Here is a 72,089-nt window from a genome sequence, read left to right on the forward strand (position 1 = left end):
TGAGTTAGTACAAAAAATGTATTCAGTGACTACACTTGTCTGAGTCCTATAACATTAATGATCAATGTATTTAAAAGAAAGTTTTTCTGTGGGAATTGTTCTGGAATAATCACCTTGACACCAAAGAGGGTGGAAGAGACCAGATGTCACCAGTGGAACAAAGCCAGAATAATTCCTGCAAGGCCTCAGTCTCAGGTCTAGTTCATGATATCAAACCACAAGGTGGGGCAAGCAAGCAATCAAGATTTTTACAAAAGCCTACATGGCAATCAGTGGGTTGTTAAGGGCAATGACATGTTGTTCTGGCTATTTTTCCAAGTCATTCTGTTTCAGGTGTCAAGTGAAGTCATTCTTGGCAGATAGACAATACAAGGAGTGTTTTAAGTAAATCAATCAATAAATATCCAATAACTGGTCTTTTACCTTATTCTACTTCAGTCCAACTTTCACCATTACTCCCTCAAATGAACAATTCATTATAGATTCCTTTTAAAGAACAACAACAACATGTTTCTTGCTACTTCAGTTTACAGAGTTGAATTAACATTCACAGCTCAACACTCAAACACACATACAAGCAAGCACGCACACACATGCACGCACATGCAGGCACCCATGAGCACACTCACATATGAACCACAATGAAACTTAATCTAAAAAATTTACTTTTCTATACTCTTTCATGACTCCTGTATCCTTTTACCTACATGTTCCATCATTCCACATCACCCAATATTAGCATTTTCTAGAGTTCTAAATTGTCAAATATAATTAGAGTTGTGCCTGCCTTCTACACCAGAAGCAGAGAGGATGAACAGGTTGTTATGGTTATGTGCTGCCCTGCAGTGGGAACTTGTAAGTTATAAAGGCATCCTACACTAGTGGATGATCTCTCAGAAGTTTCCTAGTAAAACAAAGGTAAAGGAAATATTCAAAAATGATCAACTGGGGATGGAGGATGTTGAGTTGACTTGATACATGAAACCCATACCTCGTCTTCCTGTGCAGGATCCTTGAGCTCAGACCACAAGACCCAGCAGTATGGCAACCACAGATGTGGCTATTGGAGTGATCTTCTTAGCACAGACAGTCATTGGAATTCTGGGCAATTCCTACCTTCTCCATCATTATCTGTTGTTTCTCTTCAGGGGGTACAGGTTAAAACCCACAGACTATATCCTGCAGCACTTAACTACAGCAAACTTCTTAAGTTTACTGTGTAAAGGAGTGCCCCAGACAATGGCAGCTTTTGGTATGAAAGACTTCCTCCAGGATATTGGGTGCAAACTAGTTTTCTATGTTCACAGGGTGGGGAGGGCAGTATCCATCAGCAGCACATGCTTTCTGAGTGTCTTCCAGGCCATTGCCATAAGTCCCATGGGCTCCACATGGGCAAAGTATAAATTCCAAGCTCCAAGGTACATTGGCTCTTCCATATGTCTAGCCTGGATCCTGTCTCTTCTTGCCAACATTGCTTATCCTGTGCACATGAATGGAAAATTCAGCAATGTAAACATCACACATCTAAAAGAGTTTGAATACTGTTATGCTGTCCGTCACGACAAAGTCAGCGACATCCTCTATGCAATATTAGTCTCGAGTCCTGATGTGTTTTGTGTGGGAATGATGCTGTGTTCCAGCAGCTTCATGGTTTGCATCCTCTACAGACACAAACAGAGAATAAAGCACATCCATAGAAGCAACTTCTCCCTCAGGTCCTCCCCTGAGTCCAGAGCCACAAAAACCATTTTGCTCCTGGTGAGTACCTTTGTGTGCTTTTACACAGTTTCTTGCATCTTGCATATCCATTTCGCTCTTGTTTATCATCCCACACAGCTCATTGTAAATGTTGCTGCAATTGTCTCTGGGTGTTTCCCAACTCTGAGTCCCTTTCTGCTGATGAGCTACGACTCCTGTGTATTCTCACTCTGTTTCCAATGTGCAAGGAATAGAAAATACTAATCATTTGGTTAACATACAGATTATTTGTTTCTGATCAACATTTAGTTGTTATTCTATCATACATTTTCAGTACATTGATGAAATTATCACATCATAAAGTGAGTTGACACATGTAAAACCATGCACATAAATTTTGTGTGATATATCATGTGTGTATTTGAATGCCTTATTCTTTAGTTAAGTTATTTAGCATACTTAATAAAACATAAAGCAACATTAATCTTGATATTATCTTTTCATTTTTGATTATCTGTTAAAATTGATTTAAATATATTAAATTGCTAACTACTTCTGTCGTAAAAAATATAATGAAACACATTTGTTTCCTTTTCTCCTCATGAGCCATGTTCATAAACATAATAGTGTTTGACAACTAAATAAGACATACTTGTGTTCATACGATAATGAGCATATTTTAGGGAATTTCCAAAGATTAATCATTCATGGCAATATAATAATGGTTAAAGCTTTGATACAATTTTCCAAGAAATAATGAGTGGATTTTTTTGGCACTAGTATTATTATCTTCTTTCTCTGGTTATTATGTCTGTGAAAATTACTTATGAAATACCACCTTTCCCCATTTTTATAAGTATTGTGCATTTAGTACACAGTTCATTGGGATTTCACGAATTGTGCCTCTCTTTGTGTGAAACTCTGGTGTCAGGGAGACATCACAGTTGCTTCCTCTGGTCTCAAACCCCAGGTCCCACATAGTGGGATCTAACAGATGTTATGACTCAAATGGGCTTAACAGACATTTTTGCCACAAGATCACACAGTACTTATACAGCCTTTGCATCACAATATAACTTAGAAGAATTAAGGATTATTGTGATGGATGAAACCAGTACAAATCTGTACGTGGTGTTATAATCTCATGGCTATGTCTTGCTGTAGATTCTTCCTATAGCTTATTCCTTTCTATAACAAACTTGAGATTTACTTCCCACAGTTTAGCACCATCTAGTCATATACTGGGAACAAATTTCTCACATGCATTTTGAGTTTTACTGATTACACTCCCTAGCTATGTGCAAAATCTGTTCTCCATTAAAAGGTCCTAGTTTGCTGATTGTATTCCTTAGCTATGTGTGAGGCCTGCTTTCCACTATCAGGTCCTTGTTCCCTTCTCCATTGTAATTAGAGATCTTCTTCCTGCAATTACCTTCACTGGCAGGCATCTGGTCAGTGTTTAGGGCCCAATTAAAAGCATCCCACCTAAGACATTTCCAAATATCCAAGGATGTAAAATTACTACACATCTGAAGTTGTTGATTCATAGCTGTCTAGATTGATAGAAAAAATAAGCATATTCTTAGCTTTATCTCACTGGCAGATAGAGAAGCGATAACCTAAACTAACCCTGCACTAAAAGGTTCTCAAACTTCTTGTTGTATTAAATCAAGATTCTAGCTCAGAGATTTACTGCTCACTCCTGCTTCTCCTGAGAAGATAAAGACATAGGTAATCAGCCCATTTGCTTATCCTCAGGTAAAAGTAAACTTTCCTGAAGGCCTGTGCTGCCACTGAGGCCAGAAACTAGAAGGTGCCAGGTTTTGTTTCTTGTACAAATTAAACTTAGACCCTCTTCTGATCTACAGCCCTGAGTAATTGATGCAAAAAGTTTCTCCTACCAGTTTTAGTTTAGCTCTGCATGTAAATGTTATCTGCCTTGCTGAGGCTGAGAAATTCAAGCCTGACATGCTATTGTAAAAATAATTATTGTTGCAATGTGTATATACCTGTATCCCCAAGAACTGGGGAGATACAGAGAGACAAAGAAACAGAAAAGAGAGTTAGAGAGAAAAAGAAACAGAATTGGAGACACAAAGAAATGGAGAGATAGCCAGAAACAAAGAAACAGCAAGAGAGAAATAAAGAAAAATAACAAAAGAACATGCACAGGAGCAATTTGTGAGTCAATTCCTTTTTCCCTCAGCTTTTAGTTCCCTCACTTATTTGTAGTCCCTTTCTTTGAACTCTGAGTGAAAATTTTAGGAGCTGTACTTCTAAAGATTTCAGTAGTTTTTATATTTTGTAGGCTATACATCTCTTAAATGGTTTTCTTGTACAGAAGCTATTATTTTCAGTGATGGGAGTGCCCCAAAGTGGTGTGGCCACTAACACAAATACACTGGCAAGTCTAGATGCTGCTACACCACAGACAACAAACATGCTTTAGATTATATATGATGAAAGGTGGCTGGATCCTTGGAGTGTTACTTCTAACATCTAGGAAAAGTTTACTAGGTAAATAGCAGTGTTTGCAACAAAGTAGCAACTACTGACTTCTGACTTCACCCTTCAAAGCTCTAGGTTATACAGTCTCCAGAGAAGGTCCACACCTTGTATAAATCCAAGCATGATGTAAGAGCTCTGCATATCAGATATCGGTGTTTATTTTGATTTCTGATCCATGTAGTCTTACATGTGTTTACCAAGATGTAATTGGTCATTATTTCTTCTCCTGTACACCAATTTCTCTGAGTAAACAGCATCATACCATATCAGTAGATGTTTGAGAAGCTCTGTTCAGAGATCTCCAGACAAAAATGGGATTTTAAGGTTTGATGATTAAATCAATTTCAGAGCAAGTCAGTATGAAGCAAAGTTTGACTCAATAAAACTAGCCAGAAAAGAATGTAGTGTGAGAGTAAACTCATATCAAATAGGATGGGTGTGCGCTTCTTAAGGGAGAGGGGGCAATTAGGTTTTTTTGGTTTTGTTTTGACTGTGGTGTGTGTGTGTGTGTGTGTGTGTGTGTGTGTGTGTGCGCGCGCACGCGCGTGTGTTTTAGTGACTTTGACTTTATATTACTAAAGATCGCTAAGAAATCCCCCCAATCCATTCTTTAACTCCAGTTCCATAGGACTTCATAACCTTTTCTGGCCTTCTTGTGTACTGAGTGCATTCAGTGTACTTATATACACAGGGACAAAACATTAATATGCATAAATAAATAATAATTTAGTTAAATCATTTCTTCAATGAAAGACAGAAGGTGGGTTTATTGAGGGATATACAGTGTGGATATAGGAATGAGAGGGGAGTGCTAAAAACTCAGTTATACAACATTTCAGTCCTAAGTAAGAGCAGTTTATGTACTGTTCTTGTTATGATATCACATGGAAACTCATATTATCCCCATGGGCAATTTTTGCTTGATCAGTGTCATCTCAAGTTCTCGTTTACTCAACAAAATAGAAGTTCTGGTTCTGGAGCGGAGCCACCACACTCTCCTATTCTTTTCTCCCCATTACCATCATTCCCTGTCTTTCTGTCCTCCCTCACTAGTCTCTTTTCAGTTTTAAAAAACAATGCTTCTTATTTTTGCATGACTCCCTCCTTGTTGTCCATCCTTCCCATTTTTAGAAGGCAGTCATTTAAAGTCTAATACATTTAGAGGTGTGAGCATATTCACTGGAATTTAGAACGTTGCTGGGCATGCTGAAGGAAAAGCACAAACTCAGACAACATAAGGAAGATTTCACACCATAAACTGATCACCGTGAAGTAGAATAATCACATAAAATGATTTTTAAAAATGAAAGTAATAAAATCCCAGGAAAAGATAAGGGAGGGGTAAATCTGTAATAATTTGTTAGTTGTTTGAGAAAAATCATACAATCAGTTTTGGTTATATTTACCTACTACTACTACTACTCCCTCTAACTCTCCTCAGTTCTACTTCCCGTTTCTCTTATCCCTTTATTTTTAAAAACCAACTGAGAATCTCTGCTTCAGTTTCCATCAGCTACTGGATGAAGGCTCTATGATGAGATTTAAGGTAGTCATCAATCTCATTAAAAGGGAAGGGCATTTAAGGCAGCCTCTCCACTGTTGCTTAGATTCTTAGTTGGGATCATCCTTGTGTAATCCTGGAAATTTCCCTAGGACCAGGTTTTTCATTAAGCCCATAATGGCTCCCTCTATCAAGATAACTCTTTTCTTGCTCTCCTCTGTTCTTCCCCCAACTTGACCTTCCTGATCCCTCATGTTCTCCTCCTGCCTCCTCTTTCTCCTACCTCCCCCCCCACTCCCATGCTCCCAATTTACTCTCCTGGACTCCAGTTGTAGAGAGGGATGTGATGAGCAAAGGGGACCATGCTGGGGAAACCCACAGAAATAATTGACCTGAACACGTGGGAGCTCACAGACTCCAGACTGACAGCTGGGGAACCCACATGACACCGAACCAGGCCCCCTGAATGTGGGTGTCACACAGGGCTTGCAAAGTCTATGGAGGCCTCTGGCAGTGGAACCAGTATTTATCCCTGGTGCACAAATTGGTTTTGGGAGCCCATTTCCTATGGAGGGATACACTCTCAGTCTAGATATACTGGGTAGGGCCTAGGTCCTGCCCCAAATGATGTGACAGACTTTGATGATGCCCCATGGGGAGGTAGTGGGGGATATGAGAAGGAAAGGGAACTGGGATTGGTATGTAAAATAAACTTATTTTTAATTTAAATAAAAATTAATTTAAAAAACCCGAGTCCAACTTGTGATGGCCATACAGACTCATCCACTGCCAGGAGCATTGCTGACATGCATTCTCTGCATGTGGATAAGCTGGTATTTCTGCATTGCCATCCACTGTTCAAAGAATCTCTCTGCAGTTTCCAGGCATGAACATGTTATACAAACATATGTAGGTACTCATACATACATACATGTAAAATAAAAACTTAAATAAGGTGGAACATAACTGTGGGAGCACTTGATGCTTATCTCTGGCCTCCACAAACATGCTTAACACATACACGTGGACATACACATTTTTCTATTTTTTTCAAAATGATATCATTACACCAATAATTTCTCTTTCCCTTTTCTCCCTCCATCACTTTTGTATATCTGCTTGCTAACTCTCAAATTCATGGCCTCTTTCCCTTTCATTATTTATATCATCTATCTACCATTCTATCATCTATTTATTCTTCCAAAAACATTAATACAACTTGCTTAGTCCACATAGTGTTACCTGTTTGCATATGATCTCAGCACTGACTACTTTGTAGTCAATAAAAAATTGGTATGCTTATCTGCTGAAGACCATTCTCTCCTACTTTCAGCATTATCTAAGGCTGAGACCTCATAAGCTCTCTCTCCTTTCCATGTAATCATCCATTGGTACCATTGGTGTTTAGGGCTTGTTTGGACAGCCACGTTGATGAGACTTTATGGGTGGAGCCTCTCTGACATTTCTAGGAGACACAATCTCATAGCAAACTTCCTACTCCATTAGTGTTTACAAAGAGTAAAAATACATTTTGTAAAAAGCCTACAGTGAAGCTGGGTTTGATGGTGCATACCTTTAATCCCAGCACTCAGGAGGCAGAGGCAGTTGGTTCTCTGTGAGTTCCAAGGCCAGTCTGGTCTACAGAGCTAGTTTCAGGACAGGCTCCAAAACAGAACAGGGAAACCCTGTCTCAAAAAAAAAAAAAAAAGAATATGACCATATAACCTAGGGATTTGCAAAGATTCTTGGGAAGATGTGAGACTGTTAAGCCTGTTGACTTTTAGTGGAGTGTGCTGTGAGTCAAATTTTCTAATAAAGACAGAAACAGCTGATTTCATGAAATAGCTAAGGAACTGCTCTGAGGTTCTAATAAAGTATGATGAAAGGGTTAGAGTAGAAAACAAGGCAAGTCACAAGTCACAGATGGAGTACCCAGTCCACTTTCTCTTTCCTGTGTTCTTCCTTATTGTCCTGGATCCAGTTGCAGAGAGGGAGGAGTGATGAGCAAAGGGGTCAAGACCATGCTGAAGATTGACAGAAACAGCTGACCTGAGAAAGTGACAGCTTATGGATCCTAGACTGACAGCTGGGGAACCAGCATAGGATAGAACCAGGTCCCCTGAACGTGAATGGTAGTTGGGGGGCCAGGGAAGTCTATGTGGCCTCTGGCAGTATTTATCCCTAGTGCACGAATGGACTTTTGAGAGTCCATTCCCTATGGAGGGATAGTCTCTCAGCCTAGATACATGGGGGAGGGCCTAATGATAAGACAGACTTTGATTATCTCCCATGGAAGGGAGTGGATGGGGGTGGGGTGGGATGGAGGTTGGTGGGGGCATGGGAAGATAGAAGGGAGAACTGGGATTGACATGTAAAATAAGATTGCTTCTAATTTAAATAAAAATTTATGTAAAAAAAGAACCATCTAGGGCTACAGAGCTGTTCCACTGTTCTATGATGACACAGAATTCTAAATTGACTAGGCATTCTCACATCAAGCTGCTTGAAACAGAGTGCGTCAGACAAGGCAGAACTCCGTCAAGTGGCAACAGAGACAGCCTCTAAATTTAATGGATGGTTTGGGGTTTGTTTCTCTGAAGCATTCAAAGACATAACTCGGGTAAGCAAACCCCAGAAACACTTGCCTGCCGTCCCTCCTATTACACTGGATTTACTATGTTGACAAGAGATAGACAGTGGATCTCAGGAGACACTAAAACATCATGTCTGAAGACAGAAATCAGAGAGAGATAGGATCTGTGTGTGGTAGATCTCCTGGCAAGGACTCCTTGGCTCCATAGACGACTAAGGAAAATTCCCTTCGGGAATAGAGGTTTCTTTGGAGGGTAAAATGCTTCAGAGAAAAAACATCCTGACCCCTAGACCAGGGCCAAGGAAAAGAAGCCTACCCCCGACCAGGGTCAAGGACTTGAAATCCCATAAATCCCTGAGCACAAAATCCCACCAATCACTGAGTTTGCCTCAGTTGGACCACAGAATCCCACCAAGCTCAAGATTTGAAAACTCACCACTCTGAGCTTGCCCCAAGTCCAGGACTTGCGTTCTCACCCCACCCCCAGAAACCCTATACAAGCCCTGCTTTCATTGGTTGCGGCTTCTTTTCTGAAGAGGCAGTCACCATACAGATTCTTTTCTCTTGTGTGAGGTTTGTATGGTGAGGTGTGAAAGTTTCACCAGAGCCAAATCTAACACTTTCCACCCAGTGGAGCTGAGCAGAGGGGAGCTGTAACACTTCTGCTGGAAAAACCTTCCCCTCCAGTCCTGCAAAGTCTGTGGTTCTGTGGCACTCCTTGGCTCCCCACTGCCTGATAACTTTTCATCTCGGCTGTAAAGCTTACATTCTGGACCAAACCTCCATAAGGTAATTAATCTCTGCAGCTCTGATGGAGAGCTGTCATCTGGGAGCCAAGGAACACGGGTCACTGTGAGCACAGCAGCAGCTCTGCTCCTCTAGGGGAGTTTCCCCAGACAAAGTGTTATAGTTCTGCTAAGCTCCAGGGAAAGTTGTTACAGTTGGGCCCTAGCGAAAAGTATACTAGATAACAAACATTACTTGAAACTTAGAACAAAAAATCCAGGAGGGTGAAAAGCAACAGAAAACTGAACATAGTACAGAACTACATAGGGTTTGGGGGGTGGATTTTTTTGTAGCCAGATTCTGGAGCTCAAGGGTTGGTGGGATTTCAAGTCGTGGTCCTGTGGTCAAGTCACAGGAGACCCTTCCTGGTACACAGTGTATCTCTAAGACCCTTGTTCCTTTTTCAGGGGTTTTTGGCCTCCTATCCTGCTTTCATCAGAACTAGGGTGACCTCGAAGAGAAGACTGTACTCAGTTAACACTTCCACAGTCACCATTAACAGCCAGCTATTCAGCGTGGGGGATCCAGGCTGTTTTACTCTTCTGCCCTGCCTGGCCTATAAACCATGACTTCCCTGGCCTAACATGACTGCTCCTACTCCAGACATCAGAAAACAAAGAGGAGGATCATGCCTCCTCTTTGTTACGTTGTACTATTTCTTTCCACGTCATTTTGGCCAGAATTTAGCTCCACTACTAGACACTCCAGTAGAAAATGCTTTGAATCAAAGGAGTTACATAGCCAGTGATAAATAAGCACTTCAATATTAAGGGGAGAGCAGAGGCTTGTTAGGAGTGTTTGCTGCTCTTTCAGAGGACTGGAGATTGGTTCCCAACATCCATGTCAAAAGGCTTACAACCACCCATATTCCTAATGCTCTTCTGGCCTCTGGAGGTATCTGCATGCACATGGCTACACACATAAATATCATTGAAAAAAGAACCTGCAAAAAAAAAAAAAAAAAAAAAAAAAAAAAAAATCAATCTTAAAAAATAAAGGCAGGGCAGATACTGAGAACAAATGGGTTTGTTTTCATGCAAAGTTCCTACAAAGCACTGTGAAGCCATGTTCTCACACTCCTCAGAGCCCTAACCAAATCTCCTCCCATGAAGGTTTGTCCTGCAGACTTACACATGGATTGATTCACCAGCCAACCTGATGGCACAGCAAGTGGCTCACAGAGCTCATGAGGGCTCACAATGGCCCTGTGACTCCATCACAGGTGTAACCCAGTTAACACTACCCAAACCTGAGAATTCTGCCTGTGCTTGGAAACCTAAACTCCATCCCGGGACTCTGCTGAGCAGCATCTGGGGCTTCTGCCTGGTGGCTTTTGCTGAACTCTTGCTGACCCAAGTCCTTCTTCTCAGGAGTGATAGCTGCAGGACAGTCTTCTCAGAGAGAACAAGTCCCCAGGCAGTTAGTGCAGTTTTCTCCATTCTGATGACTAAGAGAGGACCAACTATTTCTATACCTTTATTTCTCTGTGTAGAGTAGGGAAAGGAATAAAATAAAAATGGCACAGTTGACACACACACACAAAAAAAAAACATGGTGGGAGGGGTCTGAGGAAGGGTGGTGGTGTAAGTAGAGGGGTGAGGGGGTCCCTATTACAGCAGCAGGAGCCAGTGACCTAGGATGCTCCGTCCCATCTCTCCCAATGTAGACAGGAACAGCCAGCTCTTCCTTTCAGGCTGCTGCCCTGCCCCAACTTGCACTGCCCCAGCCCCTTGGGAGGTGGACAGAGAAGTCTCCCAGGCTACAGAGACGAGGAACCGTGCTGGGGAAGGGGCCTGGGGTCAGACCATGCACAGGGAGTGACAGTCATTGGCCCCCACCACCTCCCTAAGGGAGGTAACTTGGTGGGGGTTGGAGGGTGGACATCAGAGGCCGGCAATGGTTCTTCTTCCAGCATCAGGCAAGAGACAGAACTGGGGAAAGAAGGAACAGTCAGGCCTACACTGCTAAGCGTTGCCCCCTTCCCAGGAGGCCCCACCCTTCTTCCAGGGGATCTATACTCTCAGGCCCTTACCAGTCAGAGCCTCCTGGGCAAAGTACTTGACATCCACATCCTGGTCTTGGGTCAGCTTCTCCAGAATGGGCTTGACTTCACTCTGCAGTGTGCTGGAGAGGGAGAAGAAAAGAAGATGGTAAGCTAGTCTAGGCTGGGGCTGTGGGTCACAGATAGGAAGATGGCCCCTGTGCAGGTAAGCATCAGAGAGAGACACACACCAAATCACAAGGCAGAGTATGGAACAAGGACACACAAGTACACAAATGAGAAATCCTTGAACCCTAGGCCTGAAATCAGCTAAACACACAGATCTGGAGAGCCCACATGTCTTGGAACTGCTTCACTGACTAAATGCATAGCATGTATGTCTGGTATGAACACAAAGGTACACCCTCTAGATTCTTGCCTGGATGAGCCCAGACCAGAAGACTGAGCCAGTAATGGGGATGGTAGGAAGAGCAAAGGCTTCCTGATTTCAAGGGGCCTTGAAGTGGCATCTACATGGCATCTTCCTTGTATACGATCACTACCCTCATTTCTAATACCTCGAGTTGTTTGCTTTCTTGCTTTGTTTTGGGGAGGCTGGCCTTACTATATAGCTACATGTGACCTCAAATTATGTAGCCCAGGCTGGACTACAACTTATGACCTTCTTGCTTCAACCTCTATAGAGTGTTGGGACTACAGGAAGCTCTATGCCTGGCTGTTAGTCTCCTCCTGACTTGTACCTTTCAGCTTCCAATACTCCCACTTAAAAGCCACAAGCCCTACTTCCCTTCGTCTTCTTCCCATCTGTATCTTGAAGTTTCCTTGTCTTCCGCCTATAAGATCACAGGTGAGTTCTTTACAAATAAAAACATCTCCATCCTGTCAGGGGTTAGCCTTCTGTTACACAGCTTTTCATCTACATAGAGGACTCCTTACCAATCTCTTCTTTCATAACTTAGCTGGTCTATGTCCTGCCCACATCATGGAAGACATTCTATATTTTACACAAGTTTTATTTATCATCCTGGTTCTGGTTTGAAAACTAACTTCATGTTTATTTATGCAGCAACAGGAATTCCATTTATTTTACACTGGCATCAAAATGTTCCAGCGAGACATGAATATTCACCTTGCTGTTTCTTAATTATGTATGTATATGTTTCCCAACGTTCCCAGGGCACTGTTTAATAGCTTCACTAGAAATGTTTATTTGATGTCTGTGGTATAAGTATAAACTTTAGATACAAGCATAACTTTATCTACATAAACATGATACATAAATAGATATTGACTAATTTCATTTTGTAGTAATTCATTGCAGTATAAAGCTGCAACTACCAACCACCCTCTCTTTTCCTTCATTCTATTCTGTGGGAATGAATTCTCATTCTAAAATAGAGAAAAGAGACTTTGTGGAAAGCAAAGAACAGGCTAGAAAGAAGTTTTCAAACCCTGGGCTAATATGTTTAGAACAAGACTCAGACCTCACCTGTTGTCAAGAATGGGTCCTATCTTCTGTAGGGATTTGGCCACATTGAAGCGGACATTGGCGACTGGGTCCCCAGCCATACGAAGAACTGTGGGCAACATGTGCTTGGTGGTGATATCCTGACCACAGACCTCAGACAGCACCTGAGACCAGTGAATGGCAGAAGCAAGATTATGCAAGGCTCAGTGCTAAGTTCCCATGTCTTCCCATCTGACCAGGCCACCTGGGTTATCCTCAGATTCCCAGAGAAACACGGGAGAGGCATCACCCTGGGGGGCAGTGTGGTCTGGGCTCTATGTAGAGTGATTTTGATTCCTAACTCCTGAAATCCCTGCTTAATATAGGAGTCTCTGAACGGCAGTACGGAAGAAAGGAGCAATATATTTCCCTACAGTCATTTCCAACCAATCCTTTAGCTTCCAGTTTGGGTAGGATTTACATGGCAGTAAAGTAGTACGGTCAATGTAATGCTAATGAACATTAGTGAGTATACTGGCACAGAATAAGAATTATTCTGTGCCCTCTTTACCTATTACATTACTCTTTCACAGCCTGGTGAGAACCAGCATAAATCCCCAAAGGCAAGCAAACCAAAGCATTGATTGATTAGGTCCTTTGATGTGTGGCATGGCTGGGATTGAGCTGGATTAACCAGAGCCACACACTTGCTCTCCTGCTCAGCAAGCACAAGGTGCTGCAGTGTAAACACATGTGCTCTGTTGCTCAGCAACAAGCAGTGGGTGCTCAGAATTTCAGACTGCTGTTCTCACACACAAAGCTTCTCAATCTTCCATCTTTCACCACGCAATCCCTGGTCCCCAGAGGCCTCATCTGACATTGCAGACTCAAGCTCAGGCCTCAGAGACTCATCTCCAGCACCAAGTCATGTTTCTATTTCCAAGGGAAACACCTGGGTAGATAAGTGCCCTCCCTCCACCTTCATTTCAAGGACACTCCCATCCCCTGGGGTCGACAGGCAGTTGGGATGCTCACATTGATGCAGAAGAGTGTAGTCATTCGGTGCAGGTAGTTAGGGTCTCCAGACATGGCTAAGACCTTGGGGATGATAGTGGCATGGGCCCACTCCTTCCCGAACTTCTCCACTAGCTTCTTGAGGTTGCTGGTGGCAGCCTCACGGATGGCATAGACTGTAGTAGGGAAAGGGCAAGGGAGGTGATTCGGGGTGAAAGACTGACCAGGAGCCACACCTGTTCCTGCCCATGGCCAGACCACACAGGTGCACAGAAAACAGCACTTGCTACGCTTTACTCAGTCTCTTCTCATACAGCACCTTTTGGCCAACCAAAGAGGCAGGCGACACTTGCCTCATTATTCAGAAATGCTAACTGAAGCGCCGCTAGAGCAAATTACATCTCAAGTTACTTAATGCACACTACTTAAAACTGCCTGACCACGATGAAGAAAGTCTTTATGTTTCATCATGAGTGTAAGGCTGCAAGACGGGAAGGGACTTGCTTATGGTTCATCAAAGTGAAGGATTCAAACCCACACCTTTCTGTTTGGTGGCTCTTCAACTCCACTCCACAGGTACCCCACCCCATCTGATCCTAATCTTAACTTCTCTAGGGATTATTTATTCATTTGGTTTTTCAAGGCAGGGTTTCTCTGTATTGCTTTGGAGCCTATCCTGGAACTAGCTCTGTAGACCAGGCTGGTCTTGAACTCAGAGATCCACCTGCCTCTGCCTCCCCAGTGCTGGGATTAAAGACATGTGTCACCAATGCCCGGTGGGATTTTTTTTTTTTTTTTTTTTTTTTTTTTTTTACAGCAACAGAGTGGGTCCAGGGGAGCCCTGATAGCAAGGAAACACGCCAGCTCATCTGTCTGTCGCCAGGGCTGCTAGTGGTACTTACCATGATCCACCAGCCAGGCCATACACAAAGAGTTGAGCTTCTCATCAAAAAATTCCACACCCTACAGGAAAAAATGATTGGTAAGGGACTGAGGGATAGGGGGAAGGAAGTGAAGGGAGGGAGGGGTCCCAGAGAATTAGGTGATTCTGAACCCCATCAGAGCTGTCAGTCTTCTTCCTCTGACTAACTCCATGCATCTGCTAAGGACCCAGTTCCTGAGTCCAGTCCTCCCTTCATAAGCAGCTCTCACTGCCTACACTGAGGCTCCATGCTCCTAGTTACAGCATCACAACCCTAGCAATGGGGCCATGACCAGACCAGACCCCAAAATCTATCACCTCAGGGCTATCAAAACCTGGCTCCTCACTCACCAGCTGTCCAGCCAGCAGAGGCATGTACTCAATGATGGCCAGCCGTACTCGCCACTTGGCATCCTCTGCCAGCTCCACAATGGCAGGGGAGCAGGGACTGAGAGAGCTGCCGGATGCCAATCACCTCGTTCACACAGTCCAGGTTGGAGATGATGTTCAGCCGCACCTCGGGACACTTGGGAAGAGGACAAGAGGATTAAGAGAACACATTACTTACAGCAGCCCTAGAAGCTTATGATCGGGCAAGGGCTCCTTCAGGGTATCATTCCGTTAACATGAAATAAGAAATATCCATCTAGTCTCAAAGTAGCTGAGGCTCTGCAAAGTGAAATGGAAGCGACTCGATGTGCTGGAGTATCTAGTGTCTGGACCACCAAGGAATGAATATGTAGGACTCATTCTTTAGCATTCTCATCATTTCAACTACTAATGGCAGACCAGGGAGAACATGTGATGAATCTCTGAACTGCCTGACAGCAAGCAGTGTGAGCTCTCATTTACAGTCTATATCCATTCACACCCAAGCTATACAGCAGAGACAGCTATAGAAGCAAACACATGGACACCCCCACAGAGGCCACCAAAAAAGCAATGGAAAAGCCAAAACCCAGATCCAGGAAGAATTTTTTTTTCCCCCTTTTTTTTTTTTTTTTTTTTTTGTGGTGATGGTGGTGATAGAAACAAAAACCAGAGCTGCAAATGTTATACCTTTCAACTGACTTCAAACACTTTCTCTAAAGAAAGACTTCTGGAGTAGGCACAGCCTATGAGGAATGGGTCATCATTATAGAATCAGCTATTGGGTACTCTGTTAAAGTGCTCCATTAAAGAATTAGAATGGATAGCAGCACTCCGGGATGGCACCCCAAGACCCTCTCTTTCATCTCTCCCTAACACTGGCTACACTTTCCTAATAAGATTTCTTTCAGGCACAGCGTTTGCCTACAGATTCGAATCCAATTCCCTGCAGTGTCACCACAGTGACATCTTTTGTATGCTGTGGTCTAGGACATCTGCACAGACAGGTATGGTGACCTGACTGGCTATGGTCAATGGAACACGTAGAAGACACAAGCTAGAGACAAGCCCTTCAATGAGCCAAGAGATAAAATTACAGCTCTGACCTCAGACCAAGAAAGCCAGGCCAGCAAAGCTAATCCCTCACCACAGTACCAGTTGGACTGCTGTGAGAGGAATAATCGTAACTTTTTATGCCACTGTATTAGGCTCTCTATGGTACATGGACCTAAAAACCATGGTGTACCTCTCCCAATGGAACTATGGGATGGGTTACACGTCTGATCCTCTCCACTGGAACACTCTGTGGGTCCAAAAATACCAACACTGTCTTGGTCTTTGTTTATATCCTCAACACTCAAGGAAAGGATGAAGCAATGTAACAAGAGTGAACAGACAAGACACTTAGGCCTGTCATCAAGCAGGGAGTATGGAGTGTAGTGGGTGGTGTGAAGAATCTTAATTATTCTCGGATAACCAGGTGAACTGCAGTCCATCTCTGCAAAGAACTGAAAACCTTCCTTGTGCTCTTACCTCATCCTTTAGCTGAGCCAAGAACAGTGGCAAGAGGTGTTCAATGGTGTTGTCTTTGCCCAGAATGGGGGAGAGGCCCATGATAACTGAAGCCAGCGCTGACTTGACATGTTGGTTGGCATCTGACACGAGCTCCTGGGGAGAAGGAAGGAGGTAGCCCCAGTGTCAGAAAAGCCCCTTTAGTGACAAGTGGCTACACAGACCTTAGCCCTGATGGCCAAGGACACTACGCTCTCCTACTTTTAACATAGGGCAGCTCAGGCATGCACTGCATTTATTCACAAGGCCTCCCTTGTTTGCTGTGTGAGCCCTGTTTCCAGCAGCCACTGCCCCATTCCCCAAGCTCGGTGGATGAGGGAATTCGGTGGCCTCTGAGGGACAAACACACCCCTTAAATCTTTAGAGTCAGCTGTGTAACCCTCAGATTAAAGCTAGTTACTGGGACCAGAAGGATGCAAATCTAGCTTGGATCTGATTGTACTCCAAACCAAATCTCCACCTCTCCCTGGCAGTCTCAAATCCTACAACGAAGCACCCCATTACCTTGATGCAGGGCAAGATCTGGGTCATGATCACATTCTCCCTGCAGTCAGCTGAGAGATTTTCACAGAACTCTGTGGGCAGAGATAGGAAGGTGCTGGTGAGACTTGATGGCCCAGTCCTATTGCTGCCTCTCAGACATCCACCCACCTAGCTGCGTTCCGGTTGCCAGCACCAACCTTTGACCTTGTGGGAGGCTGCGGCCCTCACCTCGGCCTCACAGTCCTTCATCAGGTTCTGGAAGGCGGGCACCAGATCTGTCTTGGTGATCTCAGGCCCTACTGCTTTCTGGAGCTGTACACAAAGAGAAAAGGGGTGGCGCTAAGAGACTGGCAGCTGCTCATGAGGTGAAGGCACCAGAATAAAGCTAAGCAGCACTGGGGACTGAATCCCAGAACCACAACATGATCCCCAGTGAGGACAGTACCTCTACACCTCTATACTCTGGCTTCCTTAGAAACAGAAGGAATGTCCTAGGACATCTACCACAGTATGTTTTCTATTTATTGCTTAGGTTACTTGGGGTTGGACTTTCCATTACCTAAATACAGTAAGTGGCTCCCACTTTCATCAGATATGAAAATACAAGCATATTTGTATTTTGTTTAATTGGCTGCAAGAAGCAGGAGTCATTTTTGTAATTAAAATGAACTGAGAGTGAAGAGGAAGACATGAGCCCTGCAAGTCTCAGGGGTCCGGGGAAAAGGATGTAACCTGCTTGGAGGACCAGTTGGAAGCAGGATGACTTACTACCACCACTACTACTACCTAGGAGAATTAATTAAGAATCTTGCAGGACCTCATATTATCTTGGGTACATACTAACTTTTATTCAAGAATATGTTTACAAAGCCTGGTGGTAGTGGTGCACGCCTTTAATCCCAGCACTATGGAGGCAGAAGCAGGTGGATCCCTGTCAGTTCGAGGCTAGCTTGGTCTACAGAGCAAGTGCCAGGACAGGCTCCAAAGCTATACAGAGAAACCCTGTACTTGAAAATAAAAAAATGCATGCCACATCTGTGGTCTATTGTGGGTAGGTTATTTCCATAGCCCAAGGGTCCCATCCTCCAAGGCCTAGTGTAAGCCTGCTTCCCCCTGAGACAGAAGGAGCAAGAGACTGACTCTTGTCTTTACTGTGGCACTAAGCCCTTTGGGCACACAGACTTCTGCATGGCCACATGTCAAACTTCACTGTACTCACACAAACAGTCCTTAGGCCTGAGCCTTTCGGTAGACCCCAGCAACCATCATCACCAAGATGTACTTTTGCCCATCACCTCTGCCCCTTCTGTCACTGAATCATTCTGTTTCTCACCTCCTACATCCTCTGCACAGGCTGTTTTCTAGCTGGGACACAATTTCTATCTAGATGCCACTTCCTCATCCCTGTCACTGCCTCAAGATACAGGGAATAGCATACTCCATCAGCACTTTCTACTGAGGCTGACCTTCAGCATGCTCTCTGAAGGCAGGGTATGTGTGTAATTCACTGACTCCAGTCCCTCTACCAAAGGCACTGCTAACAACTATGGGCCTGGGAATACAGCCCAGCAGCAGTACACTTGCTTAACATGGGTCAAGCCTTGGCATCTGCTCTCAGCACTGGGGGAGGGGGCATGCTGTCAGGTAAAGAAATCTCAATATTGACCCTGCTGTCTAGCTTATAGCATTGCTCTGACAACTAACTCTCGGACTGTGTCTTCCTTAAGGAAGCTGTGAGGTCAGGGAACATGCTTTCGTGAAGTCAGAACTTGGCTTCAGAATCATTCTCATCTTAGTACTCTCAGCTGTCAATCAGTGCAGTGCATCTAGGCCTGGCTCTTCGAGAAAAATCAGCTGCTCCTTAAGACTGAGGACTGTGGTCACTTTAATAAAGCACTCTAGCTCCCACACTGTGGCTCACTCCCCCCCCTCAGAGAACCTCAGTGTCCCCTGTGACCCTTACCAACTTACCTCTGTGAACTTGTCAGCCACCATGTAGCGGACACGCCAGGACTTATCCTCAGCAGCCTGGCGCAAGGTGGGCATCACTAAGGCTTCCAGGTCTTCCTGGGGCAGAAGCTGGGCGATGTTCACACATGCCTCCACTGCCAGCAGCCGCACCGAGTCCTGGGGAGAACAGGGGGTGGGGTAGGGAAGCAGAGGTGCACTGAGTTCTAAGGGTCCCTTGCCTGAGCAAGCAAGAACATGGTGAGTGCCAGGGACTGACTCACCTGCTCGTCAGAGGCCAGGTTAGAGAACATGGGGATGATCTCACTCTTGACATTGTCCAGCTCCAGCACCTTGGCAAACTCACCCAGCTTGGAGGCTGCGGCCCGCCGCACCATGGGGGTGTCATCTGAGCACAGGTTCCGGAAGTACCTGGGATAAATGGAGGCCTGGGCTTAGGATCCTGGGAAGCCCTAGCAACTGGCTCCAATGTAGACTCTGCTGCTGACAATAGTGACTTTGTATTACAACTCATGGACTCTGTCTTCCTAGTCCTACCAACGGTACCAAAAGCAATGGCATGTCCCCATGCAGCTGACTTGAGGTGTCAGTGAGAATGCACAACATAGTACCAATGACTGCCTAAGGCCATACAACTTTTAAATGCCAATGACAGATCTGTAACAGAAGCCTCAGTTACAGACACAGAGGAACTAATGGAGATATCGCAGTGTGTGCATACTGCTGCAACCTAGTACTACAGAGTGACAGATCAGACTTGGGCTTCGTAGTTTGAGCAAGAAGGCAGTCAACGATTGACAGGAACATCTACCCAGGTGTCTAAACCACAGGCAGGCTGCAGTTAACACCAGACACCACTTGTTGTGTGGAGTTCTGGATTCTGTTCCAAGCATGACATGTATAACCAATGGTAGGAATGAATCTCTGTGAAGACAGGCCAGGCAGGACAAGCATCCCCGAAGAGCGCCGAGGAGGGAGCAGGTCTGAGAGCTCAGCAACATTAGGTTCTGGGAAGACCTAGAGGGGCCGAGGCTGCGAGAAATGTTAAGGAAGGTGCTGGGGACTCAGGCTGCCAAGGACTCACTGTCGAAGTTCTGCCTTCACAGCGCTGGATACTCGGGGGTAGCAGACCGAGAAGAGGCCGCAGGCCGAGGTGCGGGGAGGTGAACCAGTCTCCACCCGCCAGCCGCTTCACCAGAGGCACAAAGTGAGCCTCGAGGTCGGAAGGTGAGTGCTCATGCGAGATGGCCCGTAAGGATTCGACCGCCTTGTCTCGCACCACTGTCTCTTCCACTGTGGCCAGTGACTCAAGGGGTGGCTGTGATGAGAACACAAGGTTAGAAAACAATGTTTTCCCTAATGTCAAAGCTATGGAACCCTACCTCACAGCCTGATCTAATGGGACTCCTACAATCTCCCCAACCAATCTTTTATCACAAATGTCCCAAGAGGATCCCTGAAAGAACTTCACCAGGTCCATGAACCAATTCTCAAGAAGGCCCATTTATGTGTAGCTCTCAGTACAGTAATCATTGCTGATGCTGGCTCCAACACCCATGTACTGGGCTTTAGGCAATGCCATTGTATTGCTCACATATATGACACTTCTTTATATGAGTACTGTGAAACAGTCTTGACACTCCTCGTTAATCAAAGAGCAAGGATGTGAAGCACACAGGCTATGTAATTTGCCTAAGCTACTAACAGTTATCAGCCAAGATCGAAAAGACCACTCGGCTCTCCTTCCCTGCACAACAGGTCCTGTTGGCATCAGATCCTCTCTGTGTTCCCATCTGTAATCCAACAGAGATGCACGGATAGGTGGTATGATGAGGTAGGGCCTGGTGCAAGCAGGAAAACTATCTTGAAAACCCAGCTCTGCCACTTACTAGGTACAAGTCCCTGCCAGGATGGCTCAACATCCTGGCATCCTATGTGGTTCATATTTCAAGTATATCCTCCTGTCCAAACATGACAACCATAGCATCTAACTGTACTTACTATATTCCCTGCCTGAGGGAATCTGAGTCAGTTATCAAGGTAGGCTTCAGCGGCTCCCACTTTACACAGGCAAGACAGAAAGATTAGCACTCTTAAAAATCCTATCTATCAGTGGCAGAACCCTGCCTGAACCCAAACCCACAACCCTACAAGTGGGGTGCCAGCTGGCCCTAGTGTGGGTAAGAATGCAAATGCCACTAATGACCTGAGATAAGTGACACCCAAAGCCCATCCATTCAAGGGTCATTCCTAATACCTTTCCTTCTTGGTCCCCATGGGCAGAACTACAGTTTCAACCCCAAGGTGGGGAAGAGGATTAGGGAACCTCCCAGCTTCCACTCACCAGCAGGCAGTGTACATACTCAGGTCCTCCAACCAAAGTGGTGAAGGTTCCCAGTTGTTCGGCCAAGGCCAAGAGGACCTCATCTTCATCATAGATGGTGTCTGCGGGACAAAGACCAAGTCCATCAAAGACTCAAGCTGAACCTCTGACCCAAGCTTTAAGCAAGCATTCAACCCTCTGCCTCGTAGCTGTCAGCACCCGTATCTCACTACCTGCCTTCTTCACCATCTTCCACCTGTCCAGCAGAGTGAGACCAAGACCCACAACTGCCTTTTCTGTGCTAGGTGGTGGGTGCTAACTGGGTGGCACCACTACCTCTAAGCCCCAGTCTTGGCTTCCTCTCAATGCGGGCAAACACAACTATGTGTATGCAGCACGGGATGTTGAGTGGAACTTCTGACTTAAACACAAGGCACCACTTTCAGGAACTCCTCCATCTTTGGCCAGGAAATTCTTTTCTACCTTAGTTCAGCCACTCTGCTTGCAGAATTTCCAAGAAGCTGCTAGGCGTCAGGTCCTTTGCCCGAACTCGCTCTCTCTAGCTTCTTCCACTTTTACCAAGCACCCTATCAGCAGCTGTGATCACTTGTAACCAAGACTAGTTTGGTGAGCTGCAGTTCCTGCCAGAGCAGCACATGCCTCAGTTGGTCCGTTTAAAGCATGAGCGACAGGGTGACAGGGAAGCTACCTGCGCTGCTCACCAGCATTTTAATATTCTCCACCATGGACTTGCCACGAGGGTGCCAAGCCCAGCAGCCTCAGGAGAAACCTAGGCCAACACTACTGATACCTCCACCTTGCAGCTGCACATTCCAAATCTGCAAAAACACGGCTGGTGAAGATGCTCAGTCTGAGGCCTTTGTCCCTAGTAAACTAATATCAACTAATATCGTTCAGTGATTTCCTGCTCCCCTTCCCTACCCCCAAGAAGCTGAATGATAATGAGGTGAGAGGCATTTAGGTTGTGCTCTCTGAAACATTATCACTGTTCTGGACATGTGCCTGCTGCTTGCTGTTCTGAACACTTTCTGAGCCCAGAGTAGAAGAAATCTGACATTACTTGGATTTCCAATAGTTCAAAAATAAATCTGTCTGAATCACAGTTCCTCTTCAATCTCTGGTCTCCTACACATTCTGGCTCCCACAGGTTCTTCCCATCTGGATTATTAAAATGCCACATGCAATTTTCAAATAATACACCCCAGCAATATTTTCCTACTAAGCTCAGTGAATTGTCGTGGTCCCATGTGATTTCTGACATTGCAGAGGAAGGAAAACAGCAAGGCAGGCCTGAACTGTCACCGTCTGACTACAGGGCCTTTGTTTCTGGATATTACCTTGCCAGCTGGCTTTCTACCTCTGTGCCTCCCCTCACACACTCTCTACCTATCCACACGATGATCCTAAGTCTCACTCCCTTTGCACTCCAGCAACTAGCTATGCACAATGGCACCTTGGCCATCTACAAGATTAACTCAGAGGTTCCATATAATACAGAAAGCCAGTAAAAGGCAACCCATTATACCCTAGGTGGTTCTCCCAGTACCCCTAATCCTGATGGCCTTGTCACCCATCTCCATTCACAAGTCATTCACATTGCTTATTCTCATCAGTAGCACAGCTCCCTCTTCTCAGAATCACCAACAGCACCCACTAAACACTTCTTACAGAACAGCTTTTCAACCTAGGAGCTGAGCCCAAGAGCTGAAGGGGCTCTCCAGGTTCCCAGCAGGGTAGGACCACAACAGCCTGTTTCAAAACCCAGGGATCTCTGGCTTTTCCCCTGTATCATATATTCATGTAACCCTGCCTCTACCTCAATAGCCTATAACCTTGGGGTATCCCTCTGATAGTTTATCAAAGGAAGACCCCTGGTTTGGGAGTAATTTGCTCAAGGCAGATAAAGACATCTAATTCTTCGGGCTGGGTGCAGTCACACCTGCACACTTGGCTGTTAGCGATGCCACTGTGGACAGGGCACTGTACCTCAATAGGCCTTGGCTACCCATGTGTCAAATAGATGAGGGTCAAAAGGCTGGGCCTTCTACCTCTCACAGGTCATCCACAGAAGATGATCTGATACAAATCACTCCATGAGTAACAGTGCACTGAAAACCTTTAGTTCCACTTCAGTGGGTGTGGTATCGGTGAAATGAGAATAAAGACAACAGATTTAGTAAGGTGGCCCATACTGTGCCAGCCACTGTACTGAGTACTTGATGGCACCTGCAGACAGCAGATCCAGTAAAAGCTAAGAGAGCCCCACTTACCACACACCTGGCCCTCTCACTGTCTCTTCACAGGAGCCTTAGTTTCCATTTAGGTTACACCATCACACCTATCTTACCTATGAACCCTCTGACGCAGGCAGAAATGAAATCAGATCACAACTCTTCACAACTAGCTAATACCGCTCACTATGGAGCCTAAATATAAAATCCCTTTGGTCACCTCCAGACAGGAAGGGAAAAAAAAAAAAAAGAGTCCCAGGGAATCGAGTTACTTCATCTTTCTGTGCCTCAGGTTCCTCACATACAAATCAGCAACAGGAGCAGGAGCATTCCTTGCCATAAAGTGTCGCTATGAGACTGGACATGTAAGAGTAGGCACCATTATAAACACTGTGTGAGCTAAGACCTAACTCAATATCTTAGAAAGACTCCAGTGGCCAGCTGACATGAGGCACCCATGTTATAAATGTTAATGATTATTGTTCTTTAATGCCCGCATCAGCAATATAGTATGGAGGAGATTATCTTCATTTTAGAGATGAAAACAAAATTGAAGAAACTTGTCTAAAGTCAATGCTAACAGTTGAAGCTGTGATTTCAACTAGGTTCTATTGCTCCATCATTGTAGACCATTTTCTCAGAGGACTGTACTTAGGCTCCTCTGGAGTATTGCCCCATGCTACAGTGACATAGGGAAGACTTATAATTTATTAATCTACAGCGAGACTTCCCACTTATCAGCAAGAACCACCCAACTGTCCTCCCCGCATCTGGGCTCCAGAAGTCCTTACCTGTAAGGAAGGGCAGAAGCTCACTTCTGGTCCGCTCAACCCCAAGGGCCAAGGCAATGGTGGAGAGCTTCTTGATACTATTGAGGCGAAGCTAATGAAAGGACAAGAAACAGAAGGGAGAACGTTAGGAATTTTGGACCCACGGGAGTTCCACAGCTCTGAAACCATTAGGTCAATCTCTGGGAACACCCACAGCTACTCATGAACATGTTCAATGATCAACAGTAGGTAACAGTAAAATACAACCAAGCAATTCTGTGTTCCTGGAAAAATATTTAACAACAGCAACGACAACAACAGAAGCCAGAACCCCCCTGGGTGTTTCCAAGTTTTGTCTAAATAAAACCAAAACCCCATCTTCCCCTTCCATTACTACAGACAACACTTGGGAGGTGATGGCAGGAAAAAGCAGGAGGATCAGAAGTTCAAGGTCATTCTTGACTATATACCAAGTTCCAGCCTCAGCTGCAAGAGAACCCATCCTGACAAACAACCCAGGACTAGTGGCTAATAGTGGCAACAAGAACTACTATTTTAACATTACCCTAAGAATGAAGTAGCTGGGCACAGTGGTACATCTATGACCCCAACACTCAGAAGGCTGAGGCGGGGAGATCTTGAGTTTGAGATCAGCTTGAACTACATAGCAAGATGACATAAAAAAAAATGCTTTATTGATACAGTAAGATGACTAAGTAGGAGGACTATGGGAAGGAGACTGAGTGGGAATGGCAGGGTATAGAGAGAATTATGATCAAAATACATCATGTAGATGCAGGAGAATGTCATGAAGAAACCACATTATGTACATTAATATGCTAAAAAAAATGAAAAGCAAAAAGCAAGACTAGATTAATAGTCCTAATCCCTCTATTTCAGTGGGGCTGATCCACAATATGAAGGTATATACGCAATCTCCACATAAGCACATGTTTTTTGCTTATTGTTTCTAGTTTGTAGCTTCCCCCCTCATACAGGTTGTAACATCCGGAGTGTCTCTTGCCCAAAGCCACTTATAGGAAGTTTCATCTTCATGTCTTCCTGTACTACAGTAGCCATAAAGGATTTATCCTGATCAACTATAAATTTCATTTCATTTCATAATGGGTCCCATACCCTAGAAGAAGGAATGTTGCAGAGGCTAAGAAGAATGTTGAAACCTTTTTAGGTTTTCCTCAGTCAATTACAAAATAGGGTACGTGGGAACCTTGATTTACAGCCAGCTGATAAAGAAGCACAGGTAAAAGACCTGGGCTCACAACTGGCATCTGAAGGTCGGGAGTCTTAGGGATTAGACTTCAACTGTGGAATCTGACACTTTCCAAGTAGATGGCATCCCAACTGCACTAGGCTACAGAGCACTACAGAATGCTGGCTGCTACAGAATGGAAGCTACTGCAGAACTGAGTGCTTGTTTGTTAGTGGGGAAATTATGGAACTCTCTTGATTGTGGTGTGAGAGCACAGGAAATGCAAGCAAGCAGCATGTGGGCAGGAGACACAAACCAGTCCCAATCCCTGTACTTGTGAATGTGAGAGCATCTTTGCTAGTAGTATGTTTCATCTTAACATGAAACCATCTTCAATTCGGAATCGGTCCCAGACCCTATGAGTACCCTTATAAAGAACAGAAATGGAGAAGACACATTGGCAGGAGGGTCATGGGGAAATGGAGGAAGATGTTGGGGGGCATACCCACAAGGCCAAGAACACCAAGAATTGCCAGTGGCTCCCTGAAGTTAGGAGAGATAAGAGACCTCCTTTGGAGCCTCAGAGGAACCACTGATGTCAGATTTTTGGCCTTCAGGACTTTCAGAGGATACATTTGTTGTTTATGGGGATTTACTCCATCAGCCTTAGCAAATGACTGGCTAACACATACAACTGGTCTGTCTTGAAGATTTTACACAACAGCTTCTCACCCTAGGGAAGAACATGTGACCAAGCCTCTCCATCCCACAGGAACTGAGGCTCAGGAGACACTTGCCTAGACCAGCCCTGAGAGCTGACTATGACAGCTTCCCTGTTTCCTCCTTTCCACAGTGTGCTTATTTTCTACCCAGGTCCAGAGCTGTCCCAAGAATGTAATAAGATAATGTTGTGAAGAAGGCCATGCTTGAGGGATTACAAGCCATTATCTCACATGGGAACTCTTCCTGGAAGGGAAAAGAGAATACAGAGGAGGGTAAGGGAGAGGTGAGGAGTGGTCTCTCTCTATCCACTCTCTTTCCAGGCCCCAGACATCTGGAAAGAGGTCTACAAGTCACTGTGATCATGCACAAGTATGGCTCTTGCATCAGGAGGCCTGGGGGGGGGGGGTCCTCTGAGCTCACAGACTATGCTGAGACTCTCATAGAATGCTATGATGAAAATTGTACCTGAGCATAGTGGTACAAGCTTGTCCCCAGCACTTGGGAGGCTATGGCAGGAATAACATGTGTTCCAGGTCAGCCTGGGCTACAAAACAATACCTTACCTCAAAAACAAAAACAATTAACAACAACATCACCTTGGCTTTTGGAGCAATGAAGAACAAAAAAGGTAGTAAAAAGACATCAGAATGGATGAATGACTATAAACTCAAAAAACTTATTTTCCGCCTATAAAACGTGCAGAGATCTATGGAAAGGTTATAAAACCAAACACTGCAAACACTAACAGTTCCTAGATGTTGGCAGTAAATGCATGGCTGAATAAGCACTCTGTACATGTGTGCAAGCTGTCCCTTTTAGGCAAGCGCTTCCCACCTGTTTACCCCTTTTCATTTCTGCTACTGGTCCCCTTGCTTACCCTCCCCAACAAGCACCACGTGGGTTTTGTTGAATGTTGTGGTTCTAGGTGCTCACTGCATTGTTGAGTAACCAGCAAAATTGTTATTTAAATTGTTCCCAGCCTCACAGGCCACTCACTGTCCCCAAACCACTCAACTTGTACTCACAGCACAACAGCAGCTATGGGATGGAAACATTATGTAAAAAAAAAAAAAAAAAAAAAATTGGCATGGCTTGTATTCCAGCAAAACTTCACTTGCAAAAGCTGGCAGTGGCTGGATATGGTCCAAGTCTGTATTTTGCTGACCTGCGTACTAGTTTTTCAATGTTCTTGCCTCAATTTTTAAAAATGAAATTATACAGGGATGGCTGTCCAAGCAGCCTGTTTCCTTTCCCCTTTGTGTTTAAGGTATATATGATGCTTAAGCTCCTATCCCAGGTGGACTATGGGAAATGCATGGGCCAGGGCCACAACTGTGGAGCAGTAGCCCTAAGAACAACAGATGGTATCATGGAGCAGCCACAATCACAGTCATAATCTTAATGCCAGTATTAACAGCACATAACATCTATTGATTACTCCCTAAATGCTTAGCCAGTGTATTAACACACTAGGCACTGAGCTTTGAGGTCTTATTTTAGAAACACCATTCTAAAAGGCAAAGATGCTTGATGCAGAGACACAGACACTTTATGGAAAGCAATGAACCCCCAACCAGAACTTAAGCATTAGCCTGGCAGTGGTGCTGCATTCCTTTAATCCCAGCACTTGTGGGGTAGGGGGGAAGAGGCAGGTGGATCTTTGTGAGTTTGAGTCCAGCCTGGTTTACAGAGTGAGGTCCAGGACAGGCTCCAAAGTCACAGAGAAAGCCTACCTCAAAAAACCAAAAGAACACGAGCATAAGTATTGTTTACTATCCATTCACACAGTCACTGCAGAAATATGCCTAAAAGCAGAGATCCTAAATATCGAGCTTCCTCCCCAGATGTGGGCTGCTGTTCTTTCACTCAAATTTTGATTTTGTTAAAAATGTCCATTATTTCCTTCAGGAAGATGGCACTGTGAATGATGGAGAAAAGAGACAGAAACTTGTGAGGCCATGTGGCCTGAATTCAAAGCGAGGCTGTTATCAATCAGATGCAAGATCTTAGATCATGTCCACCCAGTGAGACTTATGATAGACTTCTCATCTCCAGAACCATACTTTTAAATCTATAGTAATCTGTTATAGAAGCTTTACAAAACCAGCACAATGACCTAACTTAACCAACTTCCTTCTTGTCTCTGGGTGCACATTTCATCCAACAGCTTTTCTCGACCTTCTTAAGTGAGTTTTTTAGTCCCCATGAGTGATTAAATCCCCACAACAATGTGTAACAGCATTCCTGATTTGTGCACACTAAAAGTAGCAACAATCTCCCAGTTATGACAACCAAAACATCCCTAGACATTGCTAAACATACCTGGTGGCAAAAATTGCTTCAGGCTGAGAACTACGTCAACACAATCTGTCACCCCTTACAAGGTAAATTCTTCCAAGGCCAGTCTTTGCTTTTTCTCCCAGCTGTACACCAGCATCTAAAGCACTGTTAAGAACTCAGGTCCAACAAGCAGCTGTGGGTTCATCATCTCAACAGGTCTCAACATCAGTCTTTACAGGTAATAGTAATGTTTAGTTCTCTTTACCTGTTTCACACCTAGCTCCTGTACACCAGCAACCTGTTTCTTTGTTGATACAACAAAGTGTTACTATGTAGACTAAGCTAGCCTTGAACCTACCTCTGCCTCCTGAGTGCTGAGATTTCAGGAATGCCACCATACCTGCCCCCAACAACATTCCTGATAACACTATAAGTTGTTGCTGAACACTAAAACAGGTTGTTATTCCCATTTAACAGAGAAACACGGATTGCCCGAGTCAATCAGCAAAAAGTGCAAGGTCCAGAAATACAACTCCAGCCTGCCTGTCATCAGAACCAGAATCATACACGCAAGACTTAAGAGGCCGGACTCAGCTCAGGTTGGTCACCCGGTGCACAACAAACAATTCCATACAAAAAGAGAGGCACCACAGAGCATAACAGCCACTCCCCCAAAATAACAGACAACATTTATGGGGCCTTTACAAGCAGCCAGTTCTATTTTACTACATTTCCTCAGCCACCGAAGTAAGCCAGGACTCTTATTAGCCGGTATTTTGTAGAAAACGAAAGCCAGGGGCGATGAAATAATGTGAACACAAGGTCATCCTCAGGTGAGAGGATGCGGCCTTGAGGTATGACCTTTTTTCAGAACCACAACAAACCTACTAAAAGCCCTGGATCTTTCTTCTCCCATGAACCTGAACTATCAGCTCCCTTGGCAGAAGCCAGGGCCTGGAACCAGACTGGGGGAGGGGGGTGGGTCTGTACACGTGACTCGTCCCTGAATTAGGCTAGTTAAATCTCAGGATACTTGCTCGTCCTCCTTCAGGAGAGATACCCCAAAATACGAGGTGGAGGCCCTAGAGGAATGGATCGATGCCCTGGTATCAGTCCCCACTCGGCCCAGCTATGGAAAACACTAAAAGCAAAAGGAAATAAATGTACCCGGGTCCCCAGCACCCACGAGGGCTTTCCCTCCTCGGCTGGTCACGCGCCCCCCGTCTATCTCTCCCCCGGGGGGCCATTCGGAGTCCGCCGCCAATCACCCGACTGGCAGGCGGCCCCAGGCTCCCTCCCCAGCCCATCTCGGGCTGCCCCGGCGCAGATCCCGGGCGGCCGCGCGCACTCAGAAGGGACCCTCGAGGCTTGCCCTCCGCTGGGGGCCCAGACCCAATCAGCAGCGCCGTCGCATCGAATCTTGCCACTAAGAAAGATGAGACCTGGACTCTGATTGGCCGCCGCTGCCTTCCGCCACTCCCGGAGAACCCGGAGCCATCTCTCCCCGCATTCCGCGAATATCCCCTTTCCCGATCTCCCCCACACACTTTAACGGAAGGCTCCCCACACCTGAACATCTTCATTGCGGAGTTCATCTATGAGCACCGCAATGGGGTAGAGCGAATCGTCGCCGTCGGCAGCTGCCATCTTGGCTTCCTGGCGTCTCTGTCAGGCTGCGGCCAGCGCCGGGCGGAATTCAGGATCGGGCGGGGCGGTGCCGGGGGAAAGGACGCAAAGAGGGCGTGGGGGCTCCTGAGCCACGCTACAGGGGCTGTCCCGCCGCCATTGGCCTCACAAGGCCGCGTCTGTTTGGTCCGAACCAACCAAGTCCCGCCTACTTCCCATTCACCATTGGTCGGACGAACCAGATTGGCTTTCCGCTGGAGGATCGGAAGCGGAAGTCGGTGTCTTAGCGACCGAGGTTGCTCCCGCCTTACGTTGTCGCTAGCAACCGCAGAAACGAGCAGGGCTTCAAGCCAATGAGCATCGAGAGTGGGAGGCGGCGAAGGTGGTTCCGTCGGGAGGCGCAGAGAAGGCTTGAACCGGGTTGTGGGGAGCGGTGCGTGACGTAATGAGGCACAGGCTGATCGGGCTGCAATTCTGTGGCTTTAACACCGTCTCTCTAGAGCGGACTGGGCCAGCCCTTACCCGGCGGAGGAGCTTCTAGGTAGTTAGTTGTAAATCAGCCAGGCGGAAGGTATTTGAGCGTGCACGCCCAACAATGTGACACCCCTCCCTTACTGGCCAAGATGAAGTCTCACAATCATTTCTCCTTAGGATTGAACTACGAACGTATGAAAGAGAGGAAGGTGGAGGTGGCAGGGTTGGTTAGAGCCTTGTCGTCTTCTCTAAGCAACGCGTGGCTATTTTTATAATTTGTTTTTATTTTTTTTTTTCTCTTCTGTGCCTGCCCTCCCCCTCTCTAAGACCAGAGAGATAATTAAAGAAGGAAACACCCTTACAGAGAGTGGGCATTTGTAATCAAGGAAGTACGTTTGGATCTAAGTTGTATCTCTGGCCCTGAGCGGAGACATAAGTACTGGGGAGGCCAAGGGAGGCTATGGAAGGTTGCTCCTGACAGTGCCTTTTTGAATCTGCGTCCCTCCTAATTTGAATGATCTCTATGGAAATCTCTCCCCCTTTCCTGCTTCATCTCCTCTCATATATAGTAATGTTTTCCGGTCTCATCTTGAACTGACCTGAACTAGACATTTTAGGCAATACTGGATTCCTTAATGATCACAAGATGAGAGTGGGGTAAATTGTGCTTGATACTATAAGATTGTAATTGATACTGGCTTTGTCAGGAGTTAGTGCAAATATGTGTTTTTAGATGTTAATGAATTCTTATTGGTATTTCTAATCAATTTATGTAAATTACGAGAATTCAAATAAAAACTGAACAATTCTTATTTTTCCCATTGCTTTTTATATGTTGTTTAACTAGTACCTGGAGATTGCAAGTAGGGTTTGAGAAACAGTCTCTTTAGCTGCATTATCTGGATTCTTTCTTTTGCTTTTACTTGCTCTTGGCTTCTTTTGTCTCAGTGGACATTCCTCCTAGGCTTTATATCATGCTTGCAGTTTTTCAGTCAGGAGACCACATCTTGGTCAGGGTTTATGCTTGAGAAAGGAATTAAAGACCATCTGGACCCAACACAATTATTATATACAATGGATAATAGAATGTGTGTTATATAATTGTAGGATCTGTGTATTAGGAAATTATGTAAAAAGCATATGATTAATAGTTTCAAGTGGTCAGTAGAATTATTAGTCAGCCTACCAGTTCTAACTGAACTTGTTTGTTTATTTATTTATTTATTTATTTTGCTTTTGAGATAGGATTTCATAGTGTAGCTATTGTTGGCCTGGAACTCACTATGGAGATAAGATTGGACTTGAACTCACAGAAATATGCTTCTCAAGTACATGTACCACCACACCCAGCTATTTGCTCATGGTTCTTCTGTTGTTAAGAAAAGTTTCACTTGAGGGCTGATGCTGTAGCTCAGTGGTAGAATGCTTGCTTAGGATGCACAGTGCCCTAGTTTCAACCCTTGGGACAAGAAAGAAAAGGGTAGGGGAGAAAAAAAAAAAAAAAGAAGGTTTCACTTAGTATGTTTACGAAGATTTATTTTTATCTTATTCATGTGTATGTGTGTATGTATATGTTACATGTGTACAGGTGCCCATGGAGACCGTAAGAGGGGTCACATCCCCTGGGGCTCTACTTACAGACGGCTGTGAGTGGCTTGATGTGCTGGAAGCTGAACTCTGGTCCTCTGTAAGAGCATTGTGTGCTCTTAAGTGCTGAGCAATTGTTCCAACCTCACTATTTATTCTTTTACATTGCTTAATACACATAGAGCAAACTCACACATTCAAAACAGAAAGCACAGCTATCACAGGTCATTCTCCAGACCGTGCAGAGTAGCTCCGTATGGAATAAAGTTTCAGGTATGTGTGTTTGATGTGATGAGAGGATGGAGGGCAAAACTGGAGGGATTGCATTGCCTTTGCTGTATAGTGGGACTTGCAAACAGTAGGATATACAGCAAGGCTCCCCTCTTTTATCCTGTCCCTTCTACCAGAAGAACTCTATGTACTGTTTGTCACTGTGATGCAAACCCAGGCCTCTCCTCTGGAATGCAATCTCATCTAGCTGCTCCTGGGAGCCCTAGCCTCATCTAAGGCTTCTCAAATACAAGAGAACTGCCAGCTTTTCCAAGAATACTAAATGCTCATGGCTGAAACTGAAGGTGGATACTGTGGTCTGTTTCTTTTGCTTGTTTGTGTACCATTTTCTCTCTCAGACAGGTTTCATGTCTCCTAGCCTGGCTCAAACTCACTATGTAGTCAAGGTTGGACTTGAACTCCTGATTCCCCTACATCTAGAGGGTTGAGATTACATTCATCACTATACACAATTTATATGGTACTGGGGATGCAAGGCAAGCACTCTACCAATTGAGCCACATCTTCAGTCCTTCAATGCGTGGATCTCTGACTATTTTTATCACGTGGAATGGAGCATTTGTGTTTTTATTCTCTAGAGAAGAATTTTGTTCTTTTAACCAAAGGTTTACAAGTAACAGAACAGGACACGTTGACAGTATAGATGGTAGTCCGATTTTGCATCTTGCTTCATAACATCAATATAAAACATTCCGGGTTCAGACTTCCAGGGAAATGTCAAGCATCATCCTATCATCCCTCTTTGGAATAAATAAGTGTGGGAAGGGAAGGGGAGGGTGTGAGCAACAATCTCTTGTTCAAAATTTCCAGTCTTTACATACATTGTAGGTGACTCCTAGAATGTGCATGTCCCTGGATTCAAAGTTCCATATTAAAGTTCCAAATTAAAAAAAAACGTAAATAAATAAAGAAAAAGAATGAAAGAAAACTCAAAGCCTGGCTTTCAGCTTCCTTCTTTCCTTTCTTTTGTTCTTCCTTTCATGTTTGTTACAGTAAAGAAGCAATGGGTGAAATTCAGTTGAGTTTGAGAATCACAATAAGTCAATCTATTAGTTTCTCCAGGAAGAGAGAGCATTAGCCACCCCTACACACACACACACACACACACACACACACACACACACACACACACAGAGAGAGAGAGAGAGAGAGAGAGAGAGAGAGAGAGTGACAAATGAATGATAAAGAACACAGACCTTCATTAATTTCATGGAGGAAACCCATTGTATCCATGAATAAAAATATGTATGAATAATAATAATAATATGATGGGGGATGTCATTCTGTAAATATGTTTCTCGTATTGGTTAATGAATAAAGCCCTGTTGGCCAATAGGAACGCAAGACAGGCAGGACTAGGAGATAAGGAGAATTCCGGAGGAGAGTCAACATGTAAGACCAAGAGAGCAGAGATCCGGGCCCTCTCTCCAATAAGATAAGGCCACGTGGAAATACTTAGATTGATAGAAATGGGTTAATATTTAAGACAGAGCTAGCCAATAAGTAATGCTAGTAATAGGCCAACAGCTTTATATCTAATATAGTGTCTCTGTGTGCTATTTGGGGCTGGCGTGGCTTTGGGATCAGGCTGGCAGGAAAACCTACTCGTAACAATAATATCCATGGATAACAGTAATATCCGTTAATAATCTAATCTGTGACTTGCTTAGTGATAGTACAATGAGGATGAGTTGCAGCCTTTTACCCTTTGATTATCTTCACCTGTCAGAAAAAGCCAATTACAAAAGAAGACTATTGAAAGCTAAAGACCATAGGCTAGGAATATAGCCCAGTTGCTAGTGTGTTTGCCTAACACACAGGGGGCCCTTACTAGTCATCTTTCTGTTGCTGGTAAACCACTCCAACCAAAACTAACATGGGGAGGAAAGGGTTTATTAACATGGAGGAGGAAAGGATTTGCCATTTGGATCACAGGTTACAGTCCAACACTGAGGGAAGCCAAAGCAGGAGCTTGAATCAGGAAGCATGGAGGAGTGCTGCTTACTGGCTTATTTCTGCTGACTTGATACCTTTCTTATACAGCTCATGCCCACCTGCCCACCGAAGGCTCTCTTCATAGTGGACTGACTCCTCCTAAATCAATCACTGATCTAGAAATTGTCCAACAGATTTCCACAGACCATCTGATGGAGGGAATGTGTCAACTATCAGTCCCACTTCCCAGATATATCTAGACTTTTGTCAAGTACACGGAAACTAGCTATGAAACCTCAGCACCATATGAAATTGAGTGTGGTTGGGTACACCTGTAATCCCAGAGCAGGAGAGACAGACAGACATGGGATCAGAAGTTAAAACTTATCCTTGGCTGCATATTCCAAAAACAATATGGCCTACATGCAATAGGAAGAGAATATCCTGCCTGTTCAGCTTGGGTTCTCCAGGGGTAACTTCCTTGTTTTCTCCCATAGTACCACTCATCCAGTGTCTGAGGGTGTCATTTTCTCTTTCTCTTTTCCTCCCTCATTCCCTCCTTTCCTCTCTCCCTCCCTTTCTCCCTCCCTCTATTTTGGTTTATTAGTACTTTAATTTTTTTATTTTATTTAAATAGCATTTTAAAAATGTATTTTACATACCAACCAGTTTCCCTTCCCTCCTCTCCCCCTGTTCCCTCACTCATACTTTTCCATCTCCCCTCTCCCTCATCCACTCCTGCTTCAGTCTTCAGAAAGGGGCAGGTCTCCCATGGGGGACTGAACAAAGCATGGCAGAACAAGTTGAGGTAGGACTGAGCCCATCCCCCTGCATCAAGGCTGGGCAAGGTAATCCAGTATGGGGAACATGTTCCCCAAAGCCACCTAAGTACCAGGGACAGGCCCTGATCTCACTGCTAGGAGCCTTACAAACAAACCAAGCTACACACTGTCACACGTGTGCGGAGGACCTATGTCAGTTCCATGTAGACTCCCTAACTGTTCTTCCAGAGTCCAGAAGCTTCCAGGAACTCATGTCAGCTGTCTCTGTGGGGTCTCTTTTGTTACTCTCCCCTTCAGTCCCACCTCAATCCACATCTTGTGCCCAGCCTGCCAAACCTGCTCCCTCAAATTCTCATCCCCCACACCCCTCACCTCACCCCAAGTTTACCCAGGAGATCTTTTCTATTTCCCCTTCCCAGGGAAATCCATGCATCCCTTTTTAGACCTTCCTTGATATCTAGCTTCTCTGGGTCTGTGGATTATAGGTTGGTTATCCTGTACTCCTAGTGAAGGATGCCATCTTCTACAGCTGTCCTTAGAATGCCTCCACCAGTCCCTGACTGGGAATCAGATTAGTGTACTACTCAGCCTTCATCAGTGAAGTTTCTTCTTGTAGTAGATGGCAATTAACAGAGACCCATAACTGGACAATGTACAGAAAGCAAGAGGGTTAGTTTGGAGCACTGTTCTAAATGGGATGTCTTTTAAAAATAATTTATTTATTTTCATTTTATGTGCATTGTATGTCTGTGTGAAGGTGTCAGATTTTGGAATTACAGACAACTGTGAGCCATATAGGTGCTGGGAACTGAACCCAGAGCTCCTGGAAGAGCAACCAGTATGCTTAACTGGAGAGCCCTAAATGCAATGTCTGTCAAACTCCTCCCATCAAGGCTCAGGGATCTATGTGGAAAAGCAACCAGAAAAAGCAGAAAGGTTGTAAGAGTCACAGCTGGTGGTTAACTCTAAGGAAACAGTATCTTCTAGACACAACACTGATGCACATATGAACTCACAGAGACTGTAACAGCACACATAAGACCTACTCAGGTTCAAACCATACATAGGCACAGTACTGAGAAATGAAAGTGACATCAAGTCCTACCCCTACCTAAAAAACCATTTGCAACTGATACGTTCTGGGAGAGGAAAATCAGTTTTCTCTGAAGGAGTGTTACTGAGTATGTCAACCACACTATAGTCCAAAGAAGGACCTATGCTAAGGAGTCACTGACCAACACAAAACAGACTCCACATTTCTGAGTGCTTTCTGGTTTGATTTGGCATTTTTTGGTCTAAACTATTTTTTATTTTTTATTTTTTTGTTTTGAGAGGGGAGGTGATGTTATTCATTACCAGGGAACTTGTAGTAAGTCTATGAATTTTTCATATTCGTGTAAAATTGATAATGATCGTAAATAAATAGGGAAGGGTGTGTGCAGATAAATCAGAACCTGGGACAGCTCTCCAGTTAGTTGTTCAGCCCACAAGAGTGAAATGATGGCAGCAATCAGCAGGTAACAGGAGATGTAAGAGGAACAGGGTTGGTTATGAGAGTTTGCTACTGGGTACATGGTGTTAATTCCCTAGACCATGGAAGATTCCTGTGCCATGTCTCCTGTCCTACCCAGTTACAGATACTATGTATGTGTCAAAGGATACTGTGTAATGGAATTTAGAAACAGTAAGTCACCCTGCATTTGAGAGACCTTATGTAGCAATTTCCTCTGAGTTGAAACATTTGCTCAGTGTAGGACCTGGGAAACTCTTAAGACCCTGGAAGTAAACAAACTTGAAAAGGTTTACTGTGGCCTTCCTTCCCCCCCCCCAGGGTTAGAGAGGCACTATAAAAGTGCTTAGGGGGTTGATTCTGACCAGACCAATTTATACCAGACATTGTAACCCAGGAAGCAACTACAAGCTGTGCAGAAGCTCCAAGATTGCAGCTTTGTTGAGAGGCCACCTGTATCGAGGTGGGCTTTTTGGTGACAGAGCTTCATTTGATTCATTCCTGCTCTTGAAAGTACTCCCCACCACCACCATTACACTCTTGTAGGTAACGCCAATAAAAACTCATTAATTCATCAAGTTGGACATTGGTAGAGTAATTACTTTAGTTTGTCATGGTTTCCCTATCTTGGGTGATAAGGGATGTGTGTAGTTTCTCCCCAGGAAAATTCTCTTGCAATAGGCCTCTTGCAATGGGCATGAACCATTGAACTGTCCTGTTTCCCAGACCCTCATAGGTGGGTATGATTAAGGGAAAGGTATGTAGAACACTTGAATGAAATAAGGTGGGATAGCATGGGTTGGTTTGAAGTGCCACAGCTGATGGCTCATCTCAGGGAAACATAGAACATGTCCGAGATTCATCTGGGAAACCTGTGGTCCTCCCTGAGGAGTGCACAGTGCATCACTTCTCTGCTCATGGCAGGCAGTGCCCTGGCTCTGGGAGCAGGTGCAAAGGTCCCTTTGGGAGACAGGCTCTGCCTACTTTCTCTCTCCTTTCTGCCATTTCTCTGAGGAGGCAGGTCACTGTCTCTCTGTGCCTCTCTCTTTCTATCTCTCATCTCCTTGTTCCCCTTCCCACTCCCTTCCCTTCATTCAGTAAAGCTTTTCAGGTAATGTCAGCCTGGCATGTTTATCCGGCCATCCTGCAAGGTCTGACCTCAAGCTGTATTCATAACAGGTGACACTGACAAGTAGGGTAATAAGCGCATATCTGTTCCATCATTAACATTTTAAAATACTCATTTATTTTTATTTCATGTATATGAGTGTTTTGCCTGCAAGTATATCTGTGCACTGATTGTGTGTACAGTGTCTACGGAGGACAGAAAATGAGTGACAGGTCGCCTGTAACTGGAGTTGTGAGAGGCTATGTGGGTGCTGAGAACTGAATCCTCTGAAAGAGCAGCCAGTGCTCTTAACCCTGAACCATCACCAGTCCCCTGATCATCAAAAATTTAAAAAGTCAAATAGTGCATTACTATATTCATTTGGATTTTCCAATAGATGTAGGTAAGACAAAAATTACAACTAGATTAATGAAAATAATTCTACAATTTTAATAAGCTGAATGAAAAGAAAAAATAAAATAATGCTGAATGCAGGGTTTAAATGAGTCCACAAGACCCAAGACAAATGATAAACAGGTATTTATTAGGGAAGCACTTACACAAATAATAGCAAATAACCACTGTGTTCTTCCTGTTGCTGATGATGCCATCTCTGCCCTTCAGATGCTCTCACCACAACCCAAGAGAGCACGAACCAGCCCCCCATCATCATCATAAGGGGTCACATCTGCACCCAAAACCATGCCCCTAGGATGTGGCCACCATTAAAAGTTCACTGGCAAAGCAAGATGTCACTACATTATACCAGATTAAGCATCAATGTAAATAGGACTTTTGTTGTTGTTGTTGTTTTTTAATTAAACATTTTGAGACAATTTTCCAGAATTACTGATTGACACCAATCATGACTGCAGGAATGCTATTGTATATGTGTTCACCATAAGCCAGCTGAGATTATAAACAAGAGACATATAAACTTGAATGATACTGGGGAGTGTGTCCAAGCAGACAAATGGGCTGACAAGAAGGATCATCTTCATAGTTCTGGATGCAGGGGGAGGATCTGGAGGACACCTTGGTCCTGTGCATGTTTGCGTGCTCTATTTTGTCTGTATGGTAAGTAAGTCACAGCATGATCCCCACACAGGAAACATCTGGCAATAACAGCAACACTGTGGTTATGCCCACGGTTTTGTCATGACTCACACCAGAGCAGAATCCAATATCTTTGATGTTTGTTGTTAGGGTTAGCTCACAGGAAACCTTGCATGGGGAACCATGGTGGGTTCCATGGCAGTCACAGGTAGAGGTAGAGGGACAAACATGCCAGGCAGACAGAGCTTAAGTGAGAAGTTTTATTAGAAATGGGAGAAGAAAAAAAAAAAAAAAGATGGGAGAAATAGAAAGAAGGTAAAGCGACATGGAGAGAGGACAGAAGAGAAGAGGGAGTCAGGAAAAATTTTATCTGTCCCAGGGGAACAGTAGGAAAGAGAGCAAGAGAACTGGAAAAAGACCTTAAATGGGCAGGGGTCTGTCTTTCAAAGGGGTCCTTTGCACCTTCGTGCAGACTACACATTCATGGAACCGTGCGCTGACCAGGGTACTGCCTGAGTGCATTCTGCCTGGTGACAGGGGCAGGTCAGCATAATTCCCGAATCCTTACATTTGTGGTGTTTTCTTGCTCAGTTTCCCAGATACATACATAGGGAAAATGACACTACACAGAACACATCTCAAAGAGAGATGTCCAGGTCTCTGATAGTAATTGTTTTAGTCTGTGTCTACTTGGAATCTCTGGGGGCTGATCATGATGGACTGGCAAATACTCAACACACAGGTACTACTGATGGACACATCTTTCCCCACCATGTGAAACTATGAAGAGAATCTGCATACAAAATCCTTGAGGTCAAGTTGCAATCCAAGCAACTGCACCAGTGATTCCTTTAGGAATGAATGATGATGGAGTAGGCTATGAGCAGATACTGCAAGGTAGATCTGTATTCTTCAACCAGCACCCAGTGAAACATGGGAAGTAGTGAAGGAGGAGACAGAAGTTCACCCCAATTCTGAATGAAGATTGCCTCGACAAGATCACTCCACACCTAGTTCCCAGTGGGCATGCTGCCAGATCTCACTTAATGGTGTCTGTATTTATTAATGCCATAATTAAATAAAATTATTGGCTTAAATAAAGCACAATTTTTGAAAGACATGGAAGTGAAGGGCATTCAGGAAAACTGGAATGTTAGGACAAAAAAAAAAAAAAGGGAGGACCAGGGGAAACAACCTACATTTTCCAGTATGAGCAATTACCCAAACTCTGGACTCTGATGACACCCACTGATTTCAGCCCATTTCCTTCATGGTGTGTTCTGAGAAATGCCAAGACCACGTCAGTGTTATGTATGTCAGAGGGCTTAGCCACTTCTCATTATTATAGTCATTGTTGTTTGTCCTGGTCCCTTAAACCATCTGATGCTCACTGTGCTCCCTAGTTCATTTCACGTTTCTTTGCTTGTTTCACCCAACTCCCATGTTACCCATTTCTTGACAAGCACCTTTTGTTTATTGATAATATTTAGAGAGGAAAATCCCCCAAAGAGACTCATATTTTTAACCATTGGGTTCCTATTGACCACACTGATAGAAGGCGAGATCTGATGGAAGGAGTAGATGATGAGACCCAGGTCCTTGGTGACAGAACCTAAGTATTAACTCCTTTGAGCTCTTTTCACCTTCCCCAATAATCTGGGTTCAAAGGGTTGCCACTTTATTATCGTCCCTTATGCACAGTCTCAGTTATGTGGCTATCCAACAGGAAATCTTCAAACCTCGATGGCTGCCCCTGGTATTGCTGCTGCCACTGTGGCCATAAGATCAATGTTCGTCTGTTTCTACAGGAAATGTGCAACCTATATTTACAGTATTGGGAAATAAACTTTATTAGGCAAAGGGAGATGAACAGCATATGCAGCTATAAAGGCAGTAGCCTGCTATATAGTGATTGTAATTTCACCAATTATCACAGCCTTACATTTACATGACTCCCAAGTCTTATGGCTTTTATGTAAGAACTGGCCACAAGTCTTCAAACATTGATCTACCTTTGTGTGGATCATAAACATTTTGGCAAATCATTAGGCCAGTTCTTCTCCTGCTTCCTCAACCATACAGAGAACAACTATGACAAGTTTGAAAGAAGCTGAGGTGCAATGTGCAGGAACAACTTCAGGTAGGGACATTAGGAAGTTATGAACAAACCAATACATCTTCCCCGGCTGCAGGCTGGGGCATTTGATGGAGAGAGACATCTTGAAGGGGATTTCTGTCTCTTGTCGCAGCCATATTGTCATTGCCATTTGAAGCTGGTGTGAAATTTCTCAAGGTGTCTGTGAAATGACTGAAGTGTCCAAGATACTAAGATGTCAGTCTTTTCTATAGCCAGAGGGATGCAGCTCCTTCTCAGCACTGTAGAAAAAGGCAATGATCTGATAGCTGCCCATCAAAGAGTCAAGTTCTCCAGCAGCTTATTTTAGTGAATGAAAAGCTAAATGCTGTGATATACTGTCAGGGTCCATAAAAGTGGCTTTGGTTCATCTTGACTTAAGGTCACAGAGTTCAAAACTATCCTTATTCTTCCAAGATTGAAGTTAAAAAACCTGAAGGTCTAAAGTATGGCTACCATAGGTCTTAGTCATAGATGTCTTATTTAAATAAGAGATTTGATCTGAGGTGTGGTTACTCTTAACTCTCAAGGACAGATAACAAGAGATTTAGTCTAAGGTGTGGTTACTAAATGCTTGGAGAATTAAGGAAGAAAATCTGTTTCTTCCTTGTACCATGATAAAGAAGTCTTTTTGTCATTCCCCCTTTTTGGTTGGGGTATATTAATATTAGAATGATGAAGGATAAACTTGGTTGAGTTTCAGTATTCACTGGGTTGTCCTGATTCTATTCTGTGTCTCTGTATCCTTAGTATCTTTCCTTGCTATTTCTCTGTCCACCCTCCCCTTCTCAGGTACGAACCTGGCAAGTTGCCTGGATTTGACTGAAGCCCCACAAAGATGGGTTACTACAGATGGCTACTAGAATTTGCCTACCAAAAAAACTATCTCTCAAACATTAACCCCATTTATCTGTGTTCAAACTTTCATCAAAATCTGGGGAGGGGAGAGACTTGATTTATTTGGTATGTTTCTGCACTTCTGGATTCTTTTTCTCTACACCATAGACTTTGTGCTATGCTTGCATTATCTCATCATTTGTACATTTTGCCAACTTAACTCTATCCTGGACTACTATCCTCCTTTGGGGCTGTGACTCCCAGAATTTACCACAGTTGCAGCTCTTCACTCTCTTCCTCAGTTTAACAGATGTCATGTTGAATTTCATGAACACATGTGATACACTTCCTCCCTTTATGCCGTTTCTCCTACTGTTTGATCACTTCCACCTGCACACAGCCTCATGCCTCCTCTTACCTGATTCCCTGAGATACTGTCTTACCCTGACATATCACAGAGAGGTACAGTCCCATGGCATCGCTCTGAACACCTCACTGTACAGTGGTTATTAGTGGTACATTTGGAGATCCTGTGAACAGAAATGTTTACACAAAGCAAGTTCTGACCAGAACAAACAGAAAATAAGAATTGTTTTTAGCTGCTTACCAGATGGATAAGATGGCTTTGGGCTTCTTCTAAGTTATTCTTCATCATGTAGTTGTAGTGATATATTATTTATTAAAGCTTGACTGAGGATTCAGTCTAAGCCACGGGCCTTAGAAGGCAGGCATACATCTTTAATCCCAACATTAGGGAAATGTATAAGACAGAAGCAAGGTCTTAGAGGAGGATTTGTCCTCTAGTCACCCTGAAAAAAAGATGACAGTTTGAGACTTGGTGAAGAGCAGTTTGAGACTTTGGGAAGTGCTCATTCGTGGATCAGCCCTTTCAGCCTGAGCTAGAGGTGAGAGCTAGTGGCTGGCTGCTTTGCTTTTCTAATATTCAGCTTGACATTTGAATACCAATGCCAGTCTGTGGATCATTTATTAATTTGTGTTACATCTAGTGCCTGGCAGGGGGATAATTTTCTGCAGTTTCTCACATGCCAAGAGTTTGTTTTCAAAGACACCTCAGCTCAGAAAAGTTGTGGTAGGATTGTGTTAAGGTAAAATGGCATAGCCTGCTTGTGACTGTGGCTCCCATTGGCTTGTTAGCTGGAGGAATTCACTGGTCTCTAACGTAGTCCTCAACATTTCTCCAGGTATATTAAGCCAGTGCACAGCACTCAGATTACACCCAAGTCGTAAAGGCGATGTCAGTTGTTCATGGTTATCTTCAATTGAATAGAGAAGTTCTTGACATAGTTTATTCTTGTATAAATTTTGTTTTGGTGTATTGCTATAATCCTTCTTTTCTGTCATCAATTGCTCATGTTAATGTTACATGCCTGATTTATAAACTGTCTCATTAAGTACTTATAGGCAAATGTACTAGAGGTGCAAACATATCATAGGGGCAAATATTATCATAGGTGTGTAAATTGTATTATATACAAGGTCAATCTGCATCCTTGGTTTCAAACATCCTGTGTGGTCATATTTTCCCCAGATAAAGTTTGATGCTGACTGCCTCCCCATTGTACAATATCACAGATCCAATCTCTTTGGGGCCACATCGATCACTTTATTCATCTATGTGCTTCTGTTTTTCTTGCGTGTTTCATCATCACACAAAAGCAATCCCTTATTGAAGTCCTAGACCAGATACCTGGTGCCAGAAAGCCTGGCACATGAGTGATAGATAGCTACAGGTCCACACTAGGATACTTGCCCTGGGTGGGCAAAGATCAAACATAGCACTGGGTGATATGGCACCCTTATGGTGAATGAGTATTTAGCGGGGACATAAGAGAGAGAGGCAGAAAGGTTCATGTGCTGAGGAGAAAAGTGGATCTGAAGAGTTGAGAACAGTGAGGAACTAGATGACATGGTTGGCCTTCTTGCCACCGGAACTGGGCTGTTGCCAAGCTATACCCTGGTATTCTGTGTTGTTATCCATGGTTCCTGTTGCCACTGAGAGTTCTGTGAATGCCCGGAGGCTGGGCCACCACCTGTGACCACGTTGGTGTCTGAGGAATGTGCCCCCCCCGGGGGGGCCATGCTGTTTTAAGAGGACTGTGCTGTCACCCAGGTCCATGGTGACATCCAGGCCCAGAATGCTGCTGATGGCTAGGTCTGAATCTGTGACCTGTAGTCATGGGAATCAGGATTCACTCAGTATAAAATGAAGTGGAGTTTATTTGGGGAAAAGGATTTGACAGGAAACAAGTACCTGTTGCATTGTTCCAGCTCCAAGGATGCAGACCCTGCCACCCTGGTGCTGTCCGAGACCTGAAGTGGCTTCTAAATCCCAATTCTATTCCTTTTAACCAATCACATCTGCACCTATGATCATGCCCTAAAGGGCGTGTTCAGTGCTACAGGTGAGGGGGTGCGGTGGTGGGTGGGGTGGTGGTGGTGGTGAAAATATCACTACAGTGATCCTGCTGCAGCTGGTGTCTGTGTTGAGGCCAGTGGCTCCTGCTGCCACTGAAGGTCATGGGTAGGACCTTAGTCTGGGCTGACACAAGAGAGCATGTTGGTGTTTGAAGGTCATTTTTCTTCTGGGGGCGTATGGATCTGGGTTGCCTGTGCTGCCACCCACATGGTACTGGGAATTGTATTCAGGACCTCTGGAAGAACAGTCAGTGGTCTTAAATTCTGAGCCCTCTCTCCAACCTGGTTATTTATTTATTTTTTTAATTTAATTTGTGGGGGAGTGGTTGCAAGGACAGAGGGCAGCTATGAAAGGATAGGAAAATGAATGGAATTGGGATGAATGATGTGAAATCCACAAAGAATCTTTTTTTTTTTTAAGAAGTATAAAGAAAGTCATATACTCTATTTAAAACAGCATAGGATTGTCAAGATTCAACAACTGAAGATATTTCTTTTGCTATACCAACCTCACATCCTTTACATGTCAAGTTTCACAGAAATTAATGCCAATAACCAAGTCATTTAACCTGCCAGCATTCTATTTCTCTTAAATAATTGAAACATTATGGATTATGATACAGATTAACTTGTTCTCTAAAGAAGATACCCTAGGGTTGGAGAGATGACTCAGAGGTTAAGAGCATTGACTGCTTTTCCAGAGGTCCTGAGTTCAATTCCCAGCAACCACATGATGGCTCATAACCATACATTATGAGATCTAATGCTCTGATGCCTTCTTTTGGCCTGCAAGCAAACACACAGAACACTGTATATATACATAATAAATAAATAGTTTTTAAAAAAGAAAGAAAACGGTCTAGCCTAAAAACTTACTCTGACTCTGGCCTGCAGAGGGTTAACTCCCATTTATTATTATTATTATTATTTTTTAAGAGATCTGGGGAGTAAGGATAATAGCTGTAATTGTTTCCAAACTCCATGAAAGTTTGAGATCATTTTGGAAATCATCAACATACATTGATTGTAAGCATAACATGTTTGTGAGAGAAACAAAGGAATTACTCAGGGAATACCAGGTAACACAAACACTCTTATGGTGACTAATTTTTTTCCTCACTGTTTCCAATGTTGATGGTGGGTACATGCAATTGAGTGTACACTTCACCTGAAGATCACCAATAAAAAACAATTTTACAAAGATAAGTGCTAGCAAATTATCTCATCCGTTTCCTTAGAGAGAAATATGAGCTCTATTTAATGGAACAGCAGAACAATTTTGTTTCATGCTTCAGAAATAAAAATTCAGCTAGTCTTCTAGCAAACTTGTTTTTGTAGCTATAATGAAGACAGTAGGAAGCAGAATCTGTAAAAGTAGTAAATACACATGTTGGATTCGTTTTAAAAAGTTATCTCCCAACAATATCCACCACTATTCTTCATGGAGCTTGTTTCTGGAGAAGGTTTCCAATATATGTATGCTTGGTCACCTACTCTTTGGAAGCTAACACTAAAGAATTAAAGCTCAACCCATTTAATTTGCTCTAAGCACCAGTACTTAAGATTTCTACCAACAGAGCACTATTTACTTACATTAGAATGACCTGTCGCATTTACCTCTGCTATGCCACTTCAGGTACTAGTTTCAACAAGGTGGAGATCCAAATATTTAGTTTAGAATCCCCCAGGAAGACAAGTGATTATGGAGGTAGTTGTATGTTGACACTTTGAAAGGCATGCAGAATGTAAAATTTTTTAGATGCTGTGAGTGAGAGACTGTACAATCTTTATACCTATGATGCCATTATGGGATTTTTGGATTCCTTACTCAGGAATAGCACAGTCTTGGTACAGTGGCATCATGGCTCATAACAAAAGGTCCCACAGTAGGAAAACACATAGAAATGATGGCCGTGATGTTCATCAGCCACCAGCCAGGACTATATATGATAGCAACACAACCTTGTAAGATGGAGGAGAGGGCATAAAAACCTAGAAAGGTAAACACCAGGACCAGGATGCTCTGGGTGGCTCTGGCCTCAGGGGATGTTCTGGAGGAAGCAGTGGAGCTGCGTATGTGTTGCACCTGTTGCTTGTGCCTGTACAGAATGACAACCATGGAGCTGCTGGACCAGATCATGAGGACAGAAAGCAAAATTTCAGGAAGAACAAAAATCATCATATATAATGAGCTTGTAAGGCCATCATGACCTGCAGTGGAGCAGTATTTCATATCACTCTCTTGTGTGAGGTTGTTGTTGTGCCCCTTGATAGACATGTACACAGGGAAAATCATATTTACTGACATGTAGAACATCCAACAGAGGGAAGTAAAGAGGCCAATGTGCTTGGGAGCCTTGAATTTTAGACAGTTCCAACAGGAGTCACTTGGGCTGATGGTGATGGCTTGGACAATACTCAAGAGACAGGTAGTGCCAATGGACATACTCCTGCCAAGTCTTTGAACATACAAGAGAAGTTTGCAGCCAAAACCACTGAAAAACGTTTTCATCCCCAAAGCCCCTATTGTCTCTAGCATTCCTTTAGAAAAAATAATCAAGCAATTGGCTGTGAACAGGTGTGTCAGAATCAAGTCTGTGGTCTTTAATGTCTGGTCAATATAGTAACGGATGAGGTAACAGGAAAGAAGAGAAAAATTTCCCACAATTCCAACTGTGCTCTGAAGCAAGAACACTGTTCCTATTGCCAGATCCTTGAGGTCCATTCTGTCATTTAGCACTTTTCCACCTAAATTATGGCAAGCAATACATTTTCTGATCAAAATGGTGACTTGAACCTTTGTAGCTTTTTGTTGTTGGTGGTGGTGTGGAAGAATTACATATGTTCAAGATTGCAAGGCTCTTGTGGGGAAACATAGCAACATCTTGTCTTGGAAATATTTTGACAAAAATATTTTGTTACTGTTACTGCTGAAGTCTTTCAGAGACTTTTCTTAGAAATGTCAGAATTAGGAGTATGGCCTATAGGGGTCTGACCTAGGTCCTCTGCATATATGTTATGGCTGAGCAACATGGTATTCTTGTGGGATTCTTAACAGTGGACTCAGGGGTGGTCGCTGACTTTTCTGCCTACTATTGGAACACCCTTTCTTCTACTGGACTGCCTCTCCTAGCCTTGATGTGATTGCATCTATCTGGTCTTGTTGTAGCATATTATGCCATGTTGGATTGATGTCCCTGGTAGGTCTGCTCTTTTCTGAGGAGAGGTGGAGGGGGCATGGTTTCACCGGAGACGGGAGATGGGATGGAGAGGTTGGGAGAAAGAGAGGGAGGGGAAACTGCAGTTAGGCTGTAAAATATGAGAAAATAATGATAATGATAGTAATTAATAATAATAATAATAAGGTCAAGTGCCCTGGGAGAAGCAGTGACCAGTGAATAGAAATGGAAAGAATGCTCACTTCTAAATTCTGTAATGACCTGCTAATTGCAAGACACCGTGGGAATAAAGAAATTTTTAATAAAACTCTTCAGCATGATAGAAACTCCTGAGTTTCTCACCTGAAATTTAAACCTAAAAAAATGAACCTGTTTCCCCACAACAGTGACCACATTTCTCTATTCTTACATTACATAAAGTTTCCTATACAGTGAAAACAAACTAATCAAATAGTCACTAATCATAAAGTGACACTTGAAACTTTACTCAAAGAGCTAGGTCTCGTCAAATTTTATAAAAGACACAGGTATAGGCATGCATTCTTTTCTCGCATGAAAAAAGAACTGGGGAGGATAGAAACTCATTTAGGAAGTATTCTGTGTAGAAAACTTACTAAATAGACAACAGAAGGACAGTATGTGGATGATTTCAACAGAAGTCTCTGAAAAATGATCACTCTTAACAAGGAAAAAAACAAATGACAAATGTCCTATTTTCTGATGAACTCCACTGTATTATGTCATAGTTCAGTAGCAGGTATGTAAAGTAAAAACTGTAGAAAACATCAACCCTTTGTATAGATGTGGATACAGGAAGCATCTCACACACAGGCATTGTGATCACATTGAAATGAACATTTTGGAATGTGAGAAAATGCATAACAAAAGACACACAAAACCACATGTCAATCATCCCACACTTGTGCCTTTGCTTTCAAAGTTCACAATTCATATATATGTAAGTTATACCTCTTAACGTTAGACCTGCCCACATGTCCTTTAAGGGTTTACATACTCAGCTGATTCTCACATGGTACTGTTCTCTGCAGCAATGTAAATGAAAGACCAAGGTTTTCATGCAAAACAAATGCAAAGAAAAAGTAAGATTTATACATTACGATTCCACTTAGGCAAAGTACAACACAGATCACTGAATTTCCAGTTCCTTACAGGTTAACATACATTTATATGCATGCCCTCACCAAAACCCAGCAGTATACTATTATCTGTGATATGACCTAGGATTGTATAACGCTAATTGGTAGTTTCGTATTTCTATTTATTCAGTGAAGGATTTCACAAAAGGTCTCACTTTGCAATAGAAGCCTGATTGGATTTCTGGAATGAAGTCTTAGACATTGTATTGAGTCTTAGATATTACAAATAATGCTTGATGCAATAATGTAGCCTAAAAAGTTATTACTAGGTTAGATAAATGGCTCGGTTGGTAAAGTCCTTGTTTTGTATATGTGAGGGCTGTGTGTTGTAGCACATTATCTGTCATCCAAGCACTGGATTGGAGTTGTCAGGAAGATCCATAGATGTCACTGACTAGCCAGCCTAGAATATTCAGAGAATTAAAGCTCAGAGAGAGACTTTGTCTAAAAAAAAAAAATAGTATAATGAAAAATTGCAAATGTAAAAAGTGTCTGAAGAACAACTAAGCTTGTCCTCTAACCCCACCACTTCCTCCACACCCAGAGTCTGGTGCTGAATGCATGTGTACCTGCCCATGGACACACACACACACACACACACACACACACACACACACACACACGAGAAGAAATTAAATTGTTATTACTAATTCATATTTAAACGCTTACATTTATGTAGCCCTTGATTAAGTCAAACAATTGGTAATAGATCAAGATTTTGGAAAGAAATTAAACTACAAGACATTCGTAGAATCTGAAGATTATATGAGCAGTTTATGTTTTTCCAGCTTATGAATCCCTTTTCCAGATATGGGCACTTATGCAGACTTCCCAGACTAAATAAAAACTACTCACCTGACTCCTTCTGTTCAGTGTACGCTTTATGAAATCCTGGAAATTCAGTACCATTATGATGGAGTCATCTCAACTCAACTCAAGATAAAGGTCTGTGGCTGTGACGTCACCTCCCTTCTGAATTGCATTTTTCACTGCTGCAGTGGCTGTGACAGCTCTAGCTTGGGGAGTCAAGAACTTTTCCCGAACACTTTTTTTTTTTTTTTTTTTTTTTTTTTTTTTGATAGCTCATTCCCAAAGCTGACAGTGAGTTTCCTGTGTATCAAGAGTCTTGTGTGTTGGAGTTTTTCAGAGAGGTTTATGCATGTCACTGGGCTCCAGGAAAGCTAGAGTTTTCTATAAAAAGTGAAGTTGATTATAAGTTATCAATGTATATTATGCAGCAAACAGGATTTCTGGGTTATCTACTGAAATGTCTTTAAGAAGGGAAATGTTATAAACTGCCCAGAAATCTTTGTCATCTTTGTCCCACTGCTTACAAATGATATGAAATGATGATGGGGAAATATGTTAGGAAGATTTACAAATATCACCTGGCTATTTCATGAACTCTGAACACAACCCTATTCATTCAAATGAAATCAATGTGTTCATGAAATTGTAAGACCCTCAGAATGAGGAGTCTTCCAGGTTCGGTCGATACCCCAAGAACTCAATGTCCAGTCCAGTTGCTGCAAAAACGCAAGAGGCTTTAATGAACAGGAAACATTTGCGCAAACGGGCTCCTCCAGCACGCAGGCTAGAGAGAAGCCCCCTCCCTTGGGCCCAGGTGTTTTTAAAGGAATCCCCCATGACAGCGCCCCTTACCAGCAGGAAGTAGTTTGGAAAGAACGACGCCCAAATTCCCAAATATTGTGTATAAATGTTTGTTTTCATTTAATTGGACTGTTATATAAAATTAAATAAAATTAAAAAAAATTAAAGACAAAAAAAAAAAAAAAAAAAAAAGGCAAACCCACAAGCTTAGGGAGGGGGGTGGGACCCTCTGTCCATTGAGTACGTGACCCTTGGAGGCCGGATGGTCTCGCTATTAGGGTCAGCAGACCTCAGGGCTTCAGGTGTGCTAATTAATCTTGTCTGGGCAAACCAGAGTTACAGCTATCTCTTGACCCTATTTACCACATGTTGACTCACAGGAAAGGAGGGGCAGTGTGAATTCTTCTTATCTCAGGGCCTTGTGATAGGAACCTAGGTTTCTAGGTTAGTCCATCATTAACATTACTTTTTAGGTCTTTCAAAATAGTTTACAAATAGAGGCTATCTTCTCAGTATAGGGAGCCTGCTTGGGACCCACCTAGACCCTCTGCATGTGTGTGACAGTTGTATAGCTCGGTCTGTGAGGCTGCTAGCAGTGAGATCATGGCCTGTCCCTGGTATGCTTAGATGGCTTTTGGGAACCTGTTCACCATACTTTATTACTTTCTAGTCCAGCCTTGTTTCAGGGGCAGGAACTTGGTCCTGCCTCAACTTGATGGGCCATGCTTTGTTCTAGCCCGGGGGGGGGGGGGGGGGGGTCTGCCCCTTTGTGAATGGAGATGGAGGAGGAGTGGATGAGGGTTTCAATGGGAGTGGAAAAACAGGAGGAGAGGAGAGGGGAAACTATGCTCAGCGTGTAAAATAAATGAAAAAAATAATTAAAAATAGGTTTAATTATGAAAAAGGTATTGAGTGGAAACTATAATAATCTACCATTATTTTGCTGAGAAAAATGTGGAACATGAATCTTTTGCAATTAGGAAGAAACAGGAAAAAAGTAGTGGCTTAACTATTTGCTGTCTGGCCAGTTAAGTGTCCTTCTTTGAGGGCATTAGGGCAGCAGAGACAAATCTATATGGTACAAAGAAGACATCATTACTTCTGACCAACATATAAGCCTTCAGTTCCCAGAGCTCTCTGAGTTTCTTTCAGTGATTCACTTCACAAAGTACAAACCTAAAAAAACCGTTCTGCTCATGGTAAGTGTTTAATTAAAATGGAAAATTGTTGGTTTGAATAAGCAATGTCCTCTACTGCCTTAGGAATCTGAGCACTTGGTGTCCAGCTGTTTGTACCATTTGGGGGAAGATTGGATGGTTCAACCTTTAGGAGGGTGGGGAATGCTTCACTTTAGAGAACTTTGATACTAAAATCCTCATGCACTCGCAGTTGGCTCTTGGAGAAGATTGGATGTTTCATTCTCTGGGGGAATGCTTCACTTAAGAGGGCTTTGATATTGAAATCCTCACACACTTGCAGTTGGCTCTTTTTGCTTCCTGCTGCTTTTGCAGAGGTGATAACTCTGCTTTCTGCTCCTGCTGCCTCGCCTGCTGCTCTCTCTCTCCCTGCTGTGAGGAGCAGTCCAGATGCCTATAAATGCCCATGAACTTTCTCTTCTGTAAGTTTTAGTTAGGGTATTGCCATAGCAACTTGTAAATTGTTACCAGACAGTGGAATGTTTCTGTGAAACCTCTGACCACATTGTTTTTGTTTGTTTGATTTTGTTTTTATTTTTGTTTTTGTATTTTGGAGAAAAGTGGAAGAGCTTGGGATTTTGTTTTAGAAAAAACAATGAATGCTGTAAGCAGATTGCAATGGCCCTCTCTACTCAGAACCTGGAGAAACATAGGACTGAGAGTAAAGTGGTCTTTATAGCCTGGCTCAAGAGTTTTCAGAAGCAATGAGGGACTTTTAACAGCAACCATAGAGAAAATTATATGTTATGGGGAAGAAAATTGGAGGCATGTAGTGTTCTAAGCCCATTGATTCTAAATTTCTAAATTTGGAGCTACAGGCTTGGGAACGTTTGGCTTCTTTCTTGATTGGAAACAATGTTTCCTCTACATATCCTACCCCTAATTTTGGGGATTGAAAACACAAATACTCCTCTGTTTGTTTAGAACCAAAAATATTGGTTTTTTTTTTTTTTTTTTTTTTTTTTTAATAATATTAAAAAAAATATTAATAAATAACTCTCTTTCTCTCTAGAGTTTATTTTTTTTTTTTTTTTTTAATTTAAAAAAAGAAGACCCCCAGAGACCCCAAGAGTTTGGAGCCTGTCAGGGGGAAGGCCCTTGCCCCCAAGAGACGAGACCAGACCACTGGATGCAAGTGCAAGAGGTTGTTTATTGTTTACACAGGTACCTGTGGACGCTTCAGTCTTTCGGGGGACTGAGCGTGCTGAGGTTAAAACTCAGGCAGTTTATATAGGGTTGGGGTGGCAAGAAGCAGGCTTACAGAAGCAGAAGCATGGTTACAGGGATTTCATTGTGTCATCTAAATGTAGCAGTTGTAGTTAACCAAGGACAGTTGGTTATTCGGGTTGGGCACAAAGAATACAAAGAATTCAGTTATGACTATCTCAGCATACTGGACACTGTCCTGCTGACCTTGCTATGGTCCAAGCTGCAGACCACAGATATCTGGTTGGCGTTGGATAAGAGCAGCACCTGGTTCCCTCCTGTACTTTTCTCATAACTTGACCTTGGCAAATTAGCAAGAGCAATTTAAACAGGCAATAAGCATAGTGGGGGTCTTTCATTCCCCCCTTTTTCTATAAAATGAATAAAACCCTTTATTCATGGTTTTTCAGTTTTCATTTGTTTTAATTGCTGGTACTGCTGGGTCAAAACTAGGGCCTGAACAACTGACAAGTGTGTGTGTGTGTGTGTGTGTGTATTTTTGAACAGTACCAGTCTATTTAAAATGCATCCAGGCAGCAATCCTGTCTACTTTCAGGGCGGTGGGAGTTGTCAGGAGCACAGTGTAGGGGCCCTTCCAGTAGGGCTCTAAGTTCTTAGTCTGATGTCTCCGAACCCAGAAGGAATCGCCAATCTGGAAAGAGTGGGGCTGACAAGAGGTTCTTTGTTCCTCCCGGGATGCGGCCGCCAGAGGTTTCCAGACCTCTTCTTGGACTATCTGTAAGGCTCATAGATGCACCTGTATGGAAGGGGTGTTTGCAAAATCAGAAATGTCAGCATCAAAGAATGATACAGCTGGCGGTGGACTGTCATATAGTATTTCAAAGGGAGTTAGGCCATGAGGGCCTGGAGTGTTTCTGGCCCAATAGAGAGCCAGAGATAGGAGTTGTACCCAGTCCTTAAAGCCAGTTTCAAGCGTTAATTTGGATAAAGCCTCCTTAATGGTTTTATTTATTTTTTTCTACCTGTCCTGAACTCTGGGGTCTGTAAGCACAATGTAGTATCCAATTTATCCCCAGCAACCTGGCCACCAACTGACTTACCTGGGAGATGAAGGCAGGCCCATTGTCTGATTCTATTACCTGTGGCATCCCATATCTGGGAAAGATTTCTTTTAATAGTTTCTTGGTGACCATTTTTGCAGTCTCATGTTTGGTAGGAAACGCTTTTATCCATCCTGAAAAGGTGTCTATAAAAACCAGTAAATATTTATAACCATATATTCCAGGTTTGACTTCAGTAAAGTTTATTTCTCAATGGACATCAGGCCTATGGCCACAAAGCCGGGTCCCAGAATTCAGTTTGGTTTTCCTTGGTTTATCTGGGCACAGGCCAGACAGTTAGCAGTTACTTGTTCCAGTAATAAATTCCGATTGGGAAGGTAAGTTCCAATTTCTTGTCTATCTAGCAAAGTTTTCATATTTTTGGCGCTTAGATGAGTCAGTTTATGGAGGTGGTCTATTAACATTTTTGCCATTTTTATAGGCAGTATAGTCTTTCCTTGGTAGACCCAGCATTGCCGATTGGGGTCATAATCTGCACTTAGTTTCTGAACAATGTCCAAATCCGTTTCATCATAGTCCCAATCTGGAGTCTTAGCTGTTTCCTTTTCAGTCAATATGCTAATAGTCAATAGTTGGGGGCTTAAGGCTGCTTGTTTGGCTGCTTCATCAGCCAGGCGATTTCCTTTTGCCTCCAGGCTTTCCCCCTTTTGATGTCCAGAGCAATGCATTATGCTCAATTTTTTTTAGGAAGGAACAGGGCCTTTAATAATGTCAAGATTTTATTTTTATTTTTAATTTCTTTGCCTTCTGATGTTAAAAGGCCCCTTCTCCGATAAATTTCTCCATGGACATGGGCAGTGGCAAAGGCATACTGGCTATCAGTGTACACATTAAGCTTCTTACCTGTTGCCATCTGGAGAGCCTGAGTCAGAGCAAAGGGTTCAGCTCGCTGAGCAGAGGTGCCTCCGGGGAGTGCAGTGGCCCATATGACCTCTGAGGCATTCGTCACTGCAGCCCCTGCCCGTCTCTCACCATTTAGCAAGTAGCTGCTGCTGTCTGTGAACCAGGTGTAGTCTGCATCTTTCAAGGGCTGATCGGTCAGATCAGGCCACATTCCATGCATCTCTGCAAGGATCTGCTGACAGTCATGGGAGGCTGGTTCCTCCAGCAGTGGTAACAAGGTGGCTGGGTTCAGGGTTATTATTAGGGGTGGCTGTTGTATGGCCAGCCCATGCCCCCTGTTTCTGCCCAGGCCAGGGGGTGTTGTTTTAACCATAAGTCCATTCCTTCCTGCTGTTCAGGAGGCTTTTCAAAAAGTCTATATTCATTTTCCAATTGTAAAGTCAATATTTCAAGTGGAGCCCCTTGTGGGCCAGAGACTTTAGCTCCTGGTCCTTCAAAATGGATCTGGGCTTTTAATTTAGTCAGTAGATCCCGACCCAGTAATGGATATGAACAGTCCGGTACATGCGAAAAGGAATGTGAGACTTTACCTGATGCGAGATGAACTTTTCTCTCCGTGGTCCATCGGTATTGTTTTTCTCCGGTGGCTCCTTGTACCCAAGCTGTTTTGGTATTCAATGGCCCGTTCGTTTCAGTGAGAACTGAATGTTGGGCTCCAGTGTCCACCAAGAAGGTGACTGGCTGCCCCCCGACTCTTAAGGTTAGCCTGGGCTGGGGGGGGCTCCTGGCCCCGACTGCCCGAGTCTTCATCTAGGGCTAGAAGCTGAGTTGGTCTTTGGGGTCCATCCCCATGCCTCTGATTTTTAGGTCTCTTAGGGCAATCTTTGACCCAATGGCCTTTTTCTTTGCAGTAGGCACACTGGTCTCGATCTACCCTGGGCCTCCTTTTCCCTTTCTTTCCTGACTTCCTGCACTATGATTATTCTGAGCTACAGTGGCCAGGATTTTGCTTAATTCTCTCCGGTTCCTATGATCCCTCTCTCTCTCTCTCTCTCTCTCTCTCTCTCTCTCTCTCTTTTCTCTCTCTCTCTCCTCCTTTAGCTCCTTCTTAAACTTGTCCTCTCTTTCCTCCTGCAACTTTTTAAGTCTTTCTTCTTTTTCCTCAGGTGTTTCTCTCTTTTTAAAGATCTTTTTTGCTTCCTTTACGAGATCCTGCAGGCTATAATCTTATAAATTATCTAGTCTCTGCAACTTAGTCCTAATATCTGGAGCCGACTGCCAAATGAAAGCCATAGAAACATTGCCCCTTTGCTCGTTACTATCAGGATCAAAGGGTGTATACATACAGTAGGCTTCCTTTAGCCTCTCCAAAAATGCAGTCGGAGTTTCCTCCGGTCCCTGGGTTATCTGTCTTACCTGAGCCAAATTCCTGGGACAGCGTCCCAGGCCCGCGGAGACCCGCTGTGAGTAACTGGCGATAAAGACGTAGGTGTTAAAGTCCCAGCAGGGACGATTTAGGGGGAAAATTTCCTCAATTTTATTTGGCAACTGAGTGGGCTTTTTTATCATCCTCTAAGACGGTTTCTCCCAGGAAGATGCGTTGTTATTTTTTTTTTCCCGAGGTTAGGAGGACCTGCAAAAGCCATATTCAAGTAGGTTAGAGAGCTACAGGGTCTTTGGAGAAGGAGGGGTTGTTAGATTTTTCAATTATAAAGGTTGGACGCCAAGAAAGACCAGTATTGAAATTGAAATTGGCCTCCTAATCCAGCAGCCTGGCGCAGGGGGAAAGGCTCAGCAGGTTCCTTCGGTGGCTGGCTCCCTTTGATCTCGGAGTCAGCTGGCTACCGGGGAGTCCCACACAGTTTTTTTTTTTTTTTCTTTAACCAACTGATTGTGAGCTAGTCTCTGTACATCATCAATGATCTAAAATAAACTTAAGGGGGTGGTTAAAGATTGTTTCATATTTTCTTCGAAATAAAGAATCAGACAGATAAACAGAACAGACAAAACACATAGACAGCTGGCACAAAGACACACTGCGCGTTTTCGGCCGTAAAACCGAAACCAGATACTGAGTTGGAGGCACAGAGGATCTTAAGCCCCCTGGCCCCCCCCAAAACCACGAATCCCTGGGACTCGTTGTGGGCCCCGAAAAATCGGGCGCCCCAGATCCCTGAGACGTCTCCCAGGGTGGCGGGTGGAAGTCCGAGCTCGTCAGCTCCTTCTCAAGCCGCCTACAGACTCGACTAGCCTAGCCGATTACCGATCGCTGCGCAACAAGCAACAAGTAAAAGACATATGAACAAGACAACAAAGAACAGAAATTAAGCGCTGGCCAGCTTACCTCCCGGTGGGTGTCAGTGTCAGTCTCTAGGGGGAAGGGTCTCCAATCTCGGTGGAACCTCCAATGAAAGACCCCCAGAGACCCCAAGAGTTTGGAGCCTGTCAGGGGGAAGGCCCTTGCCCCCAAGAGACGAGACCAGACCACTGGATGCAAGTGCAAGAGGTTGTTTATTGTTTACACAGGTACCTGTGGACGCTTCAGTCTTTCGGGGGACTGAGCGTGCTGAGGTTAAAACTCAGGCAGTTTATATAGGGTTGGGGTGGCAAGAAGCAGGCTTACAGAAGCAGAAGCATGGTTACAGGGATTTCATTGTGTCATCTAAATGTAGCAGTTGTAGTTAACCAAGGACAGTTGGTTATTCGGGTTGGGCACAAAGAATACAAAGAATTCAGTTATGACTATCTCAGCATACTGGACACTGTCCTGCTGACCTTGCTTTGGTCCAAGCTGCAGACCACAGATATCTGGTTGGTGTTGGATGAGAGCAGCACCTGGTTCCCTCCTGTACTTTTCTCATAACTTGACCTTGGCAAATTAGCAAGAGCAATTTAAACAGGCAATAAGCATAGTGGGGGTCTTTCAAAAGTTGTACAGAATACAGTTTGTGTTGTAGATGTCTATGGGCCAATGGAGAAAAGCGGAAGTTGTCTTGTTGTTGTCTGATAAAAATCCCCGCCTAGGGGTGTTTTTTTTCGTTTTTTTTCGTGGGGGGGGGGGTGCGGCGTTTTAAAAAAAAATAGGAGGGGGGCCCCTTTTTGGAGGGGGTGGGGGGTGGCCGTTGTCCCCTTATTTTTTTTTTCTTTTTTTTTTTTTTGTTTTTTTTTTTTTTTTTTTTTTTTCCTTTCTTCCTCCCTTTTTCTTTTTTCTCTTTTTTTTTTTCTCGCTCTTTGTTTCTTAATATTTAAAAATAAAAAATTTTCATAAGCCGGCTTGGTCATGGCATTTTACCACAGCAACAAAAAAATAACTTCCTCATACTCATGCTGACATACTGCTGTTCTCTGCAAATCCCTCTGTTTTTCTGTGTTCATTGTCTTCAGTCCCCCCTTTAACTCATCTTAGCCCAGTTGTTTTTACTAATATAATTTGAGTAAAAGTCTTCTCATGCAATCAGTGTTTGAATCCATGGTTCAACATTTATGACCCCATTTAAGGAAGTTCTTGAAGTTGGGGAGCTAAGATCTACTTAGAAGGATCAGGTTATTTCTAAGAAGGAGTGTTGTTCTTTTGCTGCAGCTATTGCCTATGAAACACAAACAGGTAAGTCATGACATAGAGGAGACATAGACATGAGCATCCCATCCATTATCAAGGGGCAGGGTCAGCAGACTGCTGGTTCCTAACAAGGAGTATGTACTAAGAAATTTGCTTCTTAATCCCTGGCAGCTATACGGAGCTCTCCCAGTGTTCCTGGATCTTGACTTGGATATTTGCTGTCTTTTCCAGTCTCAGCTGGGTGATTTTCTAGTAACTCATTCAAGTGTGTGGCCTGCACTGTAGTTTGTCCTACACAAACAACATACTCAGCCTGTCACACATGTGAAGAACAGCATGAGTAAGAAGACATCATTGGTAGTAAACATTTATTGAGCCTAACACAAAACGAGTGAGGACAGTAAACAGAATGGTAGCCTTTCATATTAATGAAAGAACAAAGTGAAAAACCAGTTTACATTTCCACAAAAAAATATTACCCAGAATATAGAGATTGTAATTACATCAGTAATTGGCAGGCATGTGCATGGCTTCCAAAATTTCTTTTGTAAGTCATAAACACATAGGACTCAACTATAAACCTTCAATAGATACAACCTTTTTGTCTGCAAGAGTTCTGGTAGGGGTGAAAGACTGAGATGCTATTCTTTGTTTCACAAGATGTAGGGGACAGCTATGTTGAAATTAGTGCAGCTAAGAAGTAGTTTATATGTGTATGTCTACCAGGGTTGCTGAGATCTTTTGGCTGCAAATTAGATCAACAGTGATTAGATTGAGGCTTGCTGAAGGGGAAGGTTGTGGATTCACCAGCAGCCACCAGCAGTGTCTTTTGAGGTTGGACATTAAGATTTACGAAGTCCCTGTGAACTGTTCAAAGTATCTAGGGTGACTTGATGATTGTCCCCTTCTAAATACCAGAAGACTATTTGGTCTCTAGTGCCTCAGAGCAGTCCTCTGAGAGTTGCCAATTAAACATTCATCAGTGAATTAGCTTAAAAAAAAGAGTCTAAAAACTGGAGTCTGATATCTTGAAGATCTCTCAACATGAAGATTTGTAACAATATTTAACAGTGCTCATCTCTTTATCAAAATTGCTAGAATTGGTTCCCTGGAATTAGTTTCTACTTCTGTATATAATTTCTGCACACAGTATGTTTGGGGACATTATCTCTTTTTTTGATGTGCTCCCTGCATGTACTGTCTTTACAGACATCAGTACTCTCATCCTATTGTCTTAAAATCCTTGTCTGTTTGGAGCCGAGACCTAAGGAACACTGCTTAAGATTTATATGAAAAAGTCATGTCTTGGTTATGAAGAGTCCAACACCCTGCTGGATTCACCTCTGTTTTACACCTATAGGTACCACATGAAAACCCAAACACCTACTAGAGTTTACATTAGAAATACAAATGGCTTCCCACAAATTTTATTTTTCAAATCAATTTATTGAGAATTTAATACAACGTATCTTCATCATATTCAACCTTTCTCCCCACATTTTCTTAGCTCTACTCCCACCTCCTTACCTAAAATGAAAAGTTCATTTTTTTTTTTTTAAAGCCAATAGATTTCAATTTGTGTTGCTGGAGTACTCTTGCATTACTGGCTACTGAATTTGCTCAGCCTAACTGTGGTCACATTTTTAAAGCAAACTGACTCTCTTCCCTTTCCTGGCAGCTTTCAAATGCTGGTAGCATTTCATATCATGCTAAGACTTCATGTTTATGTCATCTGCATCCCTAGTGCTATGATATTGTTTGACTTCAGCTTGTACATGCTTTCAAATATAACTGTGAGTATCCATGAGCAACTACAAAATCCTTGAGTCATAAAATGTAAAGAAATCAAGCAGGTACTGACTTGTAAGCTTTATCTGTACTGGTTAGCTTTCATAGTGCTAGAAGTTGGTATGTTTTTTACTGGATGGAAAAAAATAAAGGTATCACCCAGCCATGAACCCTATTAACTACAAAATGACTGGTCTGACAAGAAAGGCCCACTTATGCAACAGAGGTAGAAAAATGGAAGGAAAAAAAAAAAAACACGTTATGAGATGTTTAAAAGAACACTCAATGAAGTAGAGTCCATGTGGCTAACAACCTGCGGTTAGCTAGTCCATAGTCTATAAGGCAGGATATAATACTTTTAATCTGTGAACTGATACTATTAAAATGAACTCCCCTTAAGTTATTATGCTGATAAAGGACATGAGTGATTAAGTGTTTAGATACTCTGCATTATTAAAGAGATATAATTTATACTCTTACTAGAAAATTATAGTATTTTTATATTCCTTATCCAGGAAAAATGGAGTCTGGGAACAGTGGCATCATGGTTCATGACAAAGGGACCTAGAGTAGGAAAACACATAGAAATGATGGCTGTGGTATTTATTAGCCACCAACTAGGATTGTGTGAAAGAGCAATGCAGCCTTGTAAGATGGAAGAGAGTGAGTAAAAAGTCAGAAATGTGCACACCAGGGCTAGAATGTTCTGGGTGGCCTTGGACTCAGGGGACGTTCTGTGGGAAGAATGAGAACTGTGGATATGTTGAACCCGCTTCTTGTGTCCATACAGTACAATAATCATGAAGCTGCTGGAACTGACCAGGAGCACCGAAAACAAGACCTCAGGTAACACCCAAAATACCATGTACAGTGATTCTACTATAGTATCATGGTCCAGGGAGGAGTAACAGAATTCAAAACTTCTTTTTTGTGTCATATTTTTGCTATTCCTCCTTGTGGATGTATACACAGGGAAAATCAAGTTCATAATCATGTATAGTATCCAGCAGAGGGGAATGGAGAAGCCCGTGAACCTTGGGTTTTTGACCATGAGATCCTTCCAACAGGATTTCCTAGGGCTGATGGTGATGGCTTGGAAGACACTCAAGAGACATGTGGTGGTGATGGACATGCTTCTGCCAAGTCTGAGAATATATAAAATAAGTTTGCATCCAAAATCATTGAAGAACTGATTCCATTCAAAAGCACCTGTTACCTGCAACATTCCTTTGGAAAGAATAATCAAGGAATTGGCTATAAATATATGTGTAAGAATAAAATCAATGGTCTTTAATGTGCCTTCGTTGTAATATAGGAGTAGATAGTACAGCAGAAGAGAGAAGTTTCCCAAAATTCCAAGTATGCTTTGAAGTGAGAGCACTACTCCTAAAGCTATGTTCCTGGACTCCATTCTGTCATTCAGCCCATTCTCCTTATTATTACAATGCACAAACATGTTTCAGAGTCAGGTCATTCACTGGCCATTCCTAGGCTTGAATGTGTTTGTGAGAGAACCACTTGAGTTCAAGATTAAAAAGCTACCACTTGCAACATAACAAGACTATGCTTCAAAACAAGTATTTTATTATCACTAATAGCTTTCAGTAGGCTGAGCATTGCAACTTATGCCTTTAATCCAATAACTCCAGAGGAAGAAGCAGACAAGTATTTGTGGGATTGAGGTCAGTCTGGTCTACAAACCAAGTTCCAGGATAGTCAGGGTTGTTACAGAGAAACCCTGTCTCAAATAACAAAACCAAAACCAAAAAAGCAAAAACTTTTGGTAGAACTTTAGAAGTTGATAAATGCCATATTTATGGGTAGAATTCCCAGTACACATCTTAGAAATATAAGTGCAGGGAGAATTAATAGCTAATGAGTTCAAACGGAAGAATGCTCACTTCTACAGTACAGAATGAACTGCTCTTTACAAGTCATATTGGGAGAAAATAGACTTAAAATCATCACTTTCAGCACAAACGAAATCTATACAGTCCTCATGTGAAAATGAAGCACTAAAAAATATGTGTTATACAATAACATGAATATGTGTTCATTTTCCATGGCAAAGGACTCTAACCATAAAGTTTACATTAAAAATTAGAACTGAGAACTTTCTGCCATCAAATTTCACAAAAATCTCACTGATGATACTTGCAGATTTGCTCATTTGGTGTGGGAGTCACAATGGATATATTCGACATGTTGAACTCTTACCTATTTACAATAGAATGAAAATGGTAAAATAAACCAACGAAAGGTTTAGGAATAAACAGAGACTAATGTCTAGTGTTCCTATTAGATCTATTGTTTGTTGTCATCCTTCAGTAGCCTAAATATAAAATGGAAAACAAGTATTTAATATGAATGATGTGACATAAAGACATTACTAAACCCTAGAAAATAGCAGATAACACAATTAATCTAGTCATGCAAGGCACAATTATTCTGCCAGCTTCCCTTCAACACTTTTGTCCCACACTCAGGTTAGGCAACCTCAGTACTCATCACAGAGTTGACCTTTAAGACACACACTTTTAGTCACCAACTAATGCATGTTTTACTGCTACTTAAAAACAATTTTTTAATTCTAGAAGAAGATTCATATTTTGGCTTATTTCCAGGCACAGATGATACATTTTTTTCTATTACAGTATTTATTGAATGTGAAGACAATATGCTATTTCTATGTATTTGAAACAGAAAAGTGATTCATAGATTCATAGAAATAGTATAGAGATGGAAAAGTAAGTGATCTAATTACTACAGCACCTCCAATGTCAGATTTCTTCATGATTTACCATGCCCCATATCCATGATCAGAGAAGATTCCATCATATTGTATTATCTATACCAGGGTATAGTGTATGTTCATAATACATTTCTCTTATGTAGTTCATCTCAGAGCCTAGAAAGACTTCCTCTACTTTGACTTCATCTGTTCCCACCCCAGAGTCCATGTTGTAGGCATAAATATTCACCAGACTGCCTTACATTGTTTGGTTTGCATCCCAAGTGGAAGTCCATGGAGCTCACCTGACTCCTTCTCTGTGAATAACCTTCAGCTCAGAGTATGGAGGAGACATCTCTCTAGCCAGATTCAGCACTAGACTGAGATACAGACCTGTGACTGTGACCTCTCTTCTTTCCAGAACCATCATTTTGCAATTTTTGTTTCATCTGAGGTAGCAGGGTAAGCTCTGGCTTTGGGAGGTAAGAACATTTAAAAACATTTCAAGTCCCTAATTGCCAGAACAAATTATGACTTCATTCATTGTGTCTCCAAAGTGACAGAGTCAACATGATGTGCCTTATATGTATGGAAGGTATTTAGGATTTAAGGTCTTATATTGGAATCTTTTGCAGAGAGGTCTGAATATTTCACTGCACTGCAGGCCAGGCTCTGTCAGTATACCCCAAATTAAGTTAGTTATTGGTTTCCAGATCTTGTCACTGCCAAACTTTAGAGCACAGCAGAACAGTCAGACAGGAATTTAAGAGTAGCTACATACGTATAGATGAGAGGAAAATATGCTGTCAGAATCTATACTACAAGTTAATAAGTTCATTTGTACAATGAAAAGGTATGAGAAAAAGTGATACAAATATGCTAGAAAGAATTAAAAAATATCACCACAGTCAAGGTAAAAATACAAAACAAGGCCTTATTCCCAGAAGAGAGAGGTTTGCAACTCTGCATCATTATTCAAAGCACTTGTCCTTTGTAAAAAAAATTATTTATTTTATTTCATTTGCATTGGTGTTTTGTTTGCATGTTTGTATGTGTGAGTGTGTCAGGTTCCCTGGAACTGAAGTTACAGACAGCTGTAAGCTGCCGTACGGGTGTTGATTATTGAATCCAGGTTCTCTGGAAGAGTAGTCAGTGCTCTTAAACTACTGAGCCATCTCTCCAACCTAAATTTCTCCTTTTCATATATGCCACATGTGCTGATACTCAGGAGGTCAGAAAAGGGAATCTGCTCCCCTGCCCTGGAATGGTGGTGTTTATAGGCAGTTTAGAGTCTCATGTGAGTGCTGAGAATTTAATTCTGGTCGTTTTTCCAAGACCCTTTTGTTTAAATACCATGTAAGTCAGGGAAGCTTCTCTGTGTTAAAGTCAGAATAAGCTACATGTGTTAGTTTGAATAAGAAACGTCACCTGTAGTTGAAAGAAATTGTTCTCACTCGGGTAAGTTTTACCCCACTTCCAGTTTTCTTTTTGCTTAGTGCTCACGGTTCAGGAAGGGGTCTCTCAGCTTTCTGCTCCTACTGGATGCTACCAGTTGCTGCCTTGCTTTCCCAACCATGAACTCTGATTGCTATAGAACTGGACACATGAAATAATCAATATAACTAACCCACGAACATGGGGTTGTCATGAAGAAGCTGATCATGACTGTGGTGAGATTGGAAGACTGGTAATTTGGTTGAGCGCTATAAGCAGAACTTAATGGAGCATTTTAGTTGTAGTCTTGGAGAGGTCAAAGCTGGAGCATGGGCTTCTTTAAGCAATCTGTGGGTAGTGAACTGAGAGCCTTCAATGCCAGTGTGAAGTCATGAGGCTCTGCATGTTACAATCTTAAACATGTAGCAGTGAACAACTCACAGCTGTCTAATTTTACCTTTTCTATTGATTTTCATATTCCTGCACTGTTCATGAAAGGAGATATTAGCAATGAACAAAGCTAAATTAAAGTTGACACATTTAATTCAGTATAGTAACTCTATGAAATAAAACATGTCATTGTGGGGCACAGATTTTAACTGACCTTTTCCATAAGGAAGATTAAAATCTTGTGTCACTGCTCATAATAACTCCCTAAGTGATACAAGGCAGTAGTGTTTTTGCCAGGCCCTAGTGCAGGGATCAGGTGTATTGTTCAAGAAGCTACTTCACCAGATAATTTCTTTTAAAAATATATTTTTCATTTTACATATCAATCCCAGTTCCCCTTCACTCCCCTTCCTCCACCTCCCCAGCCTCCTATCCTTCCTACCCCACTGAGAATGGGTAAAGCATTCCTTGGGGAGTCAACAAAGTCTGGCATACCAAGATGAGGCAGAAACAAGCCCCTCCTTCCTGTATCAAGGATGAGCAAGGTATCCCACCATAGGAAATGGGCTCCAAAAAACCAGCTCATGTACCCCTGAATAGCTCTGATCCTACTGCCAGTGACCCCCAACACATATTGGTCACCCATATTCAGAGGGTCCAGTTTAGTCCCATGCAGGTTCCCCAGCTGTCAATCCAGAGTCCATGAACTCAGGTAAGCTGTTACTGTGATTTTCTCCATCATGGTCTTGATCACACTTGTTCAAATGATCCCTCCTCCCCTCGTTTCAACTGAATTACAGGAACTGAACTGAGTGCTTGGCTATGGGTCACTGCAACTGCTTCCATTTACTGGATGTAAATTTTATGATGACAATTAGGGTAGTTACTAATCCCATAAAAGAGGAAGGCCCATTTTGACAGTCTCTCAGTTATTACCTGGAGTCTTAACAGGATTCCTGGCAATTTCTCTAGTACCAGGGTGCTCCCTAACTCCATAATGGCTCCCTCTATTAAGGTATCTCTTTCCTTGCTCTCCCCCTCCCCTAACTCGACCTTCTTGATCTCTCACATTCCCACCCCCTATCCCTTCCCTTCTATCCACTTTCCAGTTTACTCAGGAGATCGTAACCATTTTCCCTTCCTGGGGGCTTCCATGTGTGTCCCTTAAACCTTCTGATGCACACTGTATTCTCTAGTTCACTGCACTTTGCCTCCCCCCCCCCAGTTCCATTTTTGTCTGTTCTCAACAAGTCCCATTTGTTTACTGATAAGATTTAGAAAGGCAATGTCCTCCAAGAGCCTTACATTTTCAACTACTGACTGGATTGTTGTAAATTCGGGCTGGAGAGATGGCTCAGCCATTAAAGGCTAGGCTCACAACCAAAAACATAGGATTGTTGTAAATTCTTAGAAGTTGAGAACTGATATAAGGAGTAGACCATGAAACACAGTTTCTTTATGACAGGACCTCAGTCTTAACCCTCCACATTATTTTCACTTTCCACAATAGTCTGTGCTCAACATATTGGCTCTTTGCTATTTCTTCATTGTCTGTTTTCCTTGGCCTACTTAGCTGGTGCATTATCTCACAATGCCTGCTGTTGTTTGAGGCTGGGATAACAGGGATGAAGATTGTAGGAGATGATTATCATGATCCTATCCATTGGTGATGATGTCAGAAAGGAAAGGCAAACTACTACAGAGCTGGGGATGAGACTGGAGGATTGGATCTGGAAGAGCAGAAGGGGAGATGAAGACTTGCAATCTGCCTACTTGTTACCTAGTAGGTGTGGCCTTTGGGTTATATATTGACATTGTTACTTCTTGAGACATTGTCTCTTAGTTATCCATAACTCTCCTAGTAGTTTGGACTAGCTACTCAGTGATGCCCAATGAGCTAAAATGACCAGTGTTAAAGGAAGATACTACAGAGTCATGAGGCATGGGTCAAGGGGAAGGAGCAGGGGGGTTATATGTGTTTTGTATTTATTAGTTTTTCAAGAATTTGAAAATGTCTGAAACAACCATCACTTTCAAGGTTGTTGGTCATAGAAGACACAGTGGGGTTTTAATAGGCTGAAATATTTGAATTTGGGTCAGATAAAGGGGAAGGCAGACAGAAGTTATGCTTAACTGAATTTCCTTGAATTACTGAAGATACAGTGTTTCAGGACTAAAATCTTTTGAATAGGAAAAATGAAGAAGTACTTTGGAAAATGAAATGAAACAATATTGAGGTCATGAAAACTTGAGTGGATGATGAAACATACAGACCAGACAAGGGAAACTCCGGGAAACTCCACTGGACTCTGAATGTGAAGTGTCCCAAGGTTGAGCACTTCATCAACCAATAAGAGAAACATACATACAGAAGGACATTCCCCATCATGGAGTTTAATGAGATTTCCTCCAGAATGTAATGCTTCACTTCCCTTTTGAACACCTTGCTTCTTCATGATCTTCCATCCAAGAAGGAGTTTGTCTCAGGGGAAATTGCTATACAATGTCAGGTAATGAAAACTATGCATCATGAGGCCCAGAAAAAAAATTCATTATGCATTTAAGGTATTGAAACCATCAAAATATTTATAAAAGTTTCAAATTGAGCTGTGAGGAAAAATTGATTGTTTGGTTTAAATGAGTAAAGAAGCTCATATATGGCAGCCCAAATTGTATGAGGGCCAGTGCCTGTCCACAGAAGACATAGCCTCATTTTGATGAGTTCCAAATTCCTGAGAACATTCACATCCTTTGTCATGCTTTTCTTTCACAGCTTCCCTCAGTGGTTCTGTTGACCTACATGGCATGCTTCTATAATTACCAAAGAGGGTTTTAATTCACTCTCCCAACCAGTCAGTATGCCATGTACATGTAGCTGAGGTGAGAATCAGTGACTGGGCACATGCTAACCAAAGCCAGAACATTTTTTCTCCTTCTTGATCCATCAGCTTCTTCCACTTGCTGAGATTAACCATTGTACTTTCCTCTTAATAAGCCATGACCTGGCCTAAATAGCTCTCTGTTTTTCCAACTTAATCTAATGAAATATTGCCTTCAGGAAAATCTGGGAACAAATGACTTCTAAGTTTGTCAGAAGTTATGGTATTTCACACTTCTCTGCTGGCCTAGAACTCCCCTGAGGTGAATATTTTGTGGATAGAAGGCAAATATTGTACCTATAATTTTGTGTTTCTTTATCAGTTGCTGAACAATGAATAATCCTCATTTTTCTCATTAAGTTTAATCATAGAAATATCTCTTCTCCATTCTAGGTTTTTTAAATTGTGAAGGTAACACTAGATTGTGTGACACTTGATGTTGGCTTAATTTTTAAGAAATGACACACACATACACACATATATGTTAATACATATGTAAATAAATTCTCATAGGATAGGACTCTGTTTATATCATTATAGGCATGAGGACTATAATTTATGGCATATTTCCACATTTGCATTTCTAGTTAGTTTGAGTTTGGTTGTATAATGAATGAAATAATTTCTAGTGCAGATTATGACATTGTGCTATTTTACTGACACTTCATTAGATATCTAAGAATTTCCCAAATGACTCTGCTTTTCTGCTTGGTGTGTTAAAGTGCCATGACTTAGGTGTGAGAAAGGTATTAACTTAATTGTTGAGTAGAAGAACTTTGTGAGGACTGCAGTCTAGTGAGACACCCAGACTTCTAAACAAGTCTCTCACACGGTAGACCGATATTTTCTACAACTTCCACACGAGATGTTTTGCCTTTGGGGATAGTGAAACAGTAAGAACTTTGTTAATCATGTTGTTTCTTTGGAGTCTCTCACAAAACTCATAATTGTTTTTGTAATTGTCAGTCAAAAAGTTTCAGAAAACTTTTCAGCTTTTAATGCCAGTGGAGTCATGACCACTGCAAGTGAAACCAAAATTGAAGTTCAGAAGGGACCTGAAGTCACAAAGCCACAGACCTTAGTCCCAGGTCTCATCCTCCCTCCCAGTGCTACCTGTGGAACAGCGATGTTCTGTAGGTGAGCCTCAGAGGAAGGAATCAGCTGAGGGCCCTTCACTCTAGGAAATGATATTTACTTTTAGCCTAAACAAAACAAGTGCCGTGCGGGAATACATCTGGTGTTATGTCTCATTATCTTTGGTTATGAGAAAGAGCCAAGAATATTCCTCCCAGGTTTCTACATTTCCCACAGAGATAATATGGACATGTCAGGGCACCCCTTTTATGTTCTTGCTTTCAACTCCATCCACTTACTATAGTTCATGTAATTTTTTCTAAAAGTACACTTTGGGAGAACTTTCTGCACTCTGCTCATTTCTTAGCTCACAGCTTTCTTACACAGGTACCTGCCAGCCTAGCTGCAATTTAATTTCTATGCTAAACTATTTCATTATAAATTAGTTTTCATGTTGTGTATAAGAAGATCAAAGGACACTAGTTTCATTTCATAGTTACAATTGTGTTTCCTGTCCTGGAATCCTAACAAATAAATATATTTGATTTACACTGACATTGTACTAGAACATTTGCCTGGAGGAGGAGCCAAAAACTTTAACACTGCCTTTTTATGTTATGTCATTAATTTGGGATACCATGGCATTTTATGAAATAAACCTGAATGGAAATTGAATACTTGAAATTGTGGCTGGCATAGCATTATTTAGCTCAAATGTAAGTGACTGTCTTTGCACACAGCCTGGCATTCTTGTGTTTCAGGTCCTTTCACAGCCCACAAAAGCCTTTTAAACCTGAACAGTCACTTACCAAACATTCTCTAATGTCTTATCTTGGCAATGAACAGAATGCCATTGTCAACACCAAATATTTATGCAAACCACAGAAGGTACAAGGACAGGATTATAGCAGGATTATGACAATGGTTCTTGGATTGTCACGTTTGTCTGCGGTTTTCAATTTAGTTTTACAAAGCTTCTTAACATGATGGGACTGTAGATTTACATCAGTCAAAGTACTTTATACTGAACATGATAAATGCAGCCAAACCTTGTGCTCCTGTACAGAATCATGTCACTCAGAAGACAAATGTCAGACATTTGTACCTTTTCACAGTGACTCCCAGATTGAGAAATAGGAGTGGTTCACACAGCTCAGTGTGCTGAAGGAATTTAGTGTTTTCTTTCTCCATCATCACTTTCTTTCTAAACTGAAGGATGGTGGAAACCATTACACTTGATTTTTTAACACAGTGTATTTCACTCCACTATCATCTCTGAAGGTGTCTCCATTGTCTTAGATACTCTTAGGTTGAAGAAATTGATAATGTATTTTTCCCCTTTATCTTAGATATGGCCAGTTGTTTCTATCAGTATAACTGCTCATTTGTTTGAATGTGTCAAGCTATCTCAGTCAACACAGCACTACAGGTAGGGGAAACTGTGAAAGATTCTGAGTGTATCAGGTCCTCAGTTTTTCTGTTTGATTATGTACATTCTGAGGATGTCAGTGTTTCTATGTATGCAACTCACCAGTGCTCCAGAAAACATAGATTCAAGTCAGTTTTCTAAAGAACTTCATAAAAAGCTCTCAATATGCATCCCCATTAATATTCACAGGTGTTCGGTTGTCCATGGAATTACAAGCAATAGTTCACACACATTCAATGAACCGTTTCAAGAACTCACTTTCATTGTTATTTTTCATGGAATAGTAGTCAATTGCATAAATGTACCACATTTTCTTTATCCATTCTTCAGTTGAGGGGCATCTAGGGTATTTTCAGATTCTGAGTATTAAGAACAATGCTGCTGAGAATGTAGTTGAAAGAATGTATAAGGTAATGGACACTTAATGGGACACAATGGCAGAACAGAATGGGAAAAGATCTTCACCAACCCCACATCTGACAGAGGGCTGATTTCCAAGATATATAAAGAATACAAGAAACTAGACATCAAAATCCAAATAATCCAATTAAGAAATGAGGTACAGATCTAAATAGAGAGCCCTCAGAAGAATTGCAAATGGCTGAGAAACACTTAAAGAAATGTTTTTAATATTATTTCTTTATCCTGTTTGGTGTTTTGATTATTATGTAGCTTAGAAGAAGGTCTATTCTTTTGAACTTGGGTGGAATGTTCTATAGATGTTTGTTTAGTTCACTTGAGTCATAATCTGTTAAGTTTATGTCTGACAGACTTGCCCAGTGGTGAAAGTGGTGTGTTGAAATCTCCCACTATAAGTGTGTGTGGGTTTGATGTGTGGTTTAACCTTTAGCAATGTTTCTTTTATAAATGTGGACGCTCTTATATTTGGGGCATAGATGTTTAGAACTGAGACTTCCTCTTGATGGACTGTTCCTATGATGAATAGAAAATGTCATTCTCTGTCTTTTTTTGACTAAGTTTAGTTTGAAATCTATTTTGTTAGATATTAGGACAGCTGCACCAGTTTGTTTCTTAAGTTCATTGAATTGAATTTTTTTTCCCCAACCCTTTACTCTGAGGTAATATCTGTCTTTGAGGATGAGATATGCTTCTTGTATGCAACAGAAGGATGGGTCCTGTGTTCATATCCATTGTATTAGCCTGTGTCTTTTAATAGATGAATTCAGTCCATTGATATTAAGAGATATTAAGAGCAGCAATTGTTAATTCTTGTTATGTTTGGTTTTGTTGCTGGTGGTAATTTGTTTGTTTCCCTTCTTTGGGCTTCGCTTGTATGATCTCATTTGTTGTGTTTTTATGAGTAAAGTTAACTTCCTTAGTTGGGAGCTTCCTTCTAGTACTTTCTGCAGGGATGGGTTTGTTGATAGATATTATTCAAATCTGGTTTTGTCATGAAATATCTTGTTTTCTCCATCTATGGGAACTGAAAGTTTTGCTGAGTATAGTAGTCTGGGCTGTCATCCATTGTCTCTTAAGGGTGTCTGCAGAACATCTCTCCATGACCTTCTGATTTCAGAGTTTCCATTGAGAAGTTGGGTGTAATTTTGATAGGTCTGCCTTTATATTTTACTTGGAATTTTCCTTTTCAGCTCTTAGTAGTCTTTCTTTATGCTGTATGTTTAGTTGTTTTTTTGTTTGTTTTTTTTGTGTTTTGTTTTTTGTTTTTTCGAGACAGGTTTCTTTGTGGCTTTGGAGGCTGTCATGGAACTAGCTCTTGTAGATCAAGATGGTCTTAAACTCACAAAAATCCACCTGCCTCTGCCTCCCAAGTGCTGGTAGTGTTTTGATTATTATATGGTGAGGGGACTTTTTTGGTTCAGTCTATTTGGTGTTCTGTAAGCTTCTTGTCCCTTCATAGGCATGGCCTTCTTTAGGTTGAGAAAGTTTTCTTAAGTTTGGTCTTCTCATGGTGTCCCAGATTTTCTAGATGTTTTGTGTTAATAACTTGTTGAATTTGATGTTTCTTTGACCAATGAATCTATTTCCTCTAGTGTGTCTTCAACACCTGAGATTCTCTTCTTTTCATCTGTTGCATTCTGTTGGGTATGCTTGCATCTGTAGTTCTTATTTGTTTATCCAGATTTTCCATTTTCCCTTAGTTTGTGTTTTCTTTATTACCTACTTTAATTTTTAAATCTTGGACTGTTTCCTTCACTTGATTGTTTTTTCTTGGTTTTCTTGGCTTTCTTTAAGGCATTTATTGATTCTTTTCAATTTTTTTGTTTGCCTTTTCCTCCATTTCCCCAAGGTAAATTTTCATTTCCTCTTTAAGGGCCTCTATTATCTTCATAAAGTTTTTTTTAAAGATGGGTT

General features: G+C 42.6%; 4 protein-coding genes across 4 annotated transcripts; 1 reads left to right on the top strand and 3 right to left on the bottom strand.

The window, feature by feature from the left end:
- The first annotated feature begins 1,041 nt into the window (after positions 1–1,041).
- LOC127239068 (vomeronasal type-1 receptor 4) lies at positions 1,042–1,966 on the top strand. The gene has a single exon (XM_051207858.1). The coding sequence runs from the start codon at positions 1,042–1,044 to the stop codon at positions 1,960–1,962; it is 921 nt and encodes a 306-aa protein (XP_051063815.1). The 3' UTR covers positions 1,963–1,966.
- An 8,583-nt stretch (positions 1,967–10,549) lies between these two features.
- LOC127239066 (serine/threonine-protein phosphatase 2A 65 kDa regulatory subunit A alpha isoform-like) lies at positions 10,550–30,159 on the bottom strand. The gene is given in 17 exon segments (XM_051207854.1): positions 10,550–11,017; positions 11,119–11,210; positions 12,578–12,720; positions 13,571–13,725; positions 14,452–14,512; positions 14,823–14,909; positions 14,911–14,997; positions 16,374–16,508; positions 16,917–16,987; positions 17,093–17,207; positions 18,867–19,022; positions 19,127–19,274; positions 19,948–20,021; positions 20,023–20,181; positions 21,208–21,308; positions 24,230–24,320; positions 29,991–30,159. Coding segments are annotated over 17 exon segments (1,770 nt in total). The 5' UTR covers positions 30,069–30,159; the 3' UTR covers positions 10,550–11,000.
- Positions 30,160–46,025: 15,866 nt separating this feature from the next.
- On the bottom strand, positions 46,026–46,922 carry LOC127239112 (vomeronasal type-1 receptor 4). Its single transcript, XM_051207899.1, has one exon. It carries the CDS (start codon positions 46,920–46,922, stop codon positions 46,026–46,028), a length of 897 nt encoding a protein of 298 aa, XP_051063856.1.
- A 13,438-nt stretch (positions 46,923–60,360) lies between these two features.
- On the bottom strand, positions 60,361–61,229 carry LOC127239071 (vomeronasal type-1 receptor 4-like). Its single transcript, XM_051207860.1, is given in 2 exon segments — positions 60,361–60,399; positions 60,402–61,229. Coding segments are annotated over 2 exon segments (867 nt in total).
- Between the last annotated feature and the right edge of the window lie 10,860 nt (positions 61,230–72,089).

Source organism: Phodopus roborovskii, unplaced genomic scaffold, assembly GCF_943737965.1.
Source record: "Phodopus roborovskii unplaced genomic scaffold, PHOROB, whole genome shotgun sequence".
In the NCBI taxonomy this organism is placed as follows: domain Eukaryota; kingdom Metazoa; phylum Chordata; class Mammalia; order Rodentia; family Cricetidae; genus Phodopus; species Phodopus roborovskii.

Excerpts from the sequence above, each read along its gene's own strand:
- LOC127239068 (XM_051207858.1), top strand. The coding sequence starts at position 1,042 with ATGGCAACCACAGATGTGGCTATTGGAGTGATCTTCTTAGCACAGACA.
- LOC127239112 (XM_051207899.1), bottom strand. The coding sequence starts at position 46,922 with ATGGACCTCAAGGATCTGGCAATAGGAACAGTGTTCTTGCTTCAGAGC.